This window comes from Ahaetulla prasina, chromosome 1, assembly GCF_028640845.1.
Source record: "Ahaetulla prasina isolate Xishuangbanna chromosome 1, ASM2864084v1, whole genome shotgun sequence".
Lineage (NCBI taxonomy): Eukaryota > Metazoa > Chordata > Lepidosauria > Squamata > Colubridae > Ahaetulla > Ahaetulla prasina.
This window is the reverse complement of record NC_080539.1, coordinates 147,034,075-147,106,163: the sequence shown is the minus strand read 5'-3', so window position 1 is coordinate 147,106,163 and position 72,089 is coordinate 147,034,075. Positions and strand designations below refer to the sequence as shown.

Sequence of the window (72,089 nt, the reverse complement as noted above, 5' to 3'; positions counted from 1 at the left end):
AAGTGATTTAATATGTCCCATTACAACATTTCTACTTCTTCCACAATGTAAAAGAATCCTTTTTGCAGGTTCATACTTTTAATCTCTAGCCCCCTGCTTCAGTTAAAGTCTCTTGACTGAATTTGCCATGCAATTGGGCAAACATTTTTATCTCTCCTCGAAAGATGCAACATATCTCATGCCAGCAATCATCTAGTTAACGTAAGTTTTTTTGTCATTGTGCTGGAATTACTACCTGTGCCTTTACCAGTATTGTACCGCAGTGTTGGCAAACCAATGGCACGCAAAATCTTCCTGTGCCAAATGCATGGCCTCGCCAGCTCCTCATCACGTTCCTGCACTCAAACGCGCGCCGGCCAGCTGACCATCACACGTGCGGTTCCGGCGGACCCCAGAAGTGCGGAGGTCTATTGCTCATGCACGAGCCAGCACCCGGTCTTTCAGGTTGGCATCACAACGCGACAGGAGCCGGTGAGGCTGCACATTCGGCACGGGACGGTTTCGCGTGCCACTTCTGGCAAGCGGGCCAGCATGCGAGAACGCGAAAGGTTCGCTAACGCTGTTGTACAGGTAGATAATTGGGAGGGCTTTTGGAGCAGCTACACAAGATTTGCAAAGAGGCAGCTGCTTTAATACTTTGAAGAAAGCTGTTTCATTTGTACTAACATACAGTGCCAAGCATCTCTTTGGAATGCTTTGGAGAGCCCTATGAAACATAACTCCCATTTAGAATTGTAAGCAATTTTTGCTTGATGACACAAAATGTTTTAAGTGGTCATTTTTTTTTCGTTCTCTTTTTGACCTGAACTCATAATTATGCTAAGCTTGTTGATGGATTTCAGCAAGCTAATCATGAACAATTTAGAACAACTCTGAATTAGAGGTAGACTGGGAAGTAAAAAAATATTCTCAGCCATAGTTAACCATTTCTGTCCACTTGCAAACTCCCTTATTCTTATCACATGAAAACTCAAATATTAAGCAAGGAGTTCAAATTCAGCATCTGCAATGTGCCAATAACATCTAACAGCTATTTGTTGTTGTATGAATTGGCTCGAGTAATTGAATGAATGACATGCTTTCAGTAAAAATAAAACATTAACTCACAGTGAAGTCCTCTCTATTCTTTTCCTCTGATCTCATTCCAAACAATGTTACAACTCCAAATAATTAATTTATAACAATATGTCACTTCAATTCAGGGGCGGGTTCCAAATCCTGTCGCTACCGGTTCGCTCGTGCACACTCGCACGCTCACGTGTGCACTGGGTGCTTCTGCACATGCGCAGAAGCTTCTGCACATGCACAGAAGCATCCAGGTGGGTGGGTTTAGCCTCCTGCCACTACCGCCACTACCAGTTTACCCGATCTGGTGCGACCGGTAGCAACCCACCACTGCTTCAACTGTATCAATACAATAATATGGCAACTTTAAGGCCATGCTGGGGAATTGTGGGAGTTGAAGTCCACACCTCTCAAAGCTGCCAAGTTTCAAAAACTGCTCTGTATTATTTCTGCTTATTTTTTATTCAGAACAATTGATCACTACACTGAAACAGTTTCCCAGACTTGATTTCCCCCAAGAAGGCCTGATTTAAACAGCCGAGACTTTGATTTTGAAGCACTGTTTCAGGCCCACTTTGCTCTTGTTAGAGAGACCAGAGGAATCTTAACTGATTAAATGAACCATTCAGACTTTCCCTGATGTAAAATCCGATAAGCTCAGTTACCCCTGAAAATCACCTTTAATGATCCAGAGCATTAGAGTTATTATATGACGGTAAAGAAGTTCAATGATGAGGAAATAAAATAATCGGCCAAAACTATAACCATGGAGCCTGAGACCCACCAAAAGAGAGTATTTTTTCCCCTTGAGCTCCAAATCTCTTGGATTGAAGTTTGCAAAATGTTAATCTTGTATTTTCTTTCTTGAATAAGAACCTGGATTAAATTCCAGTGCACTCAAAAGTTGGCCTAAATCAATGAAGTGATCTGCCACCAACCACAGGATATAGGGAGGAAAGGGGAAGGATTCAAATCTGTAGCTAGTTCTGATGTAATAGTTAAGATGAAGCCTATGGTGAGCTCTGGAAAATTAATATCTACTCTGTCTTTTTGTAGACAGCTGCACAAAAGAGTAGTTTTACAGAAGCTGTACCAGATTAATTGGACTGTCCCTTTTCTCAATTATGCTAGCAATGGGGAGGGCCATGCTATACAGTGCGTGGCCCCTTCTTTTGCCTGGTGATAGTAAGCTAGTAAACATTTTTTTTAATCAGTTTATGAAGAGGATTGCTTTTATTATGGGGCTTGCTCAGCAGTGGGATTCAAATAATTGAACAACTGGTTCTCTGCCCTAATGATTTCTTCCAACAACCAGTTCACCAAACTGCTCAGAAAGTTAACAACCGGTTCTCCCGAAGTGGTGGGAACTGGCTGAATCCCACCACTGGGCTTGCTAGTTTCAAGCTTCCACTTAATTAACACATTTCCCTGTTATTTTGATCTCTGTGAAGGCAAAACCAAGGATAAGAAAATTACTGCTGGTTTATAGTGCAATTCTAGCCTCATTATCCTCGCTATTATTGGCCCAGCAAATAATTCCCGAAGACTTGGTGTCTGTCACGGGTGTATTCCTTCACCCATGGATTGAATCCATTTAGATAAGGTTTTTCAGCATCAATTGAACTGTCTGAACTGTTCTCTGGACTTCCTCTCTTTGGACTGTGGAAAAGTAGGGCTAGAATGGATTATCTAAATGCCCCACTGGAGTGCAAATTCCAACATTGTTTGACTTGCCAAAAAGATGTGGTCATAAACAAACTCAGTTGGAATCCAATGTCATGCAAATAAAGCTTTTAACTTAGCATCTGGCATATTCCTGTATTCTAATAATCAACTCTTAGTAGAAAGGAACATCTTATCGCAAAGAACTCGGCTGCTACTTTCATATGAGGCAACTCACAAATCTCAGGAGGAAACAGAGGTTCTCTCACATGGCTGTGCTGAAGCAGCTGACACTGTGAACAACATGCAATGAATTGCCCAATCTGTTTCTTTATGGCTAGCCAGTATATGGCAAATGTGGCCTCTGCCTTTGACCTCTAATATGTCAGGTAGATAAACTGCGCCATTTCCTTCCTGACATCTGAAGGGACTAATACCTTATAACCCCCATAACACAATCCCACACACAACTGAACTTTAACCAGCCGCTCTGGGCAGACCGCAGGTTTAACTAATTCACACAATCTATATCATCCTGTAAAGTTTATGTTTTTAGGTTGTTAGGTTGTCACTAGTGCACCGCTGGAGATCTTCTGGTTCTGTGACTATAGGATATAAACTATAAGCAGCCATTTCAACTGATGGTACCTTTCCTTTCGCTGAAGATAATTTCATGGCTGCTGTGGTCAGTGTATTTGCTGCAATCATCACATCCTCTTTTCTATAAACTATTTTAAATTCCTAATTCTAAACTATGGCAACATTCTTTGGAAGCAAGTAGGAATCCGGCAGAAAGGCTTTGTACAAAAGAAACAATCGCCATCCTACTAAGCACATATTGATAAAAATTGATCAAAGACAAAAACAACTATTATTATTAGGCCTGAAACTAGGTCCCATTTTTGACATGCCCGTTTCTATTTTTAACTGTAAAATGCGATCAAAGTAATATAAATCCGGCTAATTAATCTATCTAGTGTCTGTCAGTGTGGAATATGCCAATTCCAAACTGCATCTCTTTTGAGCAGATTTCTATGAGGTACGTCATCATCGTCGTCAGCCATTCAGTTGTGTTCGACCCTCGGCCACTCTCCATGCCCCTCTGTCTCGCATTGCCTCCTTCTGATCGGCCATGGTCATCACAGTGTCATCTTTTATAGTGTCCAGCCAAAGGGTGCAAGGATGGTCCCCTTCTGCTTTTTCCACTGTTAGCACTAATTCTCTGGATACGTACAGTGCCAAATATTGCACCATCCTAAAATGCACTGAACATATTTGGGTGTGGTATTTTCCTAATAGTTTGCTGTTAACTGTCGTCTGGACTGTCCCCATCTTTAGAGATGAGTTCCGTATACCTTACACCAGGGGTGTCAAACTGACGGCCCACGGACTGGATGCGTCACGTGCAGGCCACCCCCACCCCAGATCTGCAAAGGGAAAAATTTTGCGATATGTCAATGTGACGGCAATGTGATGTGGCAAGTTTGACACCCGGGCCTTACATCGTCTACCCAAACAGAATCTTAGCAAATGTTAAGCCTGACCACCTTTTCAGTAGCTCTTTCTGACCCATCTCAAAATTATGCTCTTTCTTTGTAGTTTGATCATATTGCCAGAAATAGTGCAGATCAGTAATGGGTTTCAATTTTTTTTTACTACCGGTTCTGTGGGCGTGGCTTCGGGGGCATGGCTTGGTGGACGTGGCAAGGGAAGTATACTGCAAAATCTCCATTCCCACCCCACTCCAGGGGAAGGATACTGTAAAATCCCCATTTCCTCCCGATCAGCTGGGACTTGGGAGGCAGAGAATAGATGGGGGCGGGGCCAGTCAGAATTTTTATTACCGGTTCTCCGAACTACTCAAAATTTCCACTACAGATTCTTCAGAACTGGTCAGAACCTGCTGAAACCCACCCCTGATGCAGACTGCTTGGATGTAACCACATATGTCCAGTTCTTTTGCTAAAATACCTTATCAACTGACTTTATACCAAATGGTCCAAATAAAGCCCAACCCATATTTATTTATTTATTTATTTATTTATTTATTTAATTTATATACCACCCTTCTCCCAAAGGACTCAGGGTGGTTTACAGCCAAATAAAACAGATTACACAAAAAATTAAAAGCATTTTAAAAATCTAATTCAATTAAGCTGAAACAAAAATTAAAAACTATAATAACACCCATGTTAAAACCCATGTTAAAATGACATTAAGCCAGCCCTGCGCGATAAAACAAAAAGGTCTTTAGTTCGCGTCGGAAGGTCCGGAGGTCAGGGAGTTGACGTATCCCCGGAGGCAGCTCGTTCCAGAGGGCAGGCGCTCCCACTGAGAAGGCCCTCCCCCTGGGGGTCGCCAGTCGACATTGTTTGACTGACGGCACCCTGAGGAGACCCTCCCTATGGGAGCGCACAGGTCAATGGGAGGCAACTGGTAGCAGCAGGCGGTCCCGTAAATAACACGGTCCTATGCCATGGAGCGCTTTAAAGGTAGTGACCAACACCTTGAATTGCACCCAGAAGACCACCGGAAGCCAGTGCAGCTTGCGCAGGAGAGGTGTTACATGGGAGCCTCGAGTTGCTCCCTCTATTACCCGTGCAGCCGCATTCTGGACCAGTTGGAGACTCCGGGTGCTCTTCAAGGGGAGCCCCATGTAGAGAGTGTTACAGTAGTCCAGGCGGGAAGTGACGAGGGCGTGAGTGACCGTGCATAGGGAATCCCGGTCTAGGAAGGGATGCAACTGGCGTAACAGGTGAACCTGATAAAAAGCTCCCCTGGCGACAGCCGTCATATGCTCTTCTAAGGAAGTCGTACCTCCAGGAGGACGCCTAAGTTGCAGACCCTCTCCATAGGGGCCAATGACTCGCCCCCAACAGTCAGCAATGGAGTCAGCTGGCTGTACCGGGATCCTGGCATCCATAGCCACTCAGTCTTGGAAGGGTTGAGTCGAAGCCTGTTCTTCCCCATCCAGACCCGCACGGCCTCCAGATACCGGGACATCACTTCAACGGCCTCGTTGGGGTGGTTAGGGGTGGAAATGTACAGGTGAGTGTCATCAGCATACAGATGACATTGCACCCCAAGACCATGAATGATCTCAGCTAGCGGCTTCATGTAGACGTTGAACAGAAGAGGCGAGAGAACTGACCCCTGTGGCACCCCACACATGAGGTGCCTCGCGGCCGATCTCTGCCCTCCTGCCAACACCGTCTGCGACTGGTCAGAAAGATAGGAGGAGAACCACCGAAAAACGCCCCCCACTCCTAAACCCTCCAGCCGTCGCAGCAAGACCATGGTCGATGGTATCAAAAGCCGCTGAAAGGTCTAATAGGACCAGGGCAGAGGAATAACCCCTGTCCCGGGCCCTCCAGAGATATCCGCAACTCTGCAGATTTGTTGGCAAGCTGCCCTTGCTAATGCCCAACTTTCTCATCTAAAATAGTAACAGAAAGAATCCTGGAAGGTGTGGAAGCTGAGTTAACTTACAAAATATGTATCTCACTCCCAAAGGCATCCTAAATTTGTATTTGAGATATGAAGTCTTCTTCTGCTCTGACTGAATCTATTAATCTGAATCTATCCAAGGCCAAATCACACTTTCAGCATTCTCTTTTTCAGAATGGCTGAGCATACATCGCAACACGGTTCTGTCCTTTATAAGCAATTCTGAAAGTTATCTGAATTTACACGCTTAAGAAAACCTTTTTAATTCTACAGCACACGAGTCAACTTTTTTTTTCAGCTCCTTGAGTACTGGCAAAAAAAAAATACTGTACGTGTCTCAAAAGTAATGTTCTTTCTTTTGACAAAATATACAGCCAACTTTTCTATTATTTTGTTTCTGTTAGTTTTTGTTTATCTGCCTCCTGGGTAAGCTGAAATGTCACAAATCTCCTGTGCCCGTTTGCCAACCAAAAACAAGGCATACTGAAGTTGTTCCTCTTTCCACTCAGATCTGCTAGCTGTCAGATACAACAGAAATGCCTGAAACCATTTATGCTAATGTTCTGCCATATTTACTTTCATTTCCAGGACTCCAGAAGTTGGAAGTGAAGCCATTTAGAGCAGAGGTCTCCAACCTTGGCAACTTTAAGACTTGTGGACTTCAATTCCCAGAGTCCCTCAGCCAGCAAAAGCTGGCTGGGTAACTCTGGGAGTTGAAGTCCACAAGTCTTAAAGTTGCCAAGATTGGAGACCCCTGATTTAGAGAGTTCATTCACTTCTGACATCACATAGGCCTGCCACTGACTTGTGGATTTACCTGATGTCGAAGATCCACAGTGAAATCTTTTCTTATGATAAACAACTCCCTTTATTTATAGGAAGACAGACAATCATACACAGCAAACCAGCACACATAAAATAGTCAGATCTACAAAAACAAATATGGTCAATATAGTGTATACAGTATAAACAAGTCAGGCTTATTTAGAACAGAAGTTTAAGTGGCCACATCTGCTCACTTACAGCGCTCCTTAAAAACATAATGCCCTTTATTCCAGGGATCCCCAATGCCCAGGCTGTGGCCCACTACCAGGCCATGACCTATTTGGAACCGTGTAAGCAGCGGGCCAATTCGCATGCACACATACAACAGCTTCACTCACATGAGTGGTGAGCCAGTTGTCCTCTCCTCCCCCCAGCTGGGTTGCTAAGCCGAAAAGATTGGGAACCTCTGCATTATGCCATAACTAGACATGAAGTCTCTCTGTATTCAAAATGACTTATTTGCTTAATTTGTATCCCACCTTTAATATTTTTACAAATAACTCAAGGAAGGTAACATATCCAACACAACTTCCTCTTTCCTATTTTCCCCACAACAATAACTCTGTGAGGTGGGTTGGGCTGAGAGAGAGATTGACTGGTATTCCCTATGTCTATTAAAAGTTGCATCATTGGATATTCAAATCTGAGTTGCAAAAAAGAAGCTCTCCAGAGAAGATGAAAGGCATAACATAAGCCTCACTCATACTGCCCAGTCTCACAGTTACTGTCATGGAACACTTTGATCTTTGTCAAGCGTCAGACGAGTCATAGAGGGCTTAGCAAATGTCACCATTAACAGAAATCCAGATGATAAAAGTCCTTTTGCCGTTAGCCCTTGAAAGAAAATATATTTAATGATTCACTGCAAATTCCCTGAAACTTGTGCTTTTGGCCCAAAGAATCCTTAGTTGGGACTTCAGTCAATTATATACCTGAGAGACATCTAGTAAAATGTAGCCAATTATATACCTGAGGGACATCCAGTAAAGTGCAGATATTCCTGCCTAAAAACTTAAGACTAAAGGAAATGTTAGACTCTGTACAAGAATACAGTACCGCTACAATCAATATTCCCACAACCAGTCTCTCTCTGATGACTATGTGAGATAATGTAACATCATGTCGACACTTCTCTGCTCCACTGGTGCCTCAGATATTGGGGCTATCCAGCTTCTCAAATAGTAAGTATAGATAAATAAGGGCTTCCTCTCAGGTGTTCAAGATATACACAGTGCCATTATCCTTGTTTTAAATTCACAGTAATGTTGTGTAGGAAGTTAGCATCCACCCCACTCTAGAAGAATGAAATATTCTAGGAAATATTAAAAAGGCAGAATATTATACCTCCCTGGATGAGAAAAGGAAAAATCTGTTCTTGGAAAGCAGCTCCCACCTTTGCTAATAGCCCCGGAAAGGCTGGGCCAGCTTATCTACAACACAAAAGACGTTCACCCTCAAGACATAATAGAATTAGCCCTCTACTCATCTCACCACATGGCACCTGGGAAGATTACATCACCCAGCGGGATTCAACCAAGCCTGGGACTCAAGACAACCTACAAGGTTGCCCCTGCATGGTCCCATGGGAGTCTGACAACCAATTAGAATACATTTCTTTCACAAGAACAGGAAGCAAGTTCAAAGTCTAAGAGAGAGTATAAATATACTCACTCTTCACTCCATGTGGTCAGCTATCCAGAACTTCAAACCATGTGGTCCTGTCCACCATTAAACCATCTTTCCAAATAGTCTCCATATTTCCAGTGTCTTTCTCCCCACTTGGAACTGAACCCAGATGGACATTTCTTCCAACAGTTGTAACCCAAAAAGCACATTCCCCAAGCACAATACCACAGTTCAAAAAGTCTTTCTCTTATAGCTTCTTGTCTTGATGCATTTTGGTGGAGGCATCTAAAAAAGGATCACAGATAAAGGAGGTAAGTCCTCATCAAGTTAGCCTTCCTTATTTATCTGACATAAGGAGTGAAATAAAAACAAATGGTAGCTCTGGGTATCCGGATGTAGGTGACCTTTAAGATCTGTTCCAAGCTACTCTAATTATCTCGATATCTCTCTTATGAAATGATGAAAGGTAGCTTAGTAATCATGCTGGGTTATTTTTGTTAGGTGTTGCCTATGGGCAATCATTTTTAGACCATGTTATCTATTGAAGAAAGAGCAGAATTAGGTAATTTTGTAGGGGCTGAGTACATGATACAACATGTAGGGGTGAAGAATGCAGTTCTATGGGAAGGAATGAGCAACTGAAAAAGATCAGAATGAAAACTTCAGTGGAAAACAATAATTTCTCTCTCTAAACACATTCTCAATCTTCTCCTTTTTCCTTTTCACATCTTAATTCTCAGCTGCAATAAAGTTTGAGTCCTTATTCCTACTCACTTTCACCTGATCTCTTTGTTTCCATACTGTTATCCACTGCAAGGTCCCTGGGAGCAGAAAATAATATTGTTTATGCAACTCTGAAAGACAATCCATATGGGCTGGAAAATCCTCAAATCCAACACAAAGCAAGGACACCAAATTGTAGAAAGCTATGACAGGATGGACAATGTTGTTCCAATGTCATATGCATAGGAAGACCTTAAACAAATCCTGGTTTGAGTTGTACAGATTCATTGTTTTATTTATTTTATTTTATTTTATTTTATTTATTTGTCACACAGTATATATAAGCATAAGCATGAAATAATTATACAATATATAAGCATACATATGAGTATGAGTATGTAATAACTATATTAATTTGATATAACGAAAGGAAACAATAGGACAGGAGCGGTAGGCACATTTGTGCTCTTATGCATGCCCCTTACAGACCTCTTAGGAATGGGGTGAGGTCAATGGTAGATAGTTTTTGATTGAAGCTTTGGGGATTTTGGGAAGAGGCCACAGAGTCAGGTAGTGTATTCCAAGGATTAACAACTCTGTTACTGAAGTCATATTTTCTGCAATCAAGATTGGAGCGGTTAACATTAAGCTTAAATCTATTGTGTGCTCGTGTATTGTTGCAATTGAAGCTGAAGTAGTCTTCGACATAAACATATATATATATATGTTTATAAATCCAGTTTATAAAGCATACATATATGCTTTATAAACTGGATTTTGTAGGCAAAATCCAGTTTATAAAGCATAGTGTGTTGTTTGTTCACTATATCTCACTTTACTTCACCTTTTGGTCACAAGGTTAAATCCAATCTTCGTCGCTTGATAGCATCTCCAGTTTTGCCCTTTCAATTCTCTAACTGCTCTTGCAAGACTAGCTCAAGTTTCCAAGTGAGGTAATCAACAGCACACAGATTCAAAACCCTTTCAGGGCTCCCCTTGATCTCAGTTGACTCAAGGAAACCGCAGAGATTGAGCTTCTCAAAGGTCACGTTCTCTTCTGTTCCTTTAGATCAAGTTACACCATAAATTAACTACAGTACTGGGGACTCAAATTGGCATTTTATTTAGCACTTTGTTCACTTACATCAAAGCCTCTCATTCTAACAACTCCAAGTTTTTTATGGTAATCCTTTTAAAAGCACACTTTCAAATACGCATTCCCCCCCCCTTTGTCGAATTGGAGGTGACCAACAAACCAAGGCATAAACTACTAAATATTTATATTACAATGAAGCTACAATAACCTCCAAATATCAATTCTGTTCCCCAATCCCTCCTAAGCACTTGGAAACCATCTTCACTGCTGACTTTGGAGTGCTGAGAACAAGCAGGGACCATGATAAATCTATTCAGTGCTTCTTTCAGTTAAAAACAGAACAAAACAGAAGAATGTCAAAAGTAGGTGTAACAAAAATCTTGTGTTGCACATAGGCATGGGGGAAATGCCTCCCTGACATTCTGTATGCATTTTGCCTGCTGATTTTGCCTAAAATTTGAGCTGTGGCTCAAGAGGAAAGCTATCTTCCCATCAACTGTCATTCCTCCTGCATATAAATTTCCTCTGGAAAGCTTTAATGCCTATGATGCTTTCCCTATCAGCTGCAGCCATCAAATACACATTGATGGAGGGTTAGGGAGAGTCACACTGACTTGTGCCTAGAAGCTGGGTAGCAGGTCAGGCAAGAATCTGGAACTTTTGTGACATGAAGTGTATTGGAGGCACAGACAACTGCTGAAAAAGGGAAGATGGTATCTCATCCCGCTGCACCAGCTCAGTTGTAGTTCACCGATCCCAAAAAAATTAAAATTGAAATATTAAAATTCTCAGATTTGTAGTTTGCCCATTTTTCTGAGCAGAAGTTGTCTTTATTCTGATTGAGGGAATAAAATTTTTATGAAAAACCTGAAAAATAAGTAGATTGACCCATGAGTATATCGGCAAGTCCTAGCTTGTTGCATTACACTTTGCGCCTTTAATAGTCTTTGGCTCATCCTTCATCACTTCCTTCTCCAGCGGCAGATTTTCAGCAAATAGTAGTTTAACTGGTTTAAGTGTTATGTGGGAATCACATAGAGGGCTTCTTATTAAGTTTTACTTTGGATCTGAACATTGCTTCAATAAACTAAAAATCCTAGCAGATTCCTAATGTACAGATAGTTGCCCAATAATATTTTATGGGATTTTTTTGGGAAGAAGGAGAGTTTGAACCATACTGTATAGACCAGGGGTCTCCAACCTTAGTAACTTTAAGGCTTGTGGACTTCAACTCCCAGAGTTCCTCAGCCAGCTTTGGGAGTTGAAGTCCACAAGCCTTAAAGTTACTAAGGTTGGAGACCTCTGGTATAGACTTTGAAAATTTTACAAAATGTTTCTTTTTCTTTTCTTATTTTTTCTTCTTATACTTCCTCCCTTCTCTTCCCCCGCTTCCTCATCATCATTTTCTTCTTTACTTTCATATTTTGTATCTTATCTATTTTACAACCCAACAAAAAAATATTAAACAGAAAATTTCACACTCCAATATCACACCATTTTGAAAGCCAATCCCACACAAAACATTTGACTGGATTTCAATCAAGCCCCCCCCCCTCCTCTGTGTGTGCGTGTGTGTTGGGCAAACCTAACGAAAAGCATGAGCACAGGGTTTAAATTGTTTGTAATAGTTTTGGAGTTGATATAATTATAGTGAAGACTTGAGCCATTTTACCCTTGTTATCCACAGCATTATTTAATTTCTACAGTTAATTCGATTAGTGGAAGCTGGTTATTAAGTGGTAGCTCAACTGTTGTGGTGCAGAAAGTATCAAAACCTGCAACTTTTCAAAGCAAGCGGAAAAATTTTAGAACAGAATTCTTTTCTGATTTTTATCATGGGTGTATGGGGGACCAGGGCAGATTTACTGTTAGATCAAGCAAGGCTGAAAAGAGCTGGTAACAAGAAGCAGTGTTAAATCAATGACATGATGGTTGTATTTTAACTGTTGGGGACAGGGTTGATGAGAGATGTTTACAGGGATTTTTGTCTCATGGCAAAAATAATATAACCAGTTTGAAATACTAAGTACATCAAAAAAAGCAAGGGACAATCCTTTGATGCGTCACATCAGGGATATACTCAGACTTGGATTTCTCCAATCCTAATGAAAATCTTAATTATTGTTTCTGGGTGTGTGCAGATGTGTGTAGAAAGTTAGGACCCACCTTTTTCCTAGAAGAATGAAATATTCTATGAAATATTAAAAAGGCAGAATATTTCCCCTAAAAGAAAAAGAAAACTCTTAAAGGAAACAGAAACAGAAGACTTGAACTCCCTGCCCCCAGTAGTTATTTTGGTGCCAGCTTATCTACAAAACAAAAGACCTCAGCTCCAGGATGATGGGATTATCCTTCAGGGCAAAGCCATTCAACCACAATAGGAAATTGCCCTTGATTGCGTCACCCAGCAAGATTCAACCAAGCCTGGGACACAGACAGCCTACAAAGTTAGCTAAGACCCCCGCCCCCTGGGAGTCTGAAAGCCAATAGGATACTTGCCCTTGCCACAGGAACAGGAAGCTCCAGTTCAAAGCCCAAAAGAGGGTATAAATATATATCCCTCTCCACGCCATGTGTTCAGCTACTCAGAACTTCAAACCCATGTGGTCCTGTTCACTATTAAACCATCCTTCCAAGAAGTCTCCATGTTTTCATTGTCTTTCTTCCCACCTAGAATTGAACCCAGATGGACATTTCTTCCAACATGTGCATGCTACAATAAATTTGATCATTTGTTTCTGAAAAATTCATTCATTCAGTGGCTAATAAATTACTGAGACATTTTTAAAACACCATTTAAAATTGTATTGCAGAGCGGGGCTTGTTTTGTAGAAGAAAACTTCATGAGCATCTAATATTTTTTAAATTTCAGTCCTCAAAATGGACAGCTACCCTCCAACCATTCTGGTTGCTGATTTTGAAGACCACTTGAGGCCAAAATTGAAAAGGTTTAGAGCTAAAAGATTTAATTAGACTACCCTAACTTTTTCTTTTATTCAATTTTGCATCTTTAAAAAAAAAAAATACAATCGTTCCATAGCCAATGTGCAATGGGGTGAGCTCCTGTTACTTGCCCCTGCTCCTGCCTACTTAGCAGTTTGAAAGCATGCAAATGCAAGTAGATAAATAGGTACCACTTCAGTGGAAAGGTAACAGTGTTCCATGCACCTCGGTGTATAGCCATGCTGGCCACATGACCACAAAAAATGTCTTTGAACAACGCTGGCTCTCTTAGCTAAGAAAAGGAGATGAACACCGTGCCCTAGAGTTGGATACAATGGGGGAAATCCTTACATTTACTGGTCTCATGATTACAGACAGTTCTCGATTTACAACAATTTGTTTAGTGACCATTTGAAGTTACAACTGCCCTGAAAAAAGTGACCTATGACTATGATTTTTCATACTTATGACCGTTGCCACATCAGATGATAAAAATTTAGATGCTTGGCAACTGATTCACATTTATGATGGTTGGAGTGTGCCGGGGTCACATGATTACTTTTTGTGACTTTTTCTGACAAGCAAAGTCAACGGGGAAGCCTGATGCACTAACAACTGTGTTACTAACTTAACAATCGCAGTGACTGAATAGTAGAATAACAGAGTTGGAAGAGACCTTGGAGATCTTCTAGTCCAACTGTGGCAAGAAAAAGTCATAAAATGGGGCAAAATTCACTTAACAATGTTGTTTAGCAACAGAAATTTTGGGTGCAATTATGGTCATAAGTCAAGGGCTACCTGTATAAGGATGAAATGGAATTGTAATATGGAAATGGACTGTATATTTGGGCATATGTACCTTTCTGTGGAAGAAAAGAATAATGCAAAGTAAAAGCAACTAATGGATGTACTCCAAGTCCTACCCTTTCTGTAAATAAACTTTTACAATGAACTACAAGAACGGCTACTATAGTAGGTATGGCAATTCTCAAGTGTTCCTGGTATTGTTAGGACCTACTATCAGATTTGTCTGCTAGTTCCCTCATTTGCCACTTTTTCAAGGACAGGATCCCCCAAGCACCAAGATCCCATAGGCTCACTTCAAGAAGGCTTCTGAGGAAGCTTCCAAGTAGTCTCAGTAAGACTTAGAGAGTGACTGGAAGGTGTGTTCCTCTCTGTCCCCACTCCTGTTCCTAATTGGAAAGCAGTGACCCTTCAGTCCTTTAAAAAAGGGGTCTCCAACCTTAGTAACTTTAAGGTTTGTGGACTCCAACTCCCAGAATTCCTCAGCCAGCTTTGCTGGCTGAGGAACTCTGGAAGTTGAAGTCCACAAGCCTTGAAGTTACTAAGGTTGGAGATCCCTGCTTTAAAAGAACTACCGTAAGTTCTTAAAAATTAACCAGTAAGATTAACTATGTGAGATAACTGAGCACCGTTTGTTTTCTTTGGAGATTACTGGGTTTCCTTTTGGAGGGAAAAGTTCACTCTACAATATTATGCTATTCTCTATACAAAGTTCTCTTAATGGGGAGATGGCCTTGACGGAGAAAGGGAAGATCCATTACCAAGGCAACAAAAACAGGTAAACATTGCTTAAGCCCAAAGGAGGAGAGAATTTTACGAAAACATCTCAAGACAGACCGTCCTAATTCACACAAATATAAAAAATAGGGAAAGACATTCAGACGTGCTAAATTCTGTTACTATAGCCAATCTTAATAAAAAATTAATAATTTTAGGTTTATGTGGAGTCTGTTTTTTGGTCTGGTCTACCTCATAGAGCTGATGTTTCAGCAATATCAATACAAGTCTGTGAAATAAAAGTCAAGGGACAAATTATACTATGACAACCAGACTGTGCTGACCCCTAAAACTCCAAGTTGGGAGAATATCATGTCCAGGCAAAACCAAAAGTGGGGTTACTCTTTAAGCTCCATCTCTTAAATCAGACCACCTTCTTCTGACATCTCCTCAGTGCACATGATCTTCTGTAAGAAAATCCAGCAGGCCAGCAACTGTTCAGGATATGCAATCGTTTTCTGGTTGATTGGAAATAGCTATAATCCCTTGCAGAATAACAGAGTTGGAAGGAAACTTGGAAGTCTTCTAGTCCAACCCTCTACTCAGGCAAGAAAGCCTATACCAAACGATTGTCCAATCTCTTCTTAGAAACCTCCAATGATGGAGCAATCACAACTTCTGGAGGCAAGTTGTTTCACTGGTTAATTGTTCTGTCAGGAAATTTATTCTTAGTTCTAGGTTGCTTCTCTCCTTAGTTAGTTTCCATCAATTGCTTTTTGTTCTGCTTTCAGGTGCTTTGGAGAATAGGTTGACCCCCCTCTTCTTAATGGTGGTGTGAAAATATACTTTTCAACAGCCTTAGAATTCCACCTATCCACTCGTACCATCTTACATGCAATATGGAACGTAAGAGTTTGATTTGCTCCAGTTACTTACTGGGAGAGGCGAATGAGCAACAGGAAGAGAGGATGAGTTGTCAGAGGAAAGGGGTAAATACCAGAACTCTGGAGCCAGGCCAATTTGCCAGGCTGTGACTTGAGTACCCTAAGCAGGATTTAAAATGGAAAGGAAACACTTTACCAGAGCATGTATTTTGCTGAATTATTAGAGCACTGCAGTCCTTTTTAAAATAACCTGTAGTAGATCAGCACTTGTACAGAACTGATACCACCTTTGCTGACTAGGGCATTTTATTAAACGGCATAAGATTTTGAGAACTGCAGCTCCTGTCAAAAGACCAAAAGTGTTATCTTTTAATAAAAAAGCATGAGTCAGAAAACCAGACCCCTTTTTAATTTATTTATTTTGTTAGACTACCACAGCTCTCCTCCTACCATGTCAGGAAGAGAGAGAATTTAGTTCTTCTTAATAAAAATAATAATTCTCTTACATAGTGTAATAGATCTAAAATAGAAATAGATCCCCTGTCTCTGCCTGCAATACAAATAATCTTTGGCATCTGAATAGCACTTCCACAGGTGTTTGAAGTGCATTCTCCTTACAACAAACCTGCCAGTCAAGTCGTGGTTATTGTTCCCCAAGTAACAGAGTATGAGGCTGAGCCTGCTAGCTACCTTGTGAATTTATTGGCAGATTCAAAACTGGGAACTGGGAACTTCCGGCTTCGTAGCTCAGTTTATTCATCCACATACGCGTCAGTCCTCAAATCCAAGTGCAATGAACTTCCCTCATCTCACCAATAGGGCTTTCAAGGTGATCTAGGAAAAGATCACCTTATCCTTATCCTTATCTACAGCAGGATCTTGGGGAGGTTTATTTTGTCCTTTGCACCTCGGTCTCTGCCAAAGAAAGCTCCTCCAGCACTTTCATTCCCATTTCATTCCTATTGCTGTAGGAGGAGGCAGAAGGAAGCTTATGTATTGTTTCTTTTTCTTAAAAAAAAAACCCCTCTTCATTAAGGCTCGTCCTTGCTTGAGGCAATGGAGTGTTGATGGTTTGAGACGCTCCTCTAACACCAGTGAGTCATCTCCCTCCCGACTGATGTCAGAGAGGCCTTTGTGCTTTACAAGGATTGGCTGTGCCTGGCTCACAGGGGCTGTCTCATTGGAAAGGTGAATGTGCAAAGAAGCAGCTGTGGAGGGGTGTGTACTCGTGCATGTGTGCAGTTAGAGTGTCTGCAGCAGGCACAGACAGTTGGGCTTGGCCAGAGCAGAGGTGTTTTGCTTTGTTCAGAAAGCACCGAGAAGAAGACAGCAACAGGGGTTTGCTGTTTGTGAGAGGCTCCTCGGATTGCTTATCCAGGAAGAATCTGAGAAAAAGGGAGGAGGAGGAGGAGGGGGTGGGGGGAAAGAGGCTTTGAATTTTTCTTTCTTTTTCCTGAAGTGCAAATCAGCTTGGGACACCTGAGCCTGCTATGCCAACCGAACTCTCCCACATGGTGAGAATGCATGCCATCTCTGATTTCCCCTCCTCGCTGACAGCACGGCTTCTCCACAAGGGTCCAGAGTACCTTCGCAAGCAGATGGAGGCAGCCAACCCTAGCAGGAAGAGCGCCGTGGAAAGGTTGGCAGCAGATAAGGCCAAGTACGTGAAAAGCCAGCAAGTCATCAGCAGGAAGCAGGTGCCGGCCATCACCCTCAGCTCAACTTCTGAGAGTAGCAGCGAGACTTGTTCAGTGGAAAGCAAGAAGGTCGCGCGCTCAAGAGAGGAGAAGGACACGGCAGGCCAAGTTCCCACGGCCACAGAGCTGAGCCCCGCAGCCCGGCAAGACGGCCCTCCCATTGTGAGGCGCAACAGTGGTAAAAGGCAAATCCGACCAGATTCCTTGGTGATCTATCGTCAGAAGTGTGACTTTGTCAGAGGTCAAAGTCAGGAGAATACTCGTGGAAATTTGGTCCGGAGGCTGTTCCAGGGTTCCTTCAAGGAAAAGCAGCTGGTTTCTGAAGTGTCCAAAGTTGTTCTCAAGGAGGAAACCATTCCTGAAGTGGAAGGGGCTATTTTGGGCAAGGACACAAGACATAGCTATGATCTAGAAGGACAGAATTCACCCACAAAGGCAAACCCAGTGCTCTTTCTGGTCAGCAGATGCAAAGATGCTGTAAATGTGACTTCAGCACCTTATGATGTAAAGGAGATGAAGCAGAAAGGTCTTCAGAGATCTCAATCAGATATCAGTTCGCGATATTCAAAATCCTTCTCTGAATTTGACACTTTCTTTAAGAACTGTGGTCTTGAACCTGAAGTAATAAAAGATTTAGGCCAAGAGACTATTTCGGTGGCTTCAGACAACTTCTCATTCCATCTCCACAGCATCAGTGGGGCAGCTTCTGAAAGTGACTTCACGAGACACAGTGATGAAGAGGGACTCCTGGAAGAAGAGCTCACGGAACAGGCGCCTAGTGGCACCTCTGTGGTTGAACGCAATGCTCGGATAATCAAGTGGCTGTACATGTGCAAGAAAGCCAAAGAGGCTAATGTGATGATGCAAGACTTGGCATAAGGACTGCTTCCTTCATAGAGAAACCCAGGTCAGTGTAACACGAATGCATATGCAAAGTATATCCGTTGCACCTTTGATATTACCCAGCATAGCTATGAATATACAGAATAAGGTTCTTTCCTCTTTATCTCTCCAGCACCATGGAGTAAGGGATGGGGAAACCTACAATTTATCTTTAAGATATAATAATATTTAATATATAAAGAATTATGGGCATAACATATGGTACCAGTGTTGATACTAATGCTTCTATTTGGGCCTTCCGTAATTTTATAATGGTGATTGATTCCAGAAAGTTACAGCTGGTTGTTGTTGTTTTATGAAAGATTCCACTGTTTGAGCTGGCCTTTAGAAAGTCATGGACTTTGCTAAGGAGAAATGAGAACCACCAAAGAAATTTAAAGTCAATATTTACACACATGTCGTCTGCCCTCTGACTGGCAAACAGCTTATTTACAGCAGGTTGGGCCATGATAACAAAAAGCCTGGCCATTTGCTCAAGCCTTCATTTTATCTAATTAAGATAAACTGGCACACATTTTGTCCTTTGCAGCTGTCAGCTTCATCATCCCTCTACTTTCCTTTTTCTTATTTATCCCTTTTTAACTTAGGGTGGTGGGAAAAACATTTGTGGACCTCTCTTTTCCCCACTTTATTTCATTTGATATTAACAAGTGATAAGCCTTCCTCTGATGTCGCAGCATAACAGGTTTGGCAGTTATTTTCTGGCATTTCTCCTTTTTCCATTTGGTTGAGGAGTGAGTGGGACATATTTTGCTGCTTCATTGCATTTATTGCTTTTCGCCTCAACTGTGGCGAAGTTGGTTCACAACTCCACCAGTGCCAAAAAGAAAGGTTTAAATATTAGGGCTGCAAATTTTCTTCAGGTTTTTTTTTTTTTTTTGCATTTATATCCCGCCCTTCTCCGAAGAAGGGCGGCTTACACTATGTCAAGCAATAGTCTTCATCCATTTGTATATTATATACAAAGTCAACTTATTGCCCCCAACAATCTGGGTCCTCATTTTACCTACCTTATAAAGGATGGAAGGCTGAGTCAACCTTGGGCCTGGTGGGACTTGAACCTGCAATATTGCAAGCAGTTGCTGTTAATAATAGGCTGCATTAGCCTGTTGCGCCACCAGAGGCCCCACCAGAGGGTTGTTGCTTCAGCTGGTGCCCCAATAAATCTAAAAGGACTGGTTCCCAGTCAAACAGGAAATGAACAGCATAATGTAGTACAGTCTTGGGCACAATTTCCTAGGAAGTAGGATACAGTGCATCAATAGGATTTACTTTTCACCAAATACACTTAGCATTTGGACTCTGCAATGGCTTTTAAAAAAAGAGCACATGGAAAAGTGGTGTAGGAGTTAGAAGATCCATTCACAAACTTGAACCTTTGATATACTGTACTGATTTGGCAATTTCTCTGTCTTGCACTGAACTCTAAGCACTGACCTAGGATTTAACAACTGGTACATCAAGGCAAAAAAATTAAGCAGTTTCAATCAGTCATAACAGGTCAATGATCACAAATGTCAGATAGAATCCCTTGGGCAATTGAAATAAATGGAAATTAAGAGGTTTATACTCCCTGAAGGAAATGTGCTATTGTGCATGGGACACTTTGCATGGGTTGTGACTATCCTACTCTTCAACAGCTAGGGATGTGCTCGTGTTTTTCTAACGGGTGTTTACTGAAAATACAGAGTGTTGACTGGCTGTCCCAAATGCAGTCATTGAATGTCGATACTTGCCACTTCAGCAGCAGTGTTTCTGGTTAAACATACTGAGATTAAATAAGTTAGTTTACCAAATACACTTACAAAGTAAGAGACATCAGTTAGCATCTTTTGGCCGAGAGAGACCAATCAGTTGATGTGCCCTTGAGCGACAACTAATTTAGCCATAACAATCTGTTCAGAGGCTAGGCACATCATAAAATACAATACAAGCAAACATGTATTTATGTAAAATAGTGAGAGAAGCGTATTGTACGTTATAAGCAACCAAGCCCTACCTAAACCTTTGGAAGGGCAACTGTCTTGGTCAGGATCACTCTGAGATAACATGTTACTTGAAGCATGTCTCAGATGGCATTTCCTCTGGAAACTGACCAAGCAATGTTGGCATGAAGCTGAAATGCCTGGCAGAGAAGCAATAACTAAATAAATAATGAATAATTTGCTGCTTTGTTCAAGGTGATTATCTCATTGCCTAATTATAAGGTGGACGTTGTCTAGAGCAGTGGTGGCGAACCTTTTACTTACTGAGTGCCGAACAGGTCTGTGTTTTATGTGCTTTGCGCGCACGTGTGCCATCCGTGCTAACGCACAGGTCCTCCCCCATGCGCTGCGCACGCAACCGCACCATCTGCCCAGGTGCACAGCTTTCGCGCATGCCCCCCGTGCACTGTGCGCACAATCACACCATCTGCGCAAGCACACAGCTTTTGCGTGTGCACCCCACCGTGTGCTACGTGTGCAATTGCACCGCCTGCGCATGCACGTGGTTCTCGCATGCACAATGCATGTGCAAGAATGCCACCTGCGCATGTGTGCGCTGTGCACCAGTACTCTTGCATGCGCAGGAGAGGTCCGAAGACCAGCTGGGTCCCCTGAATTGAACGCATGCACACCGGAGGCCAGAACACCATCTGGGGCGCATGCGCAGCTGCAGGTGAGTTGGACGACAGCTTGCATGCCCAGAAAAATGGCTCTGCGTGCCACTTCTGGCCTGCGTGGCATAGGTTCGCCATCATGGGTCTAGAGCCATCTTAGCTTGAGATTCAGGTACTAAGGAATTTACATTTGGTCAAGATATGATAGTTCATGAAGAAATGACCCCATAGCTTAACAGAAAAGTCCTGGCAGTATCACCTGGAGCGGTTTTGTTTAAAGAGAAAGAGAGATTTGATAACATCTGAATAGAAAACCAAGATCTTAATTATTCACCAGTATTTCATTCTTGGCAGGAGGAATATAAGTGAAATTTGATTTCCTTGATTTTTAAAAAACATGAAAACATAAATCTCTTTATTTTTCATCACAGGAAAATAGAAGAGTAGTTACCCCCACTTACATTTCCATTTTTATCTCAGAAAAGAATAAGCCATACTAACTCAACATCTGTGTATTTGATGGTCTCCTATCAGACAGTCTTATGAGCCCAATCTCCTAGATTGGTCCAAAACTGCTCACTAGTACATCTGAACCAAGCTGTAGGTAATGCAAAGCTCCTCATTGGCTAATCCTGAGATATTGATAACATTGATAAGAACTATCTGGTTTAAATTAGGGATGTGGTGGCTCAGGGGCTAGCCTAATGCTGAGCTTGTCGATCAAAAGGTCGGCAATTCAGCGGTTCGAATCCCTAGTGCTGTTGTGTAACGAGGTGAGCTCCCAGCTTCTGCCAACCTAGCAGTTCGAAAGCATGTAAAAAATGCAAGTAGAAAAAATAGGGTCCACCTTTGGTGGGAAGGTAACAGCGTTCCATGCGCCTTTGGCGTTGAGTCATGCCGGCCACATGACCACAGAGACGTCTTCGGACAGCGCTGGCTCTTCGGCTTTGAAACGGAGATGAGCACCGCCCCCTAGAGTTGGGAATGACTAGCACGTATGTGCGAGGGGAACCTTTACCTTTACCTTATCTGATTTAATCACTTACTACTGATAAAGAATAAAGATGGTGAGGAATGAGATCATATTTAAATCCAAAATTCTAACACAGGGAAAGGAGGTGTTTTAGCCTGTGTGTAGCCATCTGAAGGTATCCTCCAGAAAAGTGTACCTACCACAAACACAAATTAAAATCAAAACTAAAAAAAATGCACATGCATCTTTCACATACTATATACACTAGAAAGGGTTTTTTCTAAATTAGTGTTTTGTGGGGAGCAACTTTGCAAAGAGTTCATGGCATACAGGGTAGAAAAACTCTAGATCGGTGTTTTTCAAACTTGGCAACTTTAAGATGTGTAGACTTCAACTCTCAGAATTCTTCAGCCAGTATGGAGTTGAAGACCACACATCTCCCAGTTCCAAGTTTGAAAAACACTGGAAATAACACAAATAAAGTCTCATATGTTCATTTGTAAGGAAACACCACTGAATTCAAGAAGATTGGCTTCCAAGTTCTTTTTCCTCATCTTTCCACTCAAACACACAGTTGCCGGAATGGTACTGTTGAGGAAAAGAATATTTGTTTGTTTGTTAGATTTGCTTATAAATAACTCCAAGTAGCAAATATATTTAATACTCCTTTTACTTTCTATTTTCCCCAACAACAACAACCCTGTGAGATGGGTTGGGCCGAGAGAGAGTAACTGGCTCAACATCACCCAGCTGGCTTCATGCCTGAGGCAGAATTAGATCTCACAGTCTCTTGGCTTCTAGGCCAGCACTTTAATCACTGTGCCAGACTAGCTCAACTATATTAAAAAATTAATATAAACTGAGAATATATCCTGAACAGGGGACTCTTGACTGTCCTATGTTTGGAAAAAAATCACATAATCTTAAATAATTAGTTTTTATGCTCTGTTCTGCCCTACCAAAGGCAGACCTCATGTTAAGCTGTGATTTGTTCAACAAACCATAGTCATCTGATATATTTATAAGCAACTACAGGTATCCTTAGGTTACAGTGGCAATTGGGACTGAAATTTCCATTGATAAACAACATGGTGGTAAAATGTGATATCACATGACCACATTGCTTTGCAACAGCAATGCCAGCTGTCTTGCTGATGTCCTTAAGTGAGGACCTCACAGGTTCAAGCAAAATTGGTGTACCTAGGCTTGTTTAAATGAACATGGGCTCCAGTTTGAGCAACAGCATGTCTCCAAATGGCCCTAAATTCTGAGTGTCCCTTACTTGGAAATCTGCAGGGCAGTTTAGAATTCAGTAGGAAATAATAAGACGAAATAAATCCATCTATAACAGAAGCCTGATTAATGGGTTTTTTTCTTTAACTTATCCTTGGAAATATATAAGTGAATTAGGAGACTGAGCTGTGTAGGTAGCAACTTTTCTAAAACCCAGATCGGGTACATTGGGAAAAGAACACCAACCAACAGATGAGCGAAAGGAACACAGATAAATGAGCCAGTTCAGATGATAGTTTCAGCATGAAATTTCCATCCCATCCTTTAAACTGACACTAGCATTGAAGTAAGTCTAGCTGCAGCAAAATGGATCCCAGGAGAGAAAGCAATAAAGGAGACCAGTCATTCTAGAGGACCAAAAAAAAAGAGGATTAGGAGGAGGACTGATTTCACAGTTTTGACCTTGCAGTCTTGCTTAAATCCTTTAGTGGAAGGCAGGAGTTCTGGTGCTTGGGGTGTTTGCTGACTAATCCAAAACACATCAAAACCCATCTTGGGAGTGTGATAAAGAAATGCGGCAGATTGAGGCATCAATTTTTCTAATGAGGGAATTTTTAATTTGTCCCTGCAGAGAGATAGATCAAAAACAGCTTCTCCAATGTGAAATCTTCCCCATCTATTGATACAGCAACTCTTTGAATTTTTTTGGCTGGCATAAACACAGTTGTAAAAGGTGCCAGGTTGAAAACAATTGAATAAAACCTTGCTCGGTTTTGCCAAAAACATTGCAGTTTCTACATAGAGAGCCAGTTTGGTCTAGTGGTTAAGGCAACAGGCTGAAAGCCTGAGTTCAAGTCTGCCTTAGCCATGAAAAGCCAGCTGGGTGACTTTGGGCCAAGTCTCCCATTCTCTCTCCCCCCCAACCCACCTCACAGGGTTGTTGTGGTGGGGAAAATAGGAGGAGGAAGATGCGTTGGATATATTCACCAACTTGGGTGAAAATAATAAAGGTGGGTTACAAATAAATAAAAATAAATAAATATAGCTTTATTCTGAGCTTTTCTAAAGCATTTGAAACAGCAAAGCCTTCTTCACTAACCAGTGCTTGACTTTTCATAGTCACACCTGATTGAGGGTAGCAGCTTAGAAAGAATATGGAGAAGAAAATATGGTGATGATTGAAGGGAATGGTTAAGAATTTTATTTTTTTTATTTGCTTGTCGAATCAAGTTTTGCCCCCCTACAATTGGTATAAACTACAGTTACAGATTTGAGGCTGGAAATAATCATTTTTGCAAATAGACACGTTAATCTGAAGCTCCTGCAGGATGTAGAATTTTACAACATTTAAAAGTTTCTGAAGGCAGACCTCGGTGCAAAGTTTTATGCATTGCAATAATCCATTATTGACTTAACCATGGTTTGTTAATTGAGCCATAAAGGGCTGAGTTCCCATAATATGCTAAGATGTCCACCGTATTATACAATCCACAATGGTTAAATCACACTTCACACTATGCTAAAATCAAACAAACCACATTTTGGCTTAGCATAGTGTGTGAATCAAATCTGTAAATACATAACTCTGAGAGCCAGCACTACCAACAGGTCAGCTCAAAACGGCAATGTCTTGAGAATGGTATTGGTAGCTAATTTCACTTTGTCCTTCAAAATATTAGAAGAGATATTTCTGATCTTTGTTATTTCAGAGCAGCTCTTGTTAAGGTAAATGCATACCATTTTTGCAGTGAAGAATTCCAATGGCAAACCCTTTACAAAATACCCAATTTGGAATTCATCATTATAGTATTTATACAATGTGTTAGTCAGAGGATGAGCTGTAAGGAGGCTACTGAATCGTTTACAATCCTGTAATCCAGGCCTAGTTCTGTAACGCTAGGAACTTCCTGCTATGAAATAATATATCGTTGATTTCCTGCAAATATTGGCTTTTTTCCAAAGAGCAAACACAGTTGCCTGTACCTGTTAAGTTTTCTTGGTTGCTTCATTTTTAAAGAAACATAAGCAACAGACCAGATTGTCACTGTGGTGAGAGAATGAGTGCCAATTGAAACAACATACTGGAGCAATAGGCTACTTTTAACCTAGTTAGCAAGATGGCCTCATTGTAGACAATTGGCTTGAATTATTCCAGTAGGATTTCGTCACATGCTTAAGGTCTTGACATCCTCATTTCCTGTGAGATTTTGCAAATTTTATTTCTCTCTATGCTGCGTGTATAATACTGTATAATTAATTTAAACTTGTAGCAGTAATTTTTTAAACTAACAGAACAAAGTACTTTTTCATGGTATTAAATGCTATGATAAATCAAGCTTGCAATTTTCATGGAAGACAAAGACGGAGATGTGATCCCCTTTAAATATGGTTAGATCCCCATCTTCCCTCTTGCCCAGTAAATCATTAAGTGTGACAGGTGTGGGGATAGAAACCAATGAATTCTGGAGAATCACAAATCCCCCCACCCCAAGATAGATGCAATAAGAAAACATTTTTATAGAGTCATATTGAGCCAAAATGCAGTTACACCTATCATGGCAACAGATAAAGCATGGTTCATACAGATAGCTTGTATGCCTGCTTGCCCCTAACTCTGGCCCCAAAACTTCTGCTGGCATCTTTTTTTTTTTTGCCTTGGTCCCTCATGAAGCTTCATCTCATTCCAGTCCATGAGTGAGCTTGGGGAGGAGAAACTCAACAAGTCATTTTGTCTAACCTGTGTTGCTCACCCATAATCAGGACATGCATGTCAGCAGGACAAGATATGACTCTACAGGAAGTAGAATGCAACTATACTTTGCTCAGAAGTCTGCCTGCTTTTTCCCATCCCTCCCTTTTACTTATACCTTAGGAAAATTATAGGGAAGCCAGACTGAGTGTTTTTCTAGCACTTTCCTTTCTTTCCAATGTAGCTTTGGTACTTGTTACCATCATATTGTCTTCTGGATGCAGAATTATAGAATAACAGAGTTGGAAGAGACCTTGGAGGTCCTCTAGTCCAACCCCCTGCTCAGGCAGGAGACCCTATAGTACCATTCCAGACAAGTGACTGTCCAGTTTCGTCTTAAAAAAACTCAAGTATTGGAGCACCCACAACTTTTGGAGGCAAGTCGTTCCACTGATTATTTGCTCAGGAAATTTTTCCTTAGGATGCCTTCTCCAAAATCACCCCCGTGGCTCACTACAATTCATCAAAGCTTCAAAACACATAGAAAAAGAGGGACTAGAAATAGGAGAAGATTTCACACCAGCTCACCAGTTTTATGCCATCTCAAGAATGGGAGGATGGCATTTCATCTCAACAATGAAGAAAGGCCCAAAAGGTGATTATAGTGAGCCACTTACTCAGTCCCCATCTTTCAATTACACTTAACATCACATCAATCTTACACAGGTAGTCCCTGACATAAAGCAATACATTTAGTGACCATTCAAAGTTACAACAGTACTGAAAAAGTGACTTATGGCCATTTTTCACATTAAGAACATGGTTATCAAAATTCAGATGCTTGGCAACTGGCTCATATTTATGACGGTTGCAGTGTCCCATGGTCATGTGATCACCTTTTGCAGACTTCTGAAAAGCAAAGTCAGTGGGAAAGCCAGAGTCACATCACAATTGTGTTACCACCTTAACAACTGCAATGATTCACTTAACAGCTATGACAAGAAATGTCATAAAATGGGGCAGAAGTCTCTTAACAAATGTTTTGCTTAGCAACAGAAATATTAGGCTCAATTGTGGTCATAAGTCGAGGGCTACTTGTACTTTTATCTGCCAACTGACTTTTAAATTGTGCTGCAATTACTGTTTATCAACAGGTGAGTTACATTTGGAAAGCCAATGGTTTCTATTGATTTATCAAGAAATAAAAAATAAAAATAGCACTTAGACTTATATACCGCTTCACGGTGCTTTTACAGCCCTCACTAAGCTGTATACGGAATCAGCCTACTGCCCCCAACAATCTGTGTCCTCATTTTACCGACTTCAGAAGGATGGAAGGGTGAGTCAACCTTGAGCCAGTCAAGAGAAAACATTACCATTATCGTTTCCCTTGGGTTTCTTTTTATGAGTTTTTGATATGTAAATCATTCTCCATGGGGGTAAAAAAAAAAACACCAACAAAAACCACTTGCACCGGATTTTGCTCACTGTTATTTCTTGTTCCCTTTCTTTCAGGATTCTGTCAAACTTCTTTCCAGAAACATTTAATAAACTAATCAATTCCCCTGCAGTTTTAACATTCACTCTTAATAGATAATAATGGCATCCTTGCAATTATTAGCCATGGGTTCATTCTTCAGACCAGGGGTGAAATGTTCCCGGTTCGGACCAGATCGCCCGATCCAGTAGCGATGGCGGTGGGTGGTTCAATGAACCAGTAGCAAAAATCCCTGCCCCCCACCATGCCCAGCTGAGCCGTGCGATCATCAGAGGTTTTTTTTTTTTACTTTTAAAAGCATTTTTTCTTCGGCAGAAAAAATGCTTTTAAAAGTAAAAAAAAAGCCTCTGAGGTTCAGCTGGGATCATCAGAGCTTTTTAAAAGCATTTTTCTACAACTTCTTCGGCCGATTCCAGCTGAGTTGCCTGATCGTCAGAAGCTTTTAAAAGCATTTTTTACAACTTCTTCAACCGAAGAGGTTGTAGAAAAAATGCTTTTAAAAGTTAAAAAAAAAAAAGTTGGCCATGTCCAACCAGTCATATTACCACCAAGCCACGCCCACAGAACCAGTAGTAACAAATTTTACATTTCACCACTGATTCAGACACATGTCAAACAACTGTTCCATAAGGAAATCACTTTGATATTTTAACATTTTTCCAGTGTTATCATGAACACCTGCAGCCCTACCACTTTTTGAACTTTCTTAGAACGTTTTTCATTTTTTTCATTATTTTTTAAAATTAGATATGTTCAAATTTTGATTATGTGAGCTTGGGGATGCCACAACAGTCAAAAGGGTGAAAAATGGTCATAATCACTTCCTTCAGTGTTGTAACTTCAAACGGTCTCTACTCAAGAATTACCTGTATGGTAAAAACAACCCAGTTCTTGCATACTGTGACTAGTTGAAGAAAGCTTTGTCTTACTTTCTTCCACGGTCCATCCAATGCCAAGATAGTAGACAATGGCTGAATTTATGCTCAGGGAGGAACAAGGAACCTAGCAGGAAGCCAGATAAGGATCAGTGCTGCAATAATTTTGTGTGAATGCTCCTGAAATTAGAATAATTCATGGAGCTATAAACATAGCACTGTTTGAAGTTTGTAATCAATATAATGTATTCAGCTGGTATAGATCGTTTCTACATCAGGGCTGTCAAACACCCGGTCCACGGGCCGAATGCATCATGCGCTGGCCACCCCCACGCCCAGTTTAGCAAAGGGGAAAAAAGTCCCAATAAGTCACGTGACACTGCTGTGACAATGTGAGTTGACATCCCTGCTGTACATTGAATACTGGTGAGTTAAGCCAGGAGAAGTTCCCTTGTATCTGCTGGAAATGGAATCTATAAATTCTGAAATTCAGGCATATCTCACCCAGTAGATGCTAAGCTCCTATTTGCAAGGGAGCTATTAACTAGTAGTTAAAGCAGCTTTCTTGCCAATACCTGTTAAATTCTGTCTGGCAGCAATTACCCACAAAGAATTAGTGGGTGGTGGCCCCACCTACTCCAGACTCACTTCATTCTGCCTTTTCAGTTCAGTGCCACTCAGGTTCAGTGGGTTCTTGTTTTGCCTCAACAATTTCTTTCAAAAACTGAAGGAACAAAGGAGACAATCACACTGAGAACAAAAGACAAGCTCTTCTTACATTCTGCTGGCTTTGACCTGAAAAACATAACTTTATGATGTGGAAGGAGTTGGCTTGCACAGTTACCTAGTATTGCTTGAAGATGAGCAATGTTGGATGTTCCGCCTTTGAAAAAGGAAAGTGGGAAACTTCGCAGTGTTTGTGTCTGGGCAGATACAGGTAGTCCTTGACTTACGACCACAACTGAGCCCAAAATTTCTGTTGCGCCAGCAAGACGGTTGTTAAGTGTGTTTTGTCTCTTTTTATGACCTTTCTTGTCTCAGTTGTTAAGTTAAACATTGCAGTGTAACTATTAGTAACACAGTTGTTGAGTGAATCTGGCTTCCCCGTTGACTTTGCTTGTCAGAAGGTTGCAAAAGGTGATCACATGATCCCAGGACATTGCAACGATTGTAAATGTGAATCAGCTGCTAAGTGCCTGAATTTTGATCACATGACCATGGGGATGCTCCAACAGTCATAAGTATACAAAATGGTCATTTGTTTGTATTTTTTCAGTGTTGTTAGAACTTTGAATGATCATAAATGAACAGTTATAAGTTGAGGGCTTCCTGTATTCCCCTGTATGCTATGGTTTCTGAGAGAATAGCTTCTTCTTGAAAGTTGCGCTCTTAATGGATCAGAAATTGCTTAGTTGTGAATTTTTTATATTTATTGCTTAATATATTTTTTTAATGGGGCTCTCTTGTGAGCATGAATAAATCAAACAGATGCTGGCAAAACTGTAACTCTGGGTTGTTCAAGGGATATTCATTAAAGAGGTTGACATAAATGAAGCGTTCAGGTTTTGTTTTGGTTTTAAAGAAAGAAATTACTTTTTATAAGAAAAGGCTGCCTCTAAAGATAAATTGAAGTCTTTCTCTAACATTTTCTGTTCTGTTGTTTCCACAGCATTATCTGATAACTCTCTTTGTATATTTATTTACTTATTAGATCAGTCTTTTTCGAGAGCTCAGGGCAACCCATCTTTTTTGTCCATCTTTCTCAGGACCACAACTTTGTGAAGAAGGTGGGCTGAATATCTGCCTAAAATTAGTCAATGGACTTCCATAACTGGGAGTGGACCAGATCTTGGAACTTTTTGGTACCAGTCCACTCCTTTAACACTGCATCTTATGCTGATGAAGAGAGCAATTGGGGAATATTGGGCACTTCTAAAGGAAGTTATTTTTCCAGCAACTCAAAAGCATAAAGGCAATTTGGTTCCTGTGATAGAAATGTAATGAAAATATGGACTTGGTATATCTGGTTTTCATAGTATGATGAGAGGAACTTGAGCTTTTCTACCATGATTTGTACAATGCCAAATACAATGTTTTTATGGGGTTTATTTGCTCCGCTTCTTGTTAGTTCATTATATTGTTATAAAACATTGTATAGACCGCTTTAACTGAGAAGCAGTGGAAATAACAGAGTGGCTTGTTTGTGGCAGACGTTATGTTCAAAGTTTAACACTGACTAACCTTTCTGTTCAGATTTGATGATGAATGGATGAAGTGAGCAAATCTCCCAATGTTATGCTCTCCAAGCCATGGCTTAGAACAGTGATGGCTAACTTTTTGCCATCACATGCCAGGAGGGGGGGGTCGTGCGCACATGACCACACCCATAATTCTATGCGCCCCACCCCTACACATCAGATTGGGAGTGTGCGACCCACCTGCTCACCCCCAATCCTGGCACATGATGGCCCGGTAGGCCCATTTTTCGCTCTCACCAGGCTCCAGAGCCTCTCTATGAGTCTGGGGAGGATGAAAACAGCCTTTCCCACCACCCCCCGGAGGCCCTCCAAAGGCCAGAAACAGCCTGTTTCCAAACTTCTGGTTGGACAGAAAGTGACTTTTTTTGCTGTCCCCAGTGATAGCAAAAAAGTCACTTCCTGTCCAACCGGAAGTTGGGAAACAGGCTGTTTCTGGCCTCCAGAGGACCCCTGGGTGGGGGAGACCATTTTCACCCTCCCCAGACTCATAGAGAGGCTCTGGAGCCAGGTGAGAGAGAAAAACAGGCCTTCCCACCCCAGGCCCTCCAGAGGCAGGAAATAGCCTGTTTCCCTACTTCTGGTGGGCCCAGAAGGCCATAGGTTCGCCCTCACGGGCTTAGAATGCTAGGAAAATCTGGTTAAAGAAAATACTTGGCTATAATGTGTAGTAGCAGAAGAATGCTAGTTTGTATTGGGTCTGAAGGCTCTTGAGTCATGGACATAGCATGGACTGTGGGAAATGGGAAAAGTTTCCATTCCTCCTTGGTTTGTGATAAATGCAACAAACGTGTGGAAATGAATATAAAAATGTTTCTCAGCATCAATCTGAATAAAGCACCTTAACACAAGGGCAGAGTGAAGCATGCAAGCATTTCAATAAAATATCTTTCTCTTTTTTTCAGAATAGATGCATTCAATGAACAGCGAACACAACAGAGAACGGATTTACAACAGTTACTTCCTGTTTTCTTTTTCACCGAGGAGCAGGAAACTCTTTGTTGCTTCTTAAAGGATGAATTGAACCTGAAGCTCAGACTCAAGAAGTGGAAGCTGATGCTTCTTGTTGTGGTTATGAACAGAAAGCATGATTCATGCATGGACCTCTTTTGATGTACATTTTCATAACAAAGCAGAAACCTACAGTTAATTGTCTCTGAGAGATAATTTCATTGTTTCCAACAATGAAAAACATAATTTCTGTATAAGAAAATTTTGTGTGTCTGTGTTTCTGTGTGTGTGAGCATGTGTGTGTGTGTGTGTGTGTGTGTGTATGGATCAGTAGTGGGTTCCACTTACCTTCGCTACTGGTTCGGAACCAGGAATGTGCGTTTGGCACTTCTGCGCATGCGCAGAACGTCTATGATGATGTCCAGGCGGGTGGGAGGAGCCTCCCGCCACTGCCACTACTGGTTCCCCTGAACCAGGGCAAACCAGTAGAAACTCACCTCTGGTATGGATGGGTACACTGTATGAAAGGTGAGAAACGTACATGTCCACTTTGTGGCTGGTATTTATAAGATACCACACTGATTGATATGGATGGATATTAACTTGTGGGACAAGTTAAATGTCTGGAAACAATTCTCTCCAAGATTCTGGTCTAATGTTTACAGTGGAATAGATAGGGTTTTCTCTAAATATAGAAAGCTGCCTTTCAATTAGGCAGATTATCTATCTGTCTGTCTATCTAACTAAGTAACTATCTATCGATCTACCTACCTACCTACCTACCTACTTACCTACCTACCTACCAACCAACCTATCCACTCAGTAGTAATTGAGATGACACATCACAGGAGCCATAATAGTGGTTTTGCCTGGCTTGAATATGTTGTGCAAATTTAGATCTTTGAGTTTATGGAGCTTAGTGCAATGCTTGAACTGGAAAGGGCTTATTAAAAAAAAAACACCTATAATATAAGCATGAGGCATGAACCCTGCTAGTACTGTCTTCAGCAACTTACACACGCTAGGATTTCAGAGAAGAAACTTTGGGGCGTGGTAATGGGCCTGCAGCCCAATTGCTTGACCCAGAACTCTTCCTCCCCCTCCATTACTTCAGAGTCCTAAAAAACCCACCCCAAATGGTTCAGGATCAGGTTACACCAGAGCTGCAACTGGTAATCCAATCCAGTGGTGGGATTCAACTGGTTCACACCACTTCAGCCGAACCTGTTGTTAAATTGTTGGCTAGCCCCACCCCACCTCTTCCAGAAGTCCCCATGTGCCCCGTTTTTGCTCCCAGGGGGGTGCAGGAGGCTGAGTTCTGCCTATCCCACACCCCTGGCCACACCCACAATGGCCACACCCACCCAGCTGGTCATTAGGGCAGGGAACCGGTTGTTAAATTATTTGAATCCCACCACTGATCCAATCCCAGTTCTCATGTCTTACGTACAGTTTAATGTGCCGTGGTACTAAACAGTTGCCTCCCGCTCCCCAAATAATGGAATGGTGCTCATTATTATAAAACTGCATTGCTTTTTTTTTTGTTTTAATGGTACAAGTAGGTTGCATGGGCAGATGCCTGATTTAAACAACCCTGCGGGCATAGATCTGTCTGGGGTAGTTAGAGTGTCTGTGAGAAGATGGTTTCTGGCTGTGGTTTTCCAAGTCTGTTTCTCTGCCACCCGGGAATCGCTGGCTGTCATTTCTGTAACAGCAAGCAAGCAAGCGCAAACATGTCTTAACTCGACTCTTTCAGAAAGGCAGAGAAGCCGGCTTCTTCTTCCCCAAGCTGGCATTCATATATAGCAAAACTGGCCATATTTGTCTGTCTCTTTATCTAGGTAGATAAATAGATAGCAAAGTTGACGCTAAATAACCAAACTTCCCACAGTCAAAATCAAAATTATTATTATTTTTTTGCCTGGAAAATGTGGGATAGCTCTTATCGTGGAAATAGAGGCTTGTCTGAACATTCCTCATTCCTCAAAAGGTATCAGCCCTTTTGTCTAAGGCTGGCATGCACAGACTGGAAGTCAGGAACCTTTTCGTGCTAATACAAACCCTTCATTCTCCTGTGTGAGAAAAGGTCGGTCTGGGATTTCATTCTCCTGCAATATTCCCAAGGCTGTTTTGGGTTAGAATAGAATAGAGCTGGAAGGGACCCTTGGAGGTCTTCTAGTCTAGACTCCAGCCCCCAAGTTATCAGTGGGCAAATAGAAAAAGGGATCTCTTTTAAAAGATTATTATCATTGCCTCTGTGGCTCAGACTGGTAAGACAGTCTGTTATTAACAACAGCTGCTTGCAATTACTGCAGGTTCAAGCCCCACCAGGCCCAAGGTTGACTCAGCCTTCCATCCTTTATAAGGTAGGTAAAATGAGGACCCAGATTGTCGGGGGCAATAAGTTGACTTGGTATATAATATACAAATAGATGAAGACTATTGCTTGACATAGTGTAAGCCGCCCTGAGTCTTCGGAGAAGGGCGGGATATAAATTCAAATAAAAAAAAATTGCAGCTCCATACAATATAATATCTTTTTCTTTCTTTCTCTTTTTCCTGAAGCCTTTTAGCTGTGATAGTTTTGCAGGGTTGGAAACAGTCTGTCCCTGGATCCCGGCTACTGGGGACCATAGGTTGCGCTAATTTCTTTGGGTGTGCTTTATTGCAATACGTGAATGCTGCCAATATGCTTTATAAACCATATGGCAAAGTCACATAGGATCCGCAAATCTGAGAGATGCATTGCACTTTGTGAAGCAGGGGTGGGCAAGCTATGGCCCTTTTATGACCTGGGGACTTTAACTCCCAGAATTTCTGAGCCAGTCATGTGGCTCAGGAATGCTGGGAGTTGAAGTCCACAGGTCGTGAAGGGCAGTGGTGGGTTTCAAAAATTTTTACTACCAGTTCTCTGGGTGTGGCTTGGTGGGCATGGCATGGCTTGGTGGGTGTGACAGAGGGAAGGATATGGTAAAATCTCCATTCCTTCTCCAATCCAGGGGAAGGTTACGGCAAAAATCCCCATTTCCTCCCAATCAGCTGGGATTTGGGAGGCAGAGAATAGATGGGTGCGGGGCCAGTCAGAATTTTTACTACTGGCTCTCCGAGCTATTCAAAATTTCCACTATCGGTTTTCCAGAACTGTTCAGAACCTGCTGAAACCCACTTTTGGTGAAGGGGCCATAGTTGCCCACTCCTGCTGTTGAACATTAAGGCTTGGGGAGGGTGGAGTTTCAGAGTTTTTAAATTTGAAATTAAATGAGGATTTTTTTCTCTCCTTCTGTTAACCATGTCAGATTCTTGGTGACTGCCTGGAAAAGCCCCCTGCAGTTTTCTTGACAAAATTTCTCAGAAATGGCTTGCCTTTGCCTCCTTCTTAAGGCTGGGGGATGATTGGGTACTCATTTTCTTCTTAAATTCCCTCCCCCCAAACTATAAGAGACTCTTCCACTCTATGAGGGGCATCTCTACGGGCCATAAAGGCCATCTTTTCATACCTAGTTTATTGCTTAATGTTGTGAATAAATACAGTCACTGTGACTGATTCTAGGGGATGCGGCAGCTGAGTGGCTAAGACGCTGAGCTTGTCAATCGAAAGGTCGGCAGTTCAGCGGTTTGACTCCTGAGTGCTGCGTAATGGGGTGAGCTCCCGTTACTTGTCCCAGCTTCTGCCAACCTAGCAGTTTGAAAGCACGTAAAAAATGCAAGTAGAAAAATAGGGACCATCTTTGGTGGGAAGGTAACAGTGTTCCATGCGCCTTTGGCATTGAGTCATGCCGGCCACATGACCACGGAGACGTCTTCGGACAGCGCTGGCTCTTTGGCCTTGAAACAAAGATGAGCACCACCCCCTAGAATCGGGAACGACTAGCACATATGTGTGAGGGGAACCTTTACCTTTACCTGACTGATTAAAAAAACCATGGTTAAACAAACCAAGGGTTAGTACATGAGAACATTTAGCCGCCATATCTTGCCTGTGGTTTTCCAGAAATGATTGATTATTGCAGGAAATTGGATGCAAGTTTAGATAGGTATTTGTTCTGATCCTACAAAAATTAACTTTAATATTAATTATTATCAAGCTAATATATTAAAAATTACTCCAAATTCCATTTTTGCTGCAGCCCTTTGATTTTTCTTCTGCTCCTATTTTTCCTTCACCTGCACCCCCCCCCACACACACCCTTCTTGCCACAATGGATGGGTTTGTTCTTGATGTGTGTCTTTATATACATACACTTCAGTTGGCACCACTGAAAGATTGCTGATCCCAATGGGTAAGAGAGCTCTGTTTATGTAAATCTGCAAGCAGGGATCAAGAATGAAATATTTTTTATTTTAATTTATTCTGGGCTTGGGAAGCTAAGCCAGCACTTGGAGTGCTAATTAATAAGAGTATATTAGTCAAAAATATATGGTTGGTAAACAGTAAGTGGCTATTTTGCTTTTAGTAAACGCAGCCCATTTGTGCTCTGGATGTTTTGATAATATTAACAAGGCATTACAAGAGGTGAGTTTGCTCTGTAAGAGACGTCTCATGAGCATTTGTCCATTGCTTTCAGATCTGTTAACCGCAAAATATGTCATGTAATTGTATGTAATTGTATGTAAAGCTTAGTGCTGAAAAGTCTTTGTGACACCTATTTTTTTCACTGTAATGAGGTTTGTTACAAAAAAATTTTTGCTGCTAACATGGAAGAAATTTATTACTGCTATGTGTGTATATCCTTATAGTAATGTGTCAAAGTTCCCGATCCAAAAGGAAATCCACTGTACTTCTGCATTCTTTCTAGAGTATAATAAGTTATTTATTTAATTATTGTGAAAAGTAAAGGACCAAAAAAATTCCTCCTTCAAACTTCACGATTAATGTGATGACAGTCCCCTAAAATGATGAATTAATTTGTGTGAAGCATCCACGAGTAAACTAGGATTAGTAAAAAAAACCAAACCAATCACACCACTTTTACGAATTAAAAATTATCACATTAAATTAATGTAGCTGTTAACTTTATAAAATAAATATGTTTCATTGGAAACAAACAAAAATCAAAATCAGATTTAAAACCATATTTTTAAAGGAAATGAGGAGCTTGCTTACTTCCACATAATTCCATAATTCCAAATTCGCATTCATTTTGAGACAACAAAACCTATCGCTTGTTCCATATTTAATGTCTTTCATCACTCATTTGTTCATTATGTAAGCAACTACAAGACCTGAAAGGCCATATTTGGGTCAAATCCTAGAGAAAATCTCTCTTTGTGGTTGTTAAGAGCAGACACCAATCTGATGGCATTTCATCAATCATAGAAAATCCTGACTAAGTAAGGCTCTACGTGGACTTCAGCTCCCAGAATTCTCCAGCCAAGCATGCTGGAGCAAATCTTAAAGTTGCCAAGGCCGAGAGTATTCTTTGCCTTTGTGTTTAGTTTTTTTATGCTAATGAGCACTGATCAAAATTCAAAGAGAGACATCAGGATTTTTTCCCTCCAAGAAAGCATCAGAAAATACATCTATCAATTGTTCCTCCACAGTAGTATGGGGTATAACAGCTGTAATCAAGCATGGAATAGTTCCTTAAATTCATTATCATTGTATTATTACAAGCAGTCAAAAACTATGACTCTGCTATATGTATTCCAGAAATGCCCAGAAACAGAGATATTTGTAAGAGAATTCAGATCTAGATAATGGTGATCCATATGTATATGAATAAGAATAATAGTTTCTCACATGAACATCTGGTGTAGTGCGTATACTATCCTGAAATCAGGTTTGCTCATTTTAATTGTGATAAAAACCCAGTGCACAAAATATACTACATTTAAAAGCATACATTTATATGCATTTTAACATAACAGTGATCAACAATTTTGAAAAGTGTTATAAAATAGATATGCAGGTATTTCAAACTAATGTTCTACAACAGTAACTTAAAGAATATAAACTGTTAGATGTTCATAGCAATCTTGTGCTTCTGCTAACCAAAGCTTAATAATATTCAATCTGTAAATTTAGTGGTACTCTAAAGTTGAAGCATGAGCACCATGCCTGAGCAAAATCTTAAAAATTCTTGTGATCTTCCTCTAGTTTATTCATGGCCTGCTGGCGATCATGACCCACAGTTTAAGAATCCCTGTTTTGTGGAACAAAGGTAACTTCCCGTTTGGATTTATCTCCCTATATAGAAAAGGTATAATAATAATAATAATAATAATAATAATAATAATAATAATAACAACAACAACAACAACAACAACAACAACAACAACAACAACAACAACAACAACAACAACAACAGAGTTGGAAGGGACCCCGGAAGCCTTCTAGTCCAACCCCCTGCCCAGGCAGGAGACCCTACACCATTTCAGACAAATTATCCATCATTTTCTTAAAAATTTCCAGTGTTGGAGCATTCACAACTTCTGCAGGCAACTTGTTCCACTGATTAATTGTTCTAACTGTCAGGAAATTTCTCCTTAGTTCTAAGTTGCTTCTCTCCTTGATTAGTTTCCACCCATTGCTTCTTGTTCTATCTTCAGGTGCTTTGGAGAATAGTTTGACTCCTTCTTTTTGGCAACCCCTGAGATATTGGAACACTGCTATCATGTCTCCCCTAGTCCTTTTCATTAAACTAGACATATCAAGTTCCTATAACCGTTCTTCATATGTTTTAGCCTCCAGTCCCCTAATCATCTTTGTTGCTCTTCTCTGCACTCTTTCTAGAGTCTCAACATCTTTTTTAAATCGTGGCGACCAAAACTGAATGCAATATTCCAAGTGTGGCCTTACCAAGGCATTATAAAGTGGCACTAACACTTCACGTGATCTTGATTCTATCCCTCTGTTTATGCAGCCCAGAACTGTGTTGGCTTTTTTGGCAGCTGCTGCACACTGCTGGCTCATATCTAAATGGTTGTCCACTAGGACTCCAAGATCCCTCTCACAGTTACTATTATTGAGCAAGGTACCACATATACGGAACCTGTGCATTTTGGGTTTTTTTGCCTAAATGTAAAACCTTACTTTTTTCACTGTTGAATTTCATTTTGTTAGATAGCGCCCAATGTATCACTATCTAATGTAGTGCCCAATGTATCTTGGTGTATAAGTGTATATGTGTTAGTATACGTGTCAATCTTCAAATAGAAATTATAAATTTTATGTATCATTTGCAGGAGGTGATTAAATCATCTGCATTTCAGTGAAGGTTTATCACATACATTAAAGCAGAGGTCTCCAACCGTGGCAACTTTAAGCCTGGCGGACTTCAACTCCCAGAATCCCCCAGCCAGCAAAGCTGGCTGAGGAATTCTGGGAGTTGAAGTTCGCCAGGTTTAAAGTTGCCAAGGTTGGAGACCTCTGCATTAAAGCATTAATCAATGCTTTTTACTCTTGGTTGCACAAACTTAGGCGTTTGGAGAGTCACAGGCTTCCTATCTCTTATCCACCAACTTTACATAAAATGATATGTAGAGGGAAGATATGGAATGGGAGACAGGATTATGTCCATTGACCATACATACCCTCAGTAGTTAAGTGGGACTATCTGATTATAAATCTATATTAAGCATATGCAAATTCATGCTTCTTATGACTTTTGGTATATTTGGAATACATTAAGAGCAGGGCCACTCTGATCTCAGACTCTAGCTCTATGGATTCCATGACATCTCACTCTAATGAGAGAAGTTGGGGAGAAAACAGATTTAGCCATTATTATTATTTAAATTTAAATTTAAATAATTTAAATAATCTTGAATTTATCTTGAAGTCTTAGGGGAAAAAAGCAGAATAATAATGCAAAATAAATACATACATTTCCTGCAGTACATTCGCTTATATGACAACCTCTCCAACACTATTCCCTTTTTGGAAAGTTAAACTATGATAACCTCCAATATACAGCAAACGGGTTGATAACCTCCAATATACAGCAAAACTAAAAAGAAGATAAAAGGAACTGGTAATAACAGTCATTTTTGACCGAAAATTCTAGAGTAGCTCAGAAAAGATACTGATGACAAAATGTTAAGACATATCACTAGGAAAGTTTCAGAGAAGAGTAAAGCTAAATCGGTACTCAGAATTTTATAGTTCTTCCATAAAGATATTTATTGTTAATTGCAGCTTCTGCCGTCATTGATCTGCTTCTTCTGGCATTATTATTTGCAATAAAAGTAATCCTTTTTTGGTAAGGTAATATAGAGATGACAAATTACAGTGCAGCCTTTTTGCAAATCATTTTTCATTCATCCTGTAGAAAACTGAACAGCTCAGAGAGATAAGAAGAGCATTAAGCAGGAAGTGCTCAATTAAATATAAAAAGGGAATTCTTGACTGGACGGTTTTTTTTAATGCAGTTTTTGCTGCGTATACACATGACCTAGGTTTATACATTGCTTTTAGGATTTCTCCTAGCTTGCCAAGCAAGATAAGGCCCAGTTCATTGACTGCATTGAACAAAATGAAAGCTTCAAAATAAAATTCACATCTCCATTTGATCTGAATCCAAATCCAAGGCCTAGGCTTCTGAACCCAAACCCTTCGAATGTAAGTTTGCATAAATGTTATGCAATTCAAAAGTTAAAGAATCACATATTTATCCCAAACTTGCTTGAATAGAATAGAAGATGATTAGAGTAGATCAACTATTTTTATATGGAAATATTTTATGAAAAAGTGCAATGTATATTGGTAAAATTGTATTCAAGGGAATACAATTTCTTTTGCTCTTTTTTAGGCATAGATGTTTGCAATAGTGGCAAGGTGTAAAGATGATGATCTATACAATATAATGTACTTAAACATTAATTAGATAAATGGAATTTATAAGACCCACATGAATTTTCATGTGAGTCATATGAATATCTATGAATTTTCATAGATATTTTCTGGATCAAATTCAGACATGAAAAAGAGGAATAAATTATAATTTGTGGGAAATTAATAAACTGGGCTTTTTTTGTACTTTAAATTTTTTTCTGGGAAGAAAAATGGATCATATGTTTATACAATTCTATTTTTTTTTTTAAAAAACCCTGCATATTTAATTTGTGTAGGTATCTGCGTATATGGACGTTTGTATAAACACACACATACATGCATAAAATTAAACTATACATGCCATGAAGAATGTACTCCTTCTTACAACCTTTGCATTTTTTAAACTGCTACTTATTTCTGTACTCATGTGTAAATCCTGTCCATAGATGACATTTTCTTAGACAGAGTGAATAGAATTCTCACTTTTGAAGACTACTTCTAGTTGATGGATGGATGCACAGGACAATATCCCATTCTTCAGTCCAAAAAGAAGAATTTCTCCCCTCCCACGTAAATGAATGCATGTTACTTTTCAAAATAATCAAAATAATCATGTATTGCTCATATGGGTACAGTCAAGATTACCATTCTGGATGCTGATGACCAACAGTGCTAAAATCAGGGTTTCCTCAAAGTTTTCATATATGCTCTTATTTTGAGTGGTGGGTTTTCCCCAGGAAAAAAAAATCCCAAATTCTGATGTTTCTAGCTATTCTAAATAATTTCTCTGATGTCATTTGAAACCATCAGCATAACAAATATTCAGTGCCACACCTATTTACCTGAGTGCACAAGTTTTCTTCATTGCAGAGGTAGAATAGGATCAGCAATAATGGCAGTACAGTTAATGCAAGTGTGCTTTTCTGCTTGGTTATAGATTGGTTGAAAGCAGGTTCATGTGGCTGTCTGGGTCGGAGTGTCATATGCAATTAAGTCAAATGACCACAATATTGCACCTCAAACTAAAAATGCAGGATGCTCGCTGTGAATTGTCCTGTTAGTGCTGTAATGTAACATTGCTTTTGACTATTACTGCAGGTAGAATGTTGAACTTGGCTAATCATTAATCCATGCCTGGATAGTCTTACCTGCAATTGCTAATCTGGGCATAGCCTTCAGGGAGTGGCAAATAGCTCGACTCTTGAGTTACATAAACATCCCAAACGATAAGAAACTTAGCTGACCAAAGGGAATATTTCCTAAGTCAGTTAATTCAGCCTCATTTTCTTGTGATTACAAGCAGCTTAACTGCTAGGTGATTAACACTTTACCTTCAATCGGTTTAGAGTTAGTCATAACATTGCTCAATAGGGCTGTGTGTGCTTGAAAAATGATTCAGAAGTGCTTTGGACTTTGCCCTTTGTTCAAGCAGATCAGCTTTTTCCACAGAAGTCTAAAACAAAGATGCTATCGCTTTAAATACTCCACTTATTAACGGGAAGGTGACTGTTCCAAAACATTTATTTATTTATTTATTTATTTATTTGTCACAACATCATACAAAAAGATTATATAGTATATAACCATATAAACATATATAGGAAGAAGAAAAGAAAAACAATAGGACAGGAACGGTAGGCACGTTTGTGCGCTTATGCACGCCCCTTATGGTCCTCTTAGGAATGGGGTGAGGTCAATAGTAGAAAGTTTTTGGTTAAAGCTTTTAGGATTATGGGAAGAGACCACAGAGTCAGGTAAAGTATTCCAAGCACTGATGATTCTGTTGCAGAAGTCATATTTTCTGCAATCTAGATTAAAGCGGTTAACATTAAGTTTAAATCTATTGGTTGCCCTTGTATTATTGCAATTAAAGCTGAAGTAGTCTTTGACAGGAAGGACATTACAATAGATGATTCTGTGAGTTAAACTTAGGTCTTGTCGAAGGCGACGGAGTTCCAAGTTTTCTAAGCCTAGGATTTCAAGTCTGGTGGGATAAGGTATTTTGTTGTTTTCAGAGGAATGGAGAACTCTTCTTGTAAAATATTTCTGGACACGTTCAATTGTATTGATGTCAGAGATGTGGTGAGGGTTCCAAACCGGTGAGCTGTATTCTAGAATTGGTCTAGCAAATGTTTTATATGCTCTGGTTAGTAGTGTGGTGTTTTTGGAAAAGAAGCTACGCAAAATTAGGTTTATTTATTTTTAAAAACTTGCATCACTTCAACACATAACACAATTACAGGAGATTTATCTCTCCCGGAGCAAAACAACAAGACTCTTGGGACCCTTTAAAAACTTACACAATCCATCTATTCTCTTATAAACTTTTTGTGACTTATGGTAGAGTTCTGTTCTCTTCACTGCCAAAATGCCAACTGTTGGTTTTCTGGATTTTGCAGCCCAGAAAAAATAAATATTGCAGATAATATTAGCCCTAGTTTATTTATTTATTTATTTATTTATTGTTCAAATTTATATACCGCCCTATCTCCCACAGGACTCAGGGCGGTTTACAGGCATTTAAAAAACAGATAAATACAATCTAAAAAACAATTAAAAAACTTATTATAAAGCCTAACAATTAAAATAATTAAAAATATAAAAAATAAAACCCCACTTAAAACCCATTAATTAAAACCTAACTCAGTCCTGCGCAATGAAATAAGTATGTTTTGAGCTCACGGCGGAAGGTCCGAAGGTCCGGAAGTTGACGAAGTCCCGGGGGCAGTTCGTTCCAGAGGGTGGGAGCCCCCACAGAGAAGGCCCTCCCCCTGGGCGCCACCAGATGACATTGCCTCGCTGACGGCACCCTGAGGAGTCCCTCCCTGTGAGAGCGCACGGGTCGATGAGAGGTATTCGGTAGCAGTAGGCGGTCCCGTAAATAACCCGGCCCTATGCCATGGAGCGCTTTAAAGGTGGTCACCAACACCTTGAAGCGCACCCGGAAGGCCACAGGTAGCCAGTGCAGCCTGCGCAGGATGGGTGTTATGTGGGAGCCACGAGGGGCTCCCTCTATCATCCGCGCAGCTGCATTCTGGACTAACTGTAGCCTCCGGATGCCCTTCAAGGGGAGCCCCATGTAGAGAGCATTGCAGTAATCCAGGCGAGACGTCACGAGTGCGTGAGTGACCGTGCACAGGGCATCCCGGTCCAGAAAGGGGCGCAACTGACGTACCAGGCGAACCTGGTAAAACGCTCTCCTGGAGACGGCCGTCAAATGGTCTTCTAAAGACAGCCGTTCATCCAGGAGGACGCCTAAGTTGCGCACCCCCTCCATCGGGGCCAATGACTCGCCACCGATGGTCAGCCGCGGATTTAGCTGACTGTACCGGGATGCCGGCATCCACAGCCACTCTGTCTTGGAGGGATTGAGCTTGAGCCTGTTTCTCCCCATCCAGACCCGTACGGCCTCCAGACACCGGGACAGCACTTGATAACCGTTGGGGTGGTCCGCGTGAAAGGTACAGCTGGGTGTCATCTGCATACAGCTGATACCTCACGCCGAAACCACTGATGATCTCACCCAGCGGCTTCATGTAGATGTTAAACAGAAGGGGCGAGAGGATCGACCCCTGCGGCACCCCACAAGTGAGGCACCTCGGAGCCGACCTCTGCCCCCCTGTCAACACTGACTGCGACCGGCCGGAGAGATAGGAGGAGAACCACCGATAAACGGTGCCTCCCACTCCCAATCCCTCCAACCGGCGCAGCAGGATACCATGGTCGATGGTATCGAAAGCCGCTGAGAGGTCTAATAGGACCAGGGCAGAGGAACAACCCCTATCCCTGGCCCTCCAGAGATCATCCACCAACGCGACCAAAGCCGTCTCCGTGCTGTAACCGGGCCGGAAACCGGACTGGAACGGGTCTAGATAGACGGTTTCATCCAGGTGTAGGGGAAACTGATATGCCACCATACTCTCTACAACCTTCGCCGCGAAGCGAAGGTTGGAGACCGGACGATAATTACCTAAAACAGCCGGGTCCAGGGAAGGCTTCTTAAGGAGGGGTCTCACCACCGCCTCTTTCAAGGCGGCCGGAAAGACACCCTCCACCAAAGAAGCGGTCGTAATCGCCTGGAGCCAGCCTCGTGTCACCTCCTGAGTGGCCAGCACCAGCCAGGAGGGGCACGGGTCCAGTAAACACGTGGTGGCATTCAGCCTACCCAACAACCTGTCCATGTCCTCGGGAGCCACAGGGTCAAACTCATCCCAGACAATGTCACCAAGACCACCCTCGGGCACCTCACCAGGGTCACCGCAATTTTGGTCCAACCCGTCCCGCAGCTGAACGATTTTATCGTATAGATAACCGTTAAACTCCTCAGCACGTCCCTGCAGCGGGTCATCCCGCTCCCCCTGATGAAGGAGGGAACGAGTCACCCGGAACAGGGCGGCTGGGCGGTTATCTGCCGACGCAATGAGGGAGGAGGCGTAGCAACGCCTCGCTTCCCTCAATGCCACTAGGTAAGTCCTAGTATAGGACTTCACTAGTGTCCGATCAGCCTCAGAACGGCTAGACCTCCAGATGCTCTCTAGGCGTCTTCTCCGGCGCTTCATCCCCCTCAGCTCCTCGGAGAACCAAGGAGCCGGTTGGGACCTGCGCCGGGTCAGAGGCCGGGTCAGAGGCCGCAAAGGCACGACACGATCTAAGGCCCCCGCCGCGGCCCGTTCCCAGGCCGCAACAAGTTCCTCAGACGTGCCGCGAGCCAGACCCTCAGGGAATGGCCCAAGCTCCGTCCGGAACCTCTCAGGGTCCATCAGGCGCCTGGGACGGAACCAACGCATCGGCTCCGTCTCCCTGCGGTGTTGGATGGCGGTCAGAAAGTCCAGGCGAAGGAGAGAGTGATCTGACCATGACAAAGGTTCGATGACTATTTCCTGTAAGTCCAGATCTCTCAACCACTGACCAGAGACAAAATCAGATCGAGTGTACCACCCCGTGTGGGTGGGGCCATCAACTACTTGAGTCAGGTCCAAGGCCGTCATGGAAGCCGTGAACTCCCGAGCTGCTGTCGATGACGAGCCGGCAGATGGCAAGTTAAAATCCCCATGACTAAAAGTCTGGGGGTCTCAACTGCCACCCCAGCAAGCACCTCCAGGAGCTCGGGCAGGGCAGCTGTCACGTAGCAAGGAGCCAGGTACGCGACCAGCAAGCCCATCTGACATCTATGGCCCCACTTCACAAGGAGGATTCACACCGACAATCTGAGGCACAGTGGTCTCCCTCGGCTCCAGACTCTCCCTAATCACAACCGCCACCCCCACCCCTGCCCTGGGCTCGGCTGATGGAATGCACGGAAACCTGGTGGGCACATCTGTACCAGGGGCACGCCCCCTTCTGCGCCCAACCAGGTCTCCGTAATGCCTATAAAGTCCGCGGCACCCCCCTGAATAAGATCGTGAATTAGGGGGGCCTTATTGGCCACGGACCGTGCATTACACAGCATCAGCCAAGGCCCAGGCTCTGAGGGTCTTGACTATCCGGGAACGGAGAAGTCTGGAGGCTCGGGCGCGATCGCCTGCAAGCATCGAACGCGCCCCGTAACATGATCCGAGCCCCGCTTCCGCCAAATCTGCCCCTCCCCAAACCGTGCAAATAGCACCACCTCTACCAATGGGACCTGAACTCCCCATAACCTTCGGACCTATTAACTCACCGCCATGAGCATGCGCAGGAACTGATACCCCACCCGGCGGGTTTCCCCCAACACCCGCCCTACCCCTCCCACCCCTTAAAAATGCCCTATCTAAAAACCCCCAAAGGCTCTTCCTCTTCGCATGCCACCTCTGTGGATCCCAAGATCCGTCATTGAGGCCGGCCCTTGGTAAAACGGGCCATTCCTGCGAGGCGGGGGCACCTCGCAGGCGCAAGAGCTCCTGTACCGAATAGCAAAGGCGAATCGTGCAAATAATACTCCGCTAGGGGATAACAGTCGCCGGGAGCTGATCATTGTCCGGGATGGCAAGATATTAGTTTATAGCACGAAAATATTCCTTGTTGTTTTTCCTGCAGTGTCTTACTGTGGTTATCTCTTGGGAAACTATGGCATGATTTGGAGCTGAAATTGGAAATGCTGCTTATTCAAGCAAAACAGAATTTGTGGTGCCTAACCCCCCCACACACAAATAGATATTATGGTGTAAGCATACACTGAACACTCAGAGAACCAGCTGAATTGCATCTTTCCTGTTATTTTCCACACTAACAGCTCCTACTTTCCTATAAAAACCTACTTTATAAAGATGCTTTATAGAGGAAAAAGTAATCAACTATTCAGTATGACTGTAATGGATTGGCCGAGAACTATGAATAGCATGGCAAGTCCTGCTGATTACACCAAGTCAGGCTTGCTTGCTTGCTTATTGATTGATTGATTGATTGATTATAAAATAAATGAGGATCCAGAGAAGAAATGTTGCTTTTAAAGAAAATAAAAATCCACAGGTAGCATCTACATAACAAAAATCTCAAGCATATATTAATTTGCTTAATAGGTAATGCTTCACAGCAGCTTTTTCTAATATGGTGTGCTTCATTGAAATATGTCTCAGGATTCCCAAATGGTGGTTGAGTTGCAGCACATCTGGAAAACATCCGGCTAGGAATATGTTCTTTAAGGGTTCCTGTGTTTTTAAAAAAAACAACAGCATCTGGATTCACAGATCAGCCTAATCCGCAATGCGGTTTGTCAGGCTTTATCTTAGTGCTTTGTTAACCCAGGCATTAGGCTTTGTCAGGGACGGTTGTGAATTAAGGCAGTGCGAAAACCACTTACAGAGAGGCCAGAAAACCCAGCTGCAAATCATTTCCAAATCAAATCAAATATCTTTATTACAAGTTCTGACCAGCCTTTATAATAAAAGAGTACAGTAAAAAGGGAAATAGTTGAATGTAACAATTTGTTATCGGGAAAGGGGAAAAGTAATAGGACAATAAAATAACATATATAATTAAAAGTTTTGCTCATTCGTATAACATGGTGAAGGTATTTGGCCACTTGATATGGTGGAGTTAGCATCCCTTAAAAATAATAAACATAAAAGTTACCTGTATGGCCCTCGTATTTAGAAATGATTGGGACAATCAGAGCCTGTTTGGGGCAGTGTAGTGATGGGCTATTTGCTGTAGGGCCATTTCCTGTAAAAATGCAAGGTTATGGCATGAACTCAGAATGAAGGGAGGAGATGTGTATTTGTAAGGCATCCATAACAAAGATAAAAGGAAAGGGAGTGTGGACTGGTGAGGCTTCTTTCAATGTAGAAAACAAGAGCTGACTGTCAGGCACATCATACAAGACGTTTTGGTAAGATAAGGAATAGGGCTAAGACAGAGCCAATAGAATACTTGCTAAAAGTCATCTAGGATGCCCATTAGTTAACTTTTAGAAATAGAATTGAAATAGAGCCAATAGAATAACTTTTGTTAGATAACTTTTGAAGTGTTAGTGAAGACTTAATGAAGACTTAGAAATAGGAATGGCATGGAGCCAATAGAGGACACTTTATATCATTTTCAGAGTGCCTAGTAGACAATGTTTGTTATCCCGCCTTGAAAAACTGTATAAAAGGTTGTTGAATCCTTTCTTCTGGATCTGGCATTTTGCTGGCTGGGGCCCCTTTTGCTGAAGTGCTTCAATAAAAGGAAACAAAACCTGTACCCCGTGACTGGTGTTCTTCAGGGGCTTTGGCACCAGGCTCAGACCCAAACTGGGGACAACATATGAGCAACATATGAGACATGGAACCACATATGAGACATGGAAAGGGCAACATATGAGACATGGAACCACAAGAATAAAATATCTACAAATAAGGAGTCTCATGAAATCTTCCCAATAGTAGAGCTGATGAGAGGTCATCAAAACAGGCTTTGGGAAAGGGCCATCCATATCTGCTTAGCATTAAATTGTATAGATACCCTTTATGACTGTCTAACATCTAGCAATAGAATTCAGGAGCAGGGGTAATATAATTTTGATGATCAGTGTCCCTGTTTTTTTCTTTTACTATTGATTTGGGCCTTAACCAGGGTTAGCTGGCCTAGGTGCGGTATCAATGAGATTGATAATTGTCTGACAAGTAGCAGAGGCATCAGGCCTACAGGATCAAACATGATTCTAAGAGCTGAGATTAGAATCCAGGCCTGAGCCTTCTTAATACTTAGCATGTTAGGGTTATGCCTTCCACTGAGGACCTGTATACTGCACGAATCAAGAAGAGGGCCGTGAAAATATTTACAGATCTCTCACATCCAGGACATAAACTGTTTCAACTCCTACCCTCAAAACGACGCTATAGAGCACTGCACACCAGAACAACTAGACACATGAACAGTTTTTTCCCGAAGGCCATCACTCTGCTAAACAAATAATTCCCTCAACACTGTCAAACTATTTACTACTACTACTAATCTGCACTACTATTAATCTTCTCATCGTTCCCATCACCCATCTCTTTTCACTTATGACTGTATGACTGTAACTTTGTTGCTGGCAATCCTTATGATTTATATTGATATATTGACCATCATTTGTGTTGTAAATGTTGTACCTTGATGAACGTATCTTTTCTTTTATGTACACTGAGAGCGTATGCACCAAGACAAATTCCTTGTGTATCCAATCACACTTGGCCAATAAAAAATTCTATTCTATTCTATTCTATGTTAATTTCAAGAATCAATACTGCACTGCAAGTGGATTTTGAAGTGCCAAACAAGGACCTGAGAAAATTTGATTGAATGGTTTCATAAGCCCGTGGGTTATGTATTAGAGCAGGAATCAAATTATTGATTTGCAGAACAGGGTTAAGGTATGTATGTGATAAGGTGCAGTCAGAAAATCATACAACATTCTTAATATGTGTATATTCTTCTGTGCACCTTTATTACAATACACAAGACATTGCTGGATAATAATAAAAAAAGGAATGGGGGTGGTGGTGGGAAGAAGCGAAGTGGAAAGAAGTTCCCCTCTGATAGTCCTTCCTGAAACTACTTTCACTCCCAAGGACTCTTCCTCATAATCACATTAATCTGCTACTCTTCGGCCTTCAACTTAGAAGGTCAGCAATGGCAAAACCCTCTCAGTTGTCCTCCAGCTGCATTGCCCCTTCGTTCCCACCAGTTCCAATTCTTTCAAAACATCTGTTTGCCACTAATGACTGTGCCTTCAGCCCTTAAGCAGGGAAAGAAATAATCTGTCTCTTTCTTTCTCCCTCCTTCTCCGAAGCTGTGCTTTCTCCTGGTACCACTAAGCTTTTAGGGATTCATTCTTCAGCACAGCAGCTCATCAAATATCCATTAATATTCTTGACCTGTGAGCAATTTGTCTCCAGGACTTGGCTGAGTCCATTTTTTATTTTGAAGTTTAAATGCCTGACATTTCAGCACAGGAAACATTTATGCATTCTTCTCCAAACATCTTGAGATTGGGCTCTTCTGTATAACCAGTTTATGAACAGAATGGAGGGGAAATTGTTTTATTGAATCCAATTCATCCTCTTCCATCAGTGGAAAGAAAAGAGGTTAATCATCTCCCACTGAGGCAAAAGCCCGGGGAGGCTTGGCCCAAATTACTCAGACATAATCACAAAAAAACCTCAAGGATAATTCAAATTTACCATTTGAGGGGAAAGAAATATGGATCCCAATGGGGATTGCTGCCTGTTATCGTGGCTGCTTTTAAAAATAAAACATTGTTTTGCTTATGGAAAACACTTGTTCAATTGGCAGGTAATAAAAGAAATATACTGGGACCCAGCATTTTACAGTTTAAGTATTATTACATAGTGCCAGAATATGCCAGAAGAAAGAAAATACATTCCATTTATGCAAGTGGATAATATATACAATCCATTTATCACAAAATCATGTTTGAAGCAAGAGCCATTGAAAATAGCTTTCCTATTTTGTACATTTCATTAGTAATATTCCATCCCCCCCCCCCAAATTATTCCCTGGTCTCTGAAGTGAGAGGAGGAGTGAAAAGTACCAGCAATGAGTATGACGACCTAATACATATAGATTTCACAGAAGATAATGTTGGAAAAGCTCTTCACAACTTGAAACCATCTCTATCTATTGGACCTGATGGACTATGTGCATACTTCTTAAAAAAAACTTTCCACTAATATAGCAGAACCCCTAAGCATAATCTTTAAAAAAGCTTTCACGACCAGTTCGCTTCCCAAACTTTGGTCACTAGCCACAGTCATCCCAATCTTCAAAAAAGGAGGCCCCAGCTTAGTTGAAAATTGCAGACCAATCTCTCTCTGCTGCATCACCTGCAAAGTAATGAAATCAATCATCATCCAATCCATAACCTTCCACTTAGAAATAAACAACCTACTCTCTAATAAACAATTTGGTTTCAGAAAAAAATTATCATGAAACTTACAACTTCTCCACTGTAAAAACATATGGACTACAAATCTTGATCAAGGCAAAGCAATAGATGCAATCTACATAGACTTCTGCAAAGCTTTTGACTCAGTAGTACATGATAAACTTCTCCTAAAACTAAAATCCTATGGCATTTCAGGACCCCTTCACAATTGGATATCTGCTTTTCTGTTTAACAGACAACAAGTGATTAAAATTGGCAATGCTCTATCAAATCCTGTTCCTGTCAAGAGTGGCGTTCCTCAAGGTAGCGTTCCTGGACCAACACTCTTCATACTATACATAAATGATCTTTGTGACCATATCTCAAGTAATTGTGTTCTCTTTGCTAACAATGTCAAACTATTTAACACCACCAATAATACAGCTACCCTTCAAAAAGACCTTGATCATCTAACCACTTGGTCTAAAACTTGGCAACTCCAAATCTCAACCAGAAAATGCTCAGTCTTACACATTGGAAAAAAGAACCTAAAAACTAAGTACCCTGTTAAAGACCTTGGAGTTTTCATATCAAATGATCTAAGTGCCAAAGCCCACTGCAACTACATAGCAAAAAAGGCTCTAAGAGTTGTAAACCTAATCTTGCGTAGCTTCTTTTCCAAAAACACTACACTACTAACCAGAGCATATAAAACATTTGCTAGGCCAATTCTTGAATACAGCTCGCCTGTCTGGAACCCATACCACATTTCTGACATCAATACAATTGAACGTGTCCAGAAATATTTTACAAGAAGAGTTCTCCACTCCTCTGAAAACAACAAAATACCTTATCCCACCAGACTTGAAATCCTAGGTTTAGAAAACTTAGAACTCCATCGCCTTCGACAAGATCTAAATTTAACTCATAGAATCATCTATTGTAATGTCCTTCCTGTTAAAGACTACTTCAGCATCAATTGCAATAAAACAATAGCAACCAATAGATTTAAACTTAATGTTAACCGCTTCAATCTAGATTGCAGAAAATATGACTTCTGTAACAGTTATCTGTTCTTGGAACACATTACCTGACTCTGTGGTCTCTTCTCATAATCCCAAAAGCTTTAACAAAGAACTATCTACTATTGACCTCACCCCATTCCTAAGAGGACTATAAGGGGCGTGCATAAGAGCACAAACGTGCCTACTGTTCCTGTCTTATTGTTGTTGTTGTTGTTGTTTTCTCTTATATATATATGCTTATACTTCCTTATACTTTCTCATATATATGTTTATATACTATATAATCTTTTTGTGTGATGCTTATGTATATTGTTATGACAAAATAAATAAATAAAATAAATAAATAAGATTTTTACCTTGCTTTTCCTTTAAAAAGGTTTTGAATTTAATCAACCCATTGATTTTTTTCTTTCTTTCTTTATGTATTTATTAAATTTATATGCCACCCATCTCACTGTTAAGTGACTCTTAGGGTAACTTTTCCTCAGGTGTGTCTTTCAATATACAGCAGATATTTGAAAGGGCAAACAGTAACTAAATATGTCAATGCATAATTATCTTTTAAATCTTTTGGAGAATTCTTGAGGCTGGTAGCCACTGTTCTTGCTCATCCTCATGGGTTTTGTTTGGTCTTTTTCTGGTTTGTATGACTTCTCCTTTTAAATATGTGGTTGTATTAGCTCTTTCCATATGAAAAAAATTGTACTTATTTAATTTTTTTCACGCACACACACACCCCAAGAAAAAAGAAGTGATTAGTAATGCAACACTAAACAAGAGAAGAAGAAAGTCTTGGCTAACTTTCCTATAAAGGACTCTGGATGATGAATTCAGGATGGGGAAGAGTCTCTCAGCTGTAAATCGTCCTGGAATCGTCCATTTTTTAAATCAAAAGGCATCTTTCAAGCATAATCTTTGGTGCACACCATGAAGAAGGCATTGTTCTTTTTTTATCCTTTCAGACTCTGCTAGGAATAACTGACAATTAGATCTGAGCATCTTCCTCAATCCCACAGTTTCAAGAAATCACTACAAGCTTTTAATGGACTCTTCCTCAATGAGTCAGTTGTTTTGTTTGGCTTTTAGAAATCTATTGTTTGAGTGACAGTCTAAAATAGTGTTGGTGAACCTTTTTGCACCGAGTGCCGAAATGGGAGAGCGCACTGGAAACCGAAAGAGTAGCCGCCCAGTGCGCATGCGCACGCCGGGCAGCTGCTCTTTTAGTTTCCTGGCATATGCCACCTGGTCTTCCAGTTTCTAGCACACATGCACACACAAAGACCAGCTGGCCGGTGCACGTGCGCGTGCCGGAAACCAGAGAAAGGAAGGAAGGAAGGAAGGACTTTTTAGGCTCATGATGGCAAACCTATGACATGTGTGCCGGAAGTGGCACACAGAGCCATCTCTCCGGGCACATAAGCCGTTACCCATTGCTCTTCTGGGTTCCAGCACACCGGCCAACTGGTCTTCATGCACGCGGGAGTGCTGGAAACCAGAAATCATCTTCCTGGTGTGCGCTGGGCGGTTGATCTTCTGGTTTCCTGCATGCACAGCAGCCACCTGGTCTTCCGGTTTCTGGTGTGTATGCACACATGAAGACCAGCTGGCCAGTGCACATGCGCGTGTCAAAAACCAGAATAGCAGCTGCCCGGCACGTGCATGCACACCGGGTAGCTGCTCTTCTAGTTTCTGGCGCTCTTGCACGCGTGAACACCAGCTGGCTGATGTGCCGGAATCCCGAAGAGCAACGGGAGATGACTTGTGTGCCCAGACAGATGGCTCTGTGTGCCAGTTCCAGCACACGTGCCATAGGTTTGCCATCACGGGCGTAAAAGTTCCTTCCTTCCATCTTTCCCTCCTTCCTTCCTTCCTTTTTTCCTTCCTTCCTTCCTTCCTTCCTTCCTTCCTGCCTGCCTGCCTGCCTGCCTGCCTCCCTCCCTCCCTATCTCTTTCTCTTTTGTAAGGCTGCATTCCATAATACATGCAAATATTTCACTGAACTTTGTTTTGTGACTTTTTGTGCTGAATATTATATATATAGTTTCCCATCCTTCCTGTTTTCATCATGAGAATGATTCAGAACCAGTTTCCTTTGCAAGTGATTTACTTAAATATTTAATAGTCTCAAAGCATATTTCCCTGCCTAAAGTTTGTGAAGAGAAAGAGAATGCTATCTGGAAATAGATCGTCTCCTACCTCTGGCCAATGAGGAAAGGGCTTTTTTTTTTGTTTCCATGCTATTTTTATAGCTTTTTAAAAAGCAACCTCCTATTTAGTACACAGAGGAACACATTTTTCCTTTACCTGTTCATGATACCTATCAAGGCCTACATGTTTACAAAACAAAGCTGAGTGACAGTGTACTATAATCGAAGAGATGTCTCTCATTGGGAGGTCTGAAGTCTTACAGCAGCCCCCACACACACACTCCACCACCACCTCGCCCCACTGGTCCAAACACAAATCTTTCATTTCTTTCCCAACTACCTCTAGAGATGTGAATGAATCCAAGGCAGGAAGATAAACATGCAGGTCACCATGCAGGCAGACTATCTTAACAAATTTGAAATGAACGATCAGCACTAAAGTTCACCCTAAGGAAAACTAAAAGCACAGAGAAATGAAATAGGTCTTTGTGTATACAATGCATTTTAGATCTGTATCATTTCTTTTAAGAGATGCTTTATATTGTATCAGCAAAGGTCTCGGGCTGGCTAGGAATTCTAAACATGAAGTATGTATTTGATATAGCTTCCAATTTATTGTCCCAAGGACCTTGTGTCATTTTGGTTAGGGATATATGGCAAAAAAAAATTTTTTTTTTGGCATGATCCAGAATTACCACTTAAAACATCTAGTAAAAGAGATGGGAATATATGAAATTCAGATTTTATTTTCTCCTCCAAATCTCGTCTCTGTGCAGTCCCATTTATATGATTGCAGAACTGGTCAAAATGAGACTGCACCTTTATTATTCAACCAAAGTTCATAGGGATGTAAGTTTAGTCACTAGATCATTTCTGATTTGCTGACAAGATTCAAAATATCAGCGATGATGTATTTTCTTTGATTGGACAACTAAAGCCACAGCTATAGTAGGGTTCCCCCCCCCACAAAGATTTTGGCTTTCATTTATAATGTTATAAAACAAATTTTATCAAATTGAAGATAGTATCACAGGAAAAGCAAGGAAGTAGACTAGGTTGGAAAACAGGGACCACAAAAAAACATTACAGCTCTTACTATACTGATCCAAGCAGTAGGATAAAATCTTGAAAACCTGGCAGAATTCCTATTTCTCTCTCCCTTATATGGAAGAGAGTCAAGGTGGGTAATCTTGATTTTTTTTCTTATGCTTTCCTATTTCCAGGTTTTGCTCGTGCATCACTAATGGTTGCCATGTGTATTCCTCTACTATTTAAAATAGAATAGAATAGAATTTTATTGGCCAAGTGTGATTGGACACACAAGGAATTTGTCTTGGTGCATATGCTCTCAGTGTACATAAAAGAAAAGATACGTTCATCAAGGTACAACATTTACAACACAATTGATGGTCAATATATCAATATCAATCAATATAAATCATAAGGATTGCCAGCAACAAGTTATAGTCATACAGTCATAAGTGGAAAGAGATTGGTGATGGGAACTATGAAACGATTAATAGTAGTGCAGATTCAGTAAATAGTCTGACAGTGTTGAGGGAATTATTTGTTTAGCAGAGTGATGGCCTTCGGGAAAAAACTGTTCTTGTGTCTAGTTGTTCTGGTGTGCAGTGCTCTATAGCGTCGTTTTGAGGGTAGGAGTTGAAACAGTTTATGTCCAGGATGCGATGGATCTGCAAATATTTTCACAGCCCTCTTCTTGATTCGTGCAGTATACAGGTCCTCAATGGAAGGCAGGTTGGTAGCAATTATTTTTTCTGCAGTTCTAATTATCCTCTGAAGTCTGTGTTTTTCTTGTTGGGTTGCAGAACCGAACCAGACAGTTATAGAGGTGCAAATGACAGACTCAATTTATGGCAGACTACCGTAAATATCAAACAAGAAATATCAGACAGCAAGGAAAAAAGTACAACCAGCAAAAATAAAACAACAGTAAAAACATAGCACAATCACAATCAAGGACAATCCATAATTTACATCCCCCACCATTACAAGATGGATTGATCCAATACCTTGGGTCAGGGTCTCCAAAGTTGACAACTTTAAGACATGTAGATTTCAACTCCCAGAATTCCTCAGCCAACCAGTTGAAGTCCACAAGTCTTAAAGTTGCCAAGTTTGGAGACTCCTGCTCTGGGTCAATGCCCAAGAAAAAGTTGGAACAAGGGGAGGTTAGGATCTCAAGTTCCCAACATATAATATTCTCAGCACTCATCCTCTGCTACCAGTTCAAGTTGTTTTGCAGTTAGCTGTGGAATAAAGTAAATAATATCTATAGTGTGGACACACTATTAGACAGGAGATATACAACTGTGTAGGCCCACTCTGATCTAGCTGGGCTCTTCCCATTGTCTTTTGAAAAGATTGAAACTATATCATGAATTATGACTCTTTCATAAACACATCCAGGAAAGGCAATTAATCTGCCTTCCCTCCCTTAACCAGCAACTGAGGTTTTAAATCAAGAAGTCAAGGAAAAACTGTGGTAGATTACATGAGCCTCTTAGGAGAAATGTTGAAAATTGATGATAAATGAGGCTTACATCAAGAAATACAATTTTATCTCAGTGCTTCCATGATGAGCTCAACTGTTGTAATTCACTCAAATGCAAGATATTCATAACCAAGGTTTTACTTTAGTGCCACATGCAGAGTTTCTCCTGCTGAAATATATTTTGAAAAAGTGAATCTGTAATCCTTTCTGCATTATTGGTGTGTGTGTGTGTTTGTGTGTGTGTGTGTGGAATTCAGTACTGCTTACTTTTAAGCAAACACAAACAGGGTGGCTATTTGGCTGGGCAGTTTCATTAGTCTATCCTTATTGGACCAAAGAAAACATTTATGATGCTTTCAAGTCAGTCTTGACTCCTGGCAACTACCCGGACAAGTCCATGCAGTTCTCTTGGCAGCATTTTCAGAAGTAGCTTGTCTTCTTGCTAAGGATAAGTTAGTGCCTCAGGTGAGACTACAGCTCACGTTCTCCTGTTTTCTATCCTGGTGCCTTTAACCACAACCATCAAATTGGTTCTTGGAAACAACTTACATGGCACTAATACACACACAGAGTGACACACAAAACATTCATATGTCACTAGTAGATTTCCCTAATGCAAGCAATTACAGGTAGTCCTCACCTTATGACCACAATCAAGCCCAAATTTCTGTCACTAACCGAGACAGTTGTCAAGTCAGTTTTGCCCCATTTTACTATCTTGCTCACCACGGTTGTTAAGTGAATGACTTCCCCATTGACTTTGCTTGTCAGAAGCTCGCAAAAGGCGGTCACATGACCCCAGGAGACTGCAAATGTCATAAACATGAGTCAGCTGCCAAGCATCTGAATTTTGATCACATGAGCATGGGGATGTTGCAACAGTTGTAAATGTGAAAAACAGTCTTAAGTGATTTTTTTTCAGTGCCTTGGTAACTTTGAATGGTCACTAAATGAATGGTTGTAAGTTGAGGACTTGTATATTGCAAGCATTTTTGGAGAGGAACTGGAATCTCCTTCTTGAATAATTACTGACTGGGAAAAATACAGGAAGTTTTCTACGGACTACTTCTGAACATGAGCAGGTAGAGTTTTCATTCATTGGAGAACTGTTTGGGAAAATGTATCTTTGTGAGTGCAAAATTCAAGAATGTGTCGTGTAATCAGCCAAAGCCTGAGAAACAGTTAGGATATTTGGAGGAAAATAGGAAATACTGAGCTAAAATGATCCCCAGCTTTGTCCAGCTATCCAATTGCTCCCTCCTCTGTTTTCCTTTATCCAGGGATCTGAGAATCTCCCAAGGAATTGGAAACAGTTTTGATTTTAATAGATTAATTTTATAAATGTTAAGAATTAAGGAGATGAAGACTTATTTATTGGGATATTTCCCCACAAGGCTCTTTGAGAGAATCTTTGTTACTACCTAAAGCTACCTCTCTCTGATAGGAACTAAGTGCAAACTCTCCAGTTAAGCCTGTGGCCAGAGATAAGTTTACTCCTAGAATCATTTTCCCCTTCCTTTGTCTTGCTTTGTCAGTACTTTACTGATTTTTAAATTAGATTAAGGACTCTTAGAAATTCACCTTTTCACCTGTTTTGTAAATTTTCAGTTGACTATAATAGATTCCTCTTTCCCTTGTGGTTACCATCACAATATTTTTGTATTTAGCTGGTATATTTTAAAAACTAGACAACAGTTCATCAGGTGTGACTGATGTCATCCTTAACATACCAGTGTTTTAAGGTGCTACAAGATCCTTTGTTGGTTTTGTTTCAACAGTCTAATGTGGCTCACTTTCAGGAAAGGGCCTCAGATTCTTGGTGTCATTGTTGATAACTAATGGGTTTTTTGATACGTTTCCAGCGCTATCTCATTTTTAAATCCTTTTGTTTGCTTTGAATAGCACAGAGGACAGAGATAACACGAGAGGCACTTCTGAGCAACAGCACATTTTTATTGACTCAGATTTACTAATAGTGAGATCATAAAGAGACAAATAAAGGCCCCTCCATTTCGACTGGAGAAGGAAGTCAAAAACAGCTTGGAATTTAATCCCCTCAGACAATACTGCATGGCGTATGATGAATGGAATCACAATGTCTTCGGAAAGAAACACACAGCTGCCAAAGCTAAGGTGTATGCCACACACCAACAAATCTTCAACAAGCCAGAAAGTAAGAATGAATGAGTGTGAGGAATCTAATCAAACCAGAACATTTTTTTAAAATAAAAGAGGATCCCAAAAGAATGAGAGCAAGATTATTTGTGGTACTCATTCTTTTTGGCCTCCTTTTTTCTTGCTTTGTTTCTTAATCTGTGTGAGCAATAATGTACATTCTATTACTGCTAAGTTATTATAGGCAACTAGCAATGGCATAAATATATTGAATGCCAAATGAATGGTGCCTGAAAGCAGATCTCTCATAGGCCACATGAAAAGTACCACTTTTGTGCCAGTCTGCCAGGGGGTGCAGAGGCATTAAAAAGTAGCTTGTATCTACAATTCAATCTCTAGCTAGTAGCTGAACAGAAGCCAGTATAATTCAAGTCAAGTTGAATTATCAGTCAAGATCAGTTTGTACTTTCTCAAAGTCATAAGAAGAGTATAAGTATAATCTTGTGTTGTCTTATTAGAAAATAATTCACCAGGGCTTTTCAACAACTAATGAGCCAGGAAGGTGCTCTGAAGAACACATTGTCTGAGATAGATGGTCATACCCCATGCCCAGTCCTGGCCCAGATCTCAGTCTGTGAACAAACTACTCCAGCTGAGCCCATTTATAATCACCATGCAGTCTGGTGGAATATCGTTCATGGCTCAAATGTACAATTTGCACATAGATAGTCAGATATGAAAATTCTGCATAACCATTTCAATACACAGTAGCTATCTGTCATTACAAATCATCTGCAGGCAATCTACTTTGGTAAGCAATTTGTTCCTATATTGGTTAATAACATCAACCATGCAGGACCTTGTGTTGTTGTTTTAGCAAATAGAACTGTTCATTTAATGTTTTCTGCTAAGGGGATTACAGGTAACATGTCGGCAAGCAAATTACATTCTTAGAGGAAGATTGTAAGGAATCCCATGCTCTTTTGCTGACATTTCCAAAAATCGCCTGAGTATTGCAGTGGCTAAAAGAGAAGCTAAATGTTTATGATCTCTAAATAATGGTGCATAAAGCTATCTGCTATAGCTTTGCCCCTCAAATGTGTGAGATTAAAGCTCCTACAATTCCAAACTAAACTTTTTGGGAAACATGGGACTATAATCTAATATAACTAGAAAATAGTTACCGATATATAGATGACTATATACATTGAATAACCGAATAAATTTACTGAAGCAGTCCAATTGTCAAATTATCAGATTCATAAAACAAGGACTTTTTTGTGAGACACGGAATAAATGTGCACAGAATTTTGCCAAGATTTTTTATAGCTCACGGTTATGTGCATGTGTTGTGTGAAGGAACATGAAAAGCATATACAGACTTTATCTTGCAATCCTTTTCTCAAATCTGTGTTTGATTTTTTTTTCTTGTACAACCAAAGAAATCTACCACAATCTAAACTTATCAAGCCATATATTCAGTATGGCTTTCAGAAGCACATCAGGCACAAAATGCCATACTGAATTGGGAGCAAAAATCTAAAAATGCTATTTGTCAGAAGATCTCCAGGTAACAATTCACCACTCCTCCGAGACCAATAAAATACCTTATTCCACCAGACTTGATATCCTGGGTCTAGAAAACTTGGAACTTCGTCGCCTTCGACAGGACCTGGGTTTAGCTCATAAAATCATCCGTTGTAATGTCCTTCCTGTTAATGACTTTTTTAGTTTCAATAACAATATCACAAGAGCTACCAACAGATTTAAACTCAATGTCAACCGCTCCAGTTTAGATTGCAGAAAACACGATTTCTGTAACAGAATTATATATGCTTGGAATGCATTACCTGACTCTGTGGTTTCTTCTCATAACCCCAAAAGTTTTACTCTAAATCTATCCACGGTTGACCTCACCACTTTCCTAAGAGGACTCTAAGGGGCGTGCATAAGAGCACAAATGTGCCTACCGTTCCTGTCCTATTGTTTCTTCCCCTATATATATGTGTGTTTATAGTACCTTGTTTCTCCTCATATATATGTTTATATATTATATAATCCTCTATGTTATACTTGTATATATTGTTACGATGAATAAATAAATAAATAAAATAAATAAATAAAATAAATAAACAACCTTACCAGCCACAATGTTGGTCACATCACATAGTTTATCTGATCTCATGTTAACTGTAGTAACAGGCAGTCATACCAGTGTAAATTCTGTGGATTCTAGACTTAAGATATTTGTCTTAAAACATACCAACTACTTGGCAGAGCATTTTTATGAGGGTGGATGGATGCCTTAGGCTGCATGGCAATGCCCAGTAGCAAAATGTTGGCCTCTCAAAGACCATATGAAAAATGCTACTTTTGTGTCAGTCTGCCAGGGGATGCAGAGGCATTAAAAAAAGTAGCTTGTACCTACATCAATCTCTAGCCGGTAGCTGAACAGAAGCCAGCGGAATTCAGGCTTCCCAGGTGAATTGCAATGCAATGCTCTATATAGTCCTACTTTCAAAAAATACCAAGCCGAATTAAAGAGGAGGCAACAAGAACACCTTTCCCCCCTTCAGATGCAATTTTGTTTGCTTATTTGGAGAAAAGATTAGCTGAATTTATGGAGCCTATATGGAAGAAAGCAATTACTGGAGGATGAAAGGTTAATGAATCGTGAGGAATGTACACAATGAGGATATATGCATGTTGAGTCTAAATGAGCACACTGACAAATTATGTATTAAACACATATTTAGCAGCAGCCATATCACTTTAACACTGCGACATATTTAGCACTTTTGTGAAATATTGATGTAGTGTTGAAATGCTTCTAAACATTTTCCTCCTTTGAAAAAAATATATAATTTTGTGTTAGTGTATGTTTGTGTATGTATAACAGGGGTGAAATCCACTTACCTTCCCTACCGGTTCGGAAGTGTGTGCGTCACGTGCTATTTTGGACCCTCTGCACATGAGCAGAGGGTAAAAAACAGGTTACTTCCTGGCTAAAACCAGGAAGTAATGACGTCTGGGCAGGTGGGCGGAGCCTCGTGCTGCCGCTGCTACCAGTTCTCCTAATCACCCATTGCCTCCGTACGGGTTCGCCTGAACTGGTGCAAACTGGTAGCATTTCACCCCTGATGTATACACACATATCTCTCCTTCTCCCCCATCGCTCCTTTACCCCAGGCAAGAAAGAGTTTGGACTGAAGAAATTGTCCTTTTAAAAATTCCTAAAAGAGCTGATATGATGCCGTGCTTAGGTTGCTTGAAATGGGGCTACAGCCTCAGGAACAAATTTACACTCAAAGAAACCTACAGTATTGGATTAGTCTGGGCCAATCATTTAGCCTATCCAGGGATACAAGAATAGGTATATCACGTGCAATTCCTAAAACAAACTTTGGAAAAGGCATGTATGTAACAACCTTTCAAACAAACAGCAGAACTCAAAATGCAAATATTCTATAACCGGGACTTGTCATTTTTGCTTGAAAGAAAGAAAACCTAAAACTGAAAAACTTTGGGGAGGAAAAACAGATGCTTCCAAGCTTCTTAAAGATGCAGTTTTAATGGGTTGTTGCAACACCTGAGGCAGCCCGAGGGGCTCTATGGAGCAAAGAGATTAGTAAACAATATTTATTGTCATCCTCATGTATAGTCACATATAAGCCATCTTACCATAAAACAAGATTCTATCTGGTTTACATTATGCAGCCTGCCTGAATTAATCAAACTCATAATTAGGGATTGTTTAATCAGGAGTTTACCACTGCTTTTCCCACAACCCAAACTATCCTAGAAAAAGAGATGAGGCTGGGCATAGTAAACACAAGATCCATTAATGGAAAATTCACGTTGGAGAGTCAATGGAAAATCTATTATCTTGTACATTTGAGTGGACAGTTTGTATGGAAACTGGCCTAGCAGTGATGTCCTAATTCTCCTTAAGGATTTGTTATGTTATGTTATGTTATGTTATGTTATGTTATGTTATGTTATGTTATGTTATGTTATGTTATGTTATGTTATATTATATTACATCATATCATATTATATTTATTATATTATATCATAATATATCATATTATATTTATTACCGTATATACTCGAATATAAGCCGATCCGAGTATAAGCCGAGGTCCCCAATTTTACCCCAAAAACTGGGGTAAACTGGGGACTCGAGTATAAGCCGAGGGTGGAAATGAGGCACCTACGGTTGAAACCTCCTCCTCAGCTGAGAAGGCTGGCGGCTCCCCGCCCGCCTCTCACTGCACCGGCAGGGCTTCAGTCCGTAAAATGTGAAAAGAAAAAAACTCGAGTATAAGCCGATATACTCGAGTATAAGCGAGGGCTTAAAAAAAACTTGAGTATAAGCCGTATAGACCCGAGTATAAGCCGAGGGGACGTTTTTCAGCACAAAAAATGTGCTGAAAAACTCGGCTTATACTCGAGTATATACGGTATATTATATTTATTATTTTATTATATTGTTTTTATTTTATTATTTTTTTGTGCCTGTGAAGTCAATTTTGATTTCTGGTGATTGTCTGGATTAGTTCCTGCAGTTTTCTTGGTTCAAGGCTTTTTCACCTTTATAGCCAGGAAATAGAAAAGAAGATGGCAAGTAATATCCACAACCTAGAATACATCAGTGAGGGAGGTGTGGCCTAGGTAAACAATGGACAAATTTAGAAGAGCAGACTGAAAGGTCTCAAAAATAAAAGGTTTCAGTGTTCAGAGGAATTTCTCTGAGATAGCGAGTGAGCGCCATATGGAAAACTGATCTCTCTAGAAGAGAGTATGACTGAAAATAATGTCTGGATATGGGATCCAGACTGCCAAAATGTCTGCAGAGAAATGAGAAATCTTGCTATTTTAGATAGATTAAATAAATGGTGCCGTGGAAGAGAACAGGTTTCATTGGAAAAGATTGAAATTGATATAAATGTGGACTTTCAAAAGATAAACTGTAAGAAGAAGATGGAAAAAGGTGTACAAATGGAACAGATTATGAAATACTAACCAGAAGAATAACATAGATAACTTTTTACAATGGATTTACAGTTTTTTTTAAAAATTGTCAATGATTTCATGAGAAGAGACAAAGAAAACATGGAAAGAAAATAGGCCTTATGACAATAACTGAATTGATTACAGATTCTTAAAAGGAAAGGGAAAGAATGCAAAGTTGTTTTTTTTGAACAAGGTTAAAATAGATGGAATGTTATCTCTGGTATCTTTTAATTACTAATATGACTAGGAGCAGATGACAATGTTTTAAAGGCCTTGTTTATCTACAAGAAAAGACATATGGGAATGAGAGTTCTTTATTGGATTTTATTTGATGAAGGCTAAAATAGTGTTAAAATAATGCTGTTATATTTGGTATTGGATTTTTATTGATAGATTTGAATGATGAGGTTTGTGGGCTTTCTTTAAAGATAGAAAATGAGATATAAATTTAAAATGAAGAATTTTAAGCAAGTTTATTAGATTTAATTTGTAAAAGGTATGTTGTTATTTCTGACAATCCTTAAAGGACTTTTGCTGATTTGGATGGAGTGGCAAGATTTTAAAGACCTGTTTATAAACAAAAGGGTAGGATATGGGAAAATGTTTTGTATACTTTAAGAGATAATGATAAATTGTTAAAGTTATTTTATATTTGCTGGGATGAAGAAGGAGGTGACCTTTTTTCTTTTCTTTTTTTCTTTTTCTGCACCTTTTTCTTTTTTAATGTCCTCATCTTTTGTAGTTTGTTTTATATGCATAATATAATCTTTTAATTATCAATGTTCGGAGGAATTATTAAGTTATATTTCTAAAAGGGTAATTTTTTTAACCCGAATTCAAATACCTTAGAGTTTGGGTCTCAGTTAGGCCTTTATAAGGAAGGATTTGTGCTCAGAGCTCAATTGGAATTTAATGCAGTTTTTGGATTATATTTTTACATAAAACACACATATCATCTGCCTACTCAATTTTGAAGCTAGCTGCAGTTTCTGAACATTTTTCAGGAACAACCTCCATCACATGTACTCCAGGAATCTGTTAATAAACAACAGAATACAAATTCTGCTGCCAGTACAAGGTATGAATCAGCCTACTTTGACCCTTAATAACATTTGAATTGAGCCATAGCACCCAGAGATGCAGCTATCATATCTTGGGCAGTTCCCTATATTCTTGTGGTTTTTTTTAATGTCAATTTCATAGAAATAAAAATGGAACTGTCAAATCAAAGCAATCAAGGCCTCTCTGGGTTTTGTCACTCAGATAGGTTATTAATTTGGCCAATGCATTGATGTCACTGGATGTTTTGTCACTGAATCTAGCACATTGAGAATTTTATGCTGATCTTTAGTATGTACTGTATATGCACAGGTTGCACTGCAAGGCAGGGATCCCCAATCCCCAGGCTGTGGCCCACAACCGAACCTTGAGCAATCAGAACTGGGCCACAGAAGTGGTGGGTAAGCAACTATGTGTCCCACTTGCACGAGTAGCCGAGAAGCGTGTGTGGGGCACTCCATTTGCACTAGTGGTGGGTGGGTGTACACTTGCCCGCCGCTCGCACAGAATAATCCCTTCTCCGCCCCATCCCTGGCAGTCTGCAAAGCCAGAAAGATTGGGGAACTCTGCTATAAAATGACTAAACATATTTAATATCTTTAAAAGGAAAATCTTTGGCTCCTTTTTTTCATTGGTAAATATTGAAAGGGGGGAAAAATGGCCTATCTCGAGATTCCAAATATAATTTTCCTTTGCATTTTTGGAATCAAACTTATGGAGTTTCCTCTTTTTAAGGTAAACATTTATTGGCATGAAGAATATGTTGGATATAATTTTCCCCATTAATGTTCACTTCACTGTGGGTTTTTCCCCACCCCCCTTTTTCCTTTGTGTGAATGTATTTAAGGGATTGTTTTGTAATGCCCATTCGCAGTTTACACCAATAAATTCCCAGTGGTTTTTTATTTTCAAGACTTGAAAAAATATCAAAGAAAAAAGAAAACTTGGCATCTCATTAAGATCCAAACTGCTATTTATAGTGCAAAAGTCAACAGTAATCAGCTGTGTAGTTACTGGGTGGCAGTGACCTGCTTATGATAAAGAGTACATGATGTGCAGTAACAGAAAACACCACAAAAGAGACAAGCTGGGTAAAAACGGAGAATTTTGTTCTTCCAAAGGGAGGACTAGAAGTTGTGTCAAGCATTCTACATGGAGACCTGTGTTTAACACACAGAATCATCTATTGCAATGTCCTTCCTGTTAAAGACTTCTTCAGCTTCAATAGCAATAATACAAGAGCAAACAACAGATTCAAACTTAATGTCAACCGCTTCAATCTTGATAGCAGAAAATATGATTTCAGTAACAGAGTTGTTAATGCTTGGAATACACTACCTGACTCAGTGGTCTCCTCTCCAACTCCTAAAAGCTTTAACCAAAAACTGTCTACCATTGACCTCACCCCATTCCTAAGAGGACTATAAGGGGCGTGCATAAGTGCACAAAAGTGCCTACTGTTCCTGTCCTATTGTTTCCTTTCAATATATGTTCCTGTATATAATGTTGTGACAAAATAAATAAAAAAAATAAAAAATAAATAATAGAACATCCATGTCACTCTGTTCTGAGAGTTTAAGAAAAGATGGACTTGATCTACCATTTTGATGGTTTATTAATTAAAAAAATGGATGTTCTCTGATCCCCAAAGCATACATGACACTTCCTCCTCAGCTTACAAAGCAGAACATTCAAGAGCAATAATTGAGGCACAAACCTGATTTATATTCCAACGGTGGGACTATATGCCCTACATATTAATTCAGAAGGAAGCCCCTTAGGTTTCTTTGAATTTATTCCCTATCAAAAGTGAATTCGAACTCAGCTATGTTTACATTGTGGGATCACTGAACTACAAAGTAGGTGCAATACCATTTGAGCCTAATGTCTTGCATGAACTCAGTCATTGAGGTTATGCATGATTTGTCGTGACGTGATGCCAGAAAACTGGGATAATTCAGAAAACCATGGCTTGCTGACCTGCTGCATGAACAGGGCAAGACTAAACAGGTGCAACCCACCAGAAGATGCGTTGCAAGATCAAAAAAGAAAAAAAAGCTGAAGCAGCAAGGATTTCCAACAAACTCCAAATGACAAATTTGTTTCTCTGCATCCCCGTTGAATCTGAAGCCATAGACTGCATCATGTGTTAAAAGACAGATTGGGTTGTGCTGTTCTTTAATTTCAGATAATCGCAAAGGTACAAATGACTGGTTTTAATCAGTCGTCTGAAATACAGCTCTATGACTAAATACTTAGTTTTCAGTCGGAAAACAGTAGCTGTGCCAGATACTGTGCTGAAAAATAAAAATAGACCTTTGGGCAGGCATGGCCCACTGAAATCATCTCTGATAGGTAGAAGGTTTAAAACCGGAGGTCAATTTCCCACAAAATTTAGCCTATCGTTATAAACAACCCTGATGAAAATATCACAGTTAAATTTTATTAATTTCTTACATTAGGTTTTTGCATTATTCTTTAAATCTCCAGCTTGCGATTTTAACTCCTTTCTATGCCAGACGGCTTCAACAGAGCTGCCTCAAAAACAAAATAAAACAAATGCATACCAAATGTGTTGGTTTTTTTATTTTTTATTTTTTAAGCACAAAGATGTTTCAGTAACATATTTGTTTATGTTGGACCAGTTGAGCAACAGTTTCCCAATTTGGAAGCCAAGGGCAGGCTTCGCTCACAACCCCAACCTCCGAACTGTCTGCAGGCTGACTAAGCGTTGGGTGCACCCTGAGTCTATTAGGGCTTTTACAACCCCCTTCACCCACAAATGGGTCACTATGATCTCCACTTGGGCCAACGCGGGGTGATGGTTTCACTTACCATTGGTCATCTTTCCCTTCTTTGCCGCTCTCATAGAGAGTCAGCTGGGGATCATCCCCAGTCGGAATTCCCTCCCCTTCACAGTTGGTGGGGGAGGAGAACTCTATGACTTGGTGTGGCATTCACAATTTCTTCTTCCCCTGTTTGGTCGGCTTCTTTGGCTTCGTTGAGCTCGTGGCCTTTTTTTGGTGCCTGGAAAAGAAAACCTATGATGGGACTTGGCAAGGGACTTGTGTGTCCAAATTTATTTTTCAATCTGAATGCAAAACTGGATAGTGAGATGAGATTCGGGGTGGGATTTTATGTTAAAAAATGGTGCTGCTTGCTGTTTTTAAAAATTGAAAGGTTTTTTGGTGCCCATGGAAGAAAACTTGTGATGCTGGAGTCAGGAACTGATGTGCTCAGAAAGCCATTTTTTTTCAACCTGGATGCAGAAACAGATGCTGCGATAAGATTCAGGGTGGAATTTCACACTTTAAAATGGTGTTGCTTCTTCTTTTTAAAAATCAAGGGGGTGGGGTTGATGCCTGAGGGAAAAAAATCATGATGTTGGGGTCAGGGACTCATATGCCCAGGAAGTCAAAAAAAAAAAAATCAACACAAATTCAAAAATGGAATCTGGGACAAGATTTGGGATGGAATTTAAAAATGATGTTGCTCACTGTTTTTAAGAACCGAGCCCTTTGGTTGCCTGTGTCCAATTAACATGTAGAAATACCTTATTCATTGATTTTGCAATCAAAATCTTCCCCTCAATCTGATTCAGGGGTGGGCTTCAAAAATTTTAGCAAGGGATTCTCTGCCTGATTGCTGGGTGGGCATGGCCATGGTCGGTGTGGCCTAGTTGGCCTCTTGCACCACGGCGGGGGGGAAGTATTTGTGTCCTCCCCAGGCTCTGGAGGCTTCCCTTAAGCCTCTGGGAGGGCGAAAACAGCCTCCCCAAGTTTCTGGCCTTCTCAAACTTCTGGTAAGCCTGTTTTTTGCCCTCTCTGAGCCTCCGCACACGCCCTGCACTTATCTGCATCCAAAATGGGACTCCTGGTAGGTGGGGAAAGGGGGGCAGTCAGGAGTGGGATTTGAATGTTCTCTGAACTACACAGAATCTTAGCTAGAGGTTCTCCCGAACCCCTGCAAACCCCCAGCAGCCCACCCCTGATCTGATTCACATAAATTTCCTACAGATCAGTATATTCTAGTCTCTACATTCATGTACAAGGGGATGTGCACGTGTGGGTGCGTTAATCTCTGTGTGTATTGCTTTTAGTGTTATAGATCCAAACTGGCCCAAAAATAATTGTCGCCATTCAAAACTACAACTCCATCATCTTGCAATGTCTGTATAATGGATTGTCTTGATCTTATTCAAAGGAACAGCTGTTTTTGTACATTTCAGCTGGTGCGGCAATCATTTAAGCTTCTTTCATTTTCTGCAGTATTATCTTTCTCTCCTGCCGTTGAAACTTTAGCCTCCCTTAACTTGGACAGTTTTTAAGCCTGGCTTTAAATGCCCTTTTCCTTGTGTCCCATTTTGTAAAGCTTATAGAAGATGTTATCACACTTATTCAGCTGTAGCTGTCATCACAGTTCAGCAAATGCATTATGAGGTTTAATTCATTGTGGCTAACCGGACTTCCTTTTGTGTGATTACTTAGCCATTGGAGGCATTTGTTTTTAAACACCTGTAAATACAAAAAAGGAAATGGAGAGGAAAGAACTTGTCTTCTTCAAGTGGATGATGTTACAGGGGATCCTGGTATCTTATTTGTGCTTCACAAGCACCATAACACTTCTGGACTCCTGGATTGCAGGTAGTCCTCGACTTACAGCCATTAACTTAGTGTCTATTTGAAGTTACAATGGCCCTGAAAAAGTGATTTACAACTTGTCCACACACTTACAGCTCTCACACTTAAAGTTCTCATAGAAATGGTCACGTGATCAAAATTTGGGCATCTGGCCAAAATCAACATACTAGATATTTATAATGGTTCCAGCATCCCATGACCACACAATCTCCATTTGCATCCTTCTCAATTGGCTTCCAACAAGCAAAGTCAATGTGGGAAACCATATTTGTTATCAACCATGGCAAAAAAAAAAAGAGAGTTGCAAAATCAGGTGTGACTCACTTAACAACCACCTTGCTTAGAATGCAAAATATGGCCCCAGTTGTGCTTGTAAGTCAAGGACTATCTGTATTACATAGAAAACCTGGGAGCAGAAGATTTGCTTGACTAGAGAAAGAATTCTTTATTTATTTGTATCCTGCCTTTATTATTTGACAAATAACTCAAGGCAGCCAACATATCCAATGCACCAGTAGAATAGAATAGAATAGAATAGAATAGAATAGAATAGAATAGAATAGAATAGAATAGAATCAGGGATGAAATGTAAAATTTGTTACTACCAGTTCTGTTGGCATGGCTTGGTGTGTGTGGGGGGGGTGTAATGTGACTGGGTGGGTGTGGCCAACTTTTTTTTTTACTTTTAAAAGCATTTTTTCTACAACCTCTTCAGCCAAAGAGGTTGTAGAAAAAATGCTTTTAAAGGGTTCTGACGATCCCAGCTGAGCCGCACGATCATCAGAGGCTTTGTTTTTTTACTTTTAAAAGCATTTTTTCGGCCGAAGAAAAAATGCTTTTAAAAGTAAAAAAAAAAAACCTCTGATGATCACGCGGCTCAGCTGGGCGGGGGGGGGGCAGAGATTTTTGCTGCCAGTTCTCTGAACCACCCGCCGCCATCACTACCGGATTGGATAATCCGGTCCAAACCAGGAGCATTTCACTCCTGAATAGAATAGAGTAGAGTAGAGTAGAATAGAATAGAATAGAATAGAATAGAATAGAATAGAATAGAATAGAATAGAATAGAATAGAACAGAACAGAATTTTTTATTGGCCAAGTGTGATTGGACACACAAGGAATTTGTCTTGGTGCACATGCTCTCAATGTACATAAAAGAAAAGATCATCAAGAATTCTAAGGTACAAAACTTAATGATAGTCATAGGGTACAAATACCCATTACCTTTGCTACCAGTTCAGAACTGTGAGCATGCATGCGTGCTTGCTTTGCTCGCGTGCAACACTTCTGCACATGCGCAGAGCATCCATGATGACGTCCAGGTGGGTGGGCAGAGCCTCCCGCCGCCACCACTACTGGTTCTCCCGAACCGGGATGAACCGGTAGAAACCCACCACTGCAATGCACCTTCCTCTTCCCCCTCCTTCTCCACAACAACCCCCCTGTGAGTTGGGTTAGGCTGAGAGAGAGTGACTGGTCCAAGCTCAATCTTCCATGGCTTTCATAGCTAAGATGGGATATGAACTCACTGTCTCCCATTTTCTAGCCCAGGGCCTTAACCACTACACCAGGGGTGTCCAATTGGTGGCCCGCAGGCTGGATGCATCATGTGAAAGCGACGCCCACCGCAGCTCCACGAAGGGGAAAAACATTGTGATATGTCTCATGATGGCAACTTGCCACCACGAGTTTGACACCCATGCACTACACCAAACCGGCTAAACAGTATCACTAGCATGATGATGTCATGAGGAACATGGGAATTATATTCAGGAATGTCTCTCAGCGGAGGGAGAGAGGGAAAGCATCACACTTAGATTTGCATCAGATGGGAGATAGGCATCTCTTAGTGGCTTCTCTCTAATGTGACACAGTGAGGTGAGAAGAAGTTGGTTCCGGGCAGAGATAATGGGCTTCTCATCATATGAGAAGCTGCCCTTTGTCCATACTGAGGTAGGACAAGGGGACAGTGGACAGGACAAGTGAGCTATGCTGGGAACCATGGATCAGGGGCTCCTTCTGCAGGGCTGACTTGCCTGCTTGTCTGTCGTGAGTCCTGATTACATCTCTACAAGAGTTGGAGCCGTCACATTGCCCTGACCTCCAAAAAGTTCAGAACTACTTATTACCTCTCCCATGTCTTTGCCTTGATTAAAAACAAAACCACAGATATCCACAGTCATAATCTGTGGTGACAAGATTTATTATAGCTTTGAGGTGACAAGATTTATTGCAGCTTTGATGCTGCAGCAGCTCAACTAGATCTGGGGATTTTCAAATTGCTGCTCCTGCTTTAAATGAATCTTCCCCCATTGGGTGCTCTCTAAAAGCACTGGATGAGATGCGCTTTATCTCCAGACCAGTCCCTGCTAGCATGCATGTTGCTTGGGGATGATTGGAGTTGTAGTTCAAAGCATCCAGAGAGCACCAGATTGCAAAGGTTTACATTTAGAGGTTTGTAACAAGGCAGTTCAGAATCTCAAGCCATCATCCCTAACAATATCATCACTGCAAAATCTTTTCCAGAACAAAGTCAGTGGGAGGAGGAGGAGGAGGAGGAGGAGGAGGAGGAGGAGGAGGAGTACATAGCCAGACATTGCTTAAAACGAATAGTATATCTCCAGATTTTATTTTTGACTGATATGATGTTTAATTAAACATCTTTTAGCAGTGAAACCAGGGTAAGGGATTCTACCACAAGGAGATAAGCTGATATATTTGATAAATTTTAAAATCCACAATAGGAGTACAAAATAAAAACAATGTGTTAGTAGTCTTAGATAAGACTTTAGAAAAATTCTACTTTGACCATTGGTGATAAATCATTTTATTAAAAAGCTTAGGCAGAAACTTTCTAATAAAATGATTTATGACTTTAAATCATGGCACCTACTACCTAATGACCAGTGTAAAGCTCTCTCCTGATTTCAAATTGAATGTGGTCAACAAAACCAAATTCAATTCGCAATCTGCAACTGTGAAGCTTAACCGCTTAAGCATGTTCTA

General features: G+C 40.8%; 1 protein-coding gene across 2 annotated transcripts; it reads left to right on the top strand.

Moving 5' to 3' along the window:
• The first annotated feature begins 17,036 nt into the window (after positions 1-17,036).
• Positions 17,037-36,181, top strand: FAM110C (family with sequence similarity 110 member C). Of its 2 annotated transcripts, none has more exons than XM_058177646.1 (2): positions 17,037-18,396; positions 31,425-36,181. In XM_058177646.1, exon 1 carries the CDS (start codon positions 17,283-17,285, stop codon positions 18,366-18,368), a length of 1,086 nt encoding a protein of 361 aa, XP_058033629.1. In that variant the 5' UTR covers positions 17,037-17,282; the 3' UTR covers positions 18,369-18,396; positions 31,425-36,181. The 2 variants fall into 2 exon arrangements, with proteins under 2 accessions (XP_058033629.1, XP_058033619.1); XM_058177636.1 differs by having other exon boundaries at positions 31,420-36,181.
• Positions 36,182-72,089: the final 35,908 nt, after the last annotated feature.

Excerpts from the sequence above, each read along its gene's own strand:
- FAM110C (XM_058177646.1), top strand. The coding sequence starts at position 17,283 with ATGCCAACCGAACTCTCCCACATGGTGAGAATGCATGCCATCTCTGAT.